Raw genomic sequence first — 72089 nt, 5'->3', positions numbered from 1 at the left:
GTGAAATAATTTCAAAACAATTAGTGCCGCTATGCACAGAAATTCGCCCCTCGGGCACAAATACCACAGTTAAACAAGTAAAAGACAAGTAAGTATGCAAAATAAACACATAAACCTCGCCCTTCGGGCAATCATATAGAATAGTTCCAGCCCCTCGGGCACAAATTAGTTCCTGGTCAGCCATTGTTACCTGACCGCACGGTGTTATTCCTGGTCAGTCATTGTTACCTGACCAAATTGCATCATACAGTGTCATTGTTACCACTGTAACCTCACAATCACTCATATTAGCCCCTCGGGCATAGTATCAATCACTCAGCATAATGGTCAGCCATTGTTACCTGACCAAATTGCATCATACAGTGTCATTGTTACCACTGTTTCAAATCACATGGGTACCCGCGCTCACTGTGGGTGTGCAGACTCCGGAGGGGCCCCTTACGGCCCAAGCGCTATATCAAGCCACCTCGTGGCATCATCACTCAACATATCCTCACATCACTAAAGCCACCGCGTGGCATATAAAGTATCTCAGACCCTCGGTCTCATATCACTCAACATATCCTCACATATGGCCCTCGGCCTCACTCAGTCTGAAACTCATCACAAGCCCCTCGGGCATTAGTAAAACAGTAGTTCTTAACCAAAACATCATTTAGAAATATCATTTAAGTTTCAAATCTGAGTAAAAGTGGTTGAGTTTGTAAAACAGTAGATATAAACAGGACTGAGTTCAAGTAATAAGTCAAAATAGTGAGGAAACAATGATAAAAATCCCCGAAGGGTTCAATTAGTCGGCACGAAGCCCAAATATGACAATCAGCCCAAATCATGATGATAACAAATAAATTTCAATCAAATATTCGGTAAAATCATCAATCGGGATGGATCAAGTCACAATCCCCAGTAGTAAAAGACCCCACGCTCGTCATCCAGCGCGTATCTTGCCTCAATATAGCACTACAATGTGCAATCCGGGGTTTCAAACCCTCAGGACATCATTTACAATCATTACTCACCTCGAACCGGTGAAATCTCTAGCTCGCGACGCCTTTGCCCCTCCAATCGGCCTCCACGCGCGTCGAATCTAACCAGAATCAGAGCGAATACATCATAATATGCTAACGGGACAATACCCAATCGAAAACAATCGAAAAATATCAAGAATTTCGAAATTAGCAAAACCAGAGCCCCGGGTCCACGTCTCGAAATCGGGTAAAATTTACATTTTCAGAATCCTCATGCCCTCACGAGTCTAACCATACCAAAATTATCCAATTCCGATACCATTTGGTCTTTCAAATCATCATTTTACATTTTTGAAAGGTTCCACAATTTTCTTTCCAAATTCCATCTCAAGTCACGAATTAAATGATGAATTCAGTGATAGATTCATGTACTCTAACCAAATCTGAGTTAGAATCACTTACCCCGACCAATTTCTTGAAAAACCTTCGAAAAATCGCCAAAATCCGAGCTCTCTAGGTCAAAATATCAAATAAAACCCAAAACCTCATATTTATAAAGTACCCCTCGGATTCCGACACCGCTGACCGCACAAAAATGACCGCGGTCTGCGCAAAACCAGCGGGGACCACGCAAAAACGACTGCGGTCGCGCAGGTCTTGCTCTGCAGGGACATGCTTTAGTATGTTGGCCATAACGTTTGCTACAGATGTCCAAATTGCGATATTTTTACCTTTCTGGAAACTAGACACGAAGTGCTACAACTTTAGTTTTTGAATCACCTTAAAATTCCTTGTAGATCAAAAGATATGAGCTTCCGAAGTTGGACCGATGGCCTGCACGTCTTCATTTCGCGCGAACCGCGCACTTGACCGCGCCCCCGCGCTAGGCCACCGCGCCCAGCGCAAAAAGGGCCGCGCCCCGCGCACCAATGACTGCCCCATCCATTTTCTAAGTTCCGGGATGTCCGTACTCACTCAAAACTCACCCGAGGCCCCCGGGACCTCAACCAAAGCACCAACGCATCCTAAAACATTTTTTCAACCTCGTTCCAATCATCAAAACACTTCAACAACACCAAAAACTATCAAATTACCTCAAGTTCGAGCCTAAGTTCTTCTAAAACTTCCAAAACACACATTCGATCAAAAACCCAACCAAATCACGCCCGAATGACCTGAAATTTTGCACACATATCCCAAATCACTTAACGGAGCTACAGCAACTCTCGGAATTCCATTCCGACCCTCGGATCAAAATCTCACCTATCAACCGGATGTCGCCAAAATACTAACTTCGCCAATTCAAGCCTAATTCTACACCGGACCTCCAAAATTACTTCCGGTCACACTCCTAAGTCACAAATCATCCCCCGAAGCTAACCGAATCACCGGAAATCACATCTGAGCCCTCTAACTCAATAGTCAACATCCGGTTGACTTTTCCAAAATAAGTCTTCCTTAAAGAGACTAAGTGTCTCATTTCCTATCAAAACCAATCCGATTTAACTCTAACACACCGAATACCGATAACGAAACATGAATAAGCATAAAATGGGAAAAACGAAGCGGTTCTCATGAGACGACGAGTTGGGTCGTCACAATAATATGAGAAATTAGAAAATAAAGTCCACTCAAATTCATTTACTTCTCTACTGTTATATCTTAATTACAATTTTGCTTAACAATTTTTTGTACTAATTGTAATTAAAGAATATTAATTGTTTGGGCTTCTTGTTTTTTTCTTACTTTGGTAAAAGTAAATATAGTTAGAAAAGATTATTTGAAAGCTGAATATTTTTATACCAAAAATAGAACATAAAAAATAAAATTTCTCATTGCCAACGAAGCAATCTACTACCAATTCTAAGCCTTAAGTTTGCTTATTCTCAAAAAAGGAAATATTTTGTTTAGTTTTTCATGCTTATTGCATACGTTAGGCCTCATCAGAGTCCAGAGAAGTTCATACAAGGAATATTTATTATGCAAAATTTTAGTTGATTTGGAACTCCTAAATATTAGGAAAATAAAATGCACAAAATTTAGTTGATTTTGAACTCCTAAACATTAGGAAAATAATTAAATGACTATTTTGTCTAATGTGAATTTATTTTTAAAGGATAAAAAAAGCGAACGACATTTCACTAACGGCTTTCGTACTTTTAATATAGTATAAATTATTTAAATAGTCTTAACTTACACGTGTTGCATGTGTAGCTTCCTTCGATGAATAATTTATTTTAATAATATAAATATTATATTATAAATTATGTTTAAATTATAAAATAAAAATTTAAATAACTGAAATTGATGAATAAAATAGTTGAGTATAATAAAAAATTTAATCAGGATAATTTGTTCGTATCAATAACTTTGATAATAATAACAAAACCTCGAAAAAATTATTTATACAATTGAGAATGAAAGAGAATAAAAACTTGTAAAGGATTTATTCCATGCATACAATAAAAAAAATTATTTTTAATATATTTTATATATGCTTGAAAACTTTATTTAATTACTTTCTTTCAACATTATATATGCATGAAAACTATTTTTTCCTTTTTTCCTTTATAAAATAAAATTATTTATTCTATAGATAAGTTTATGATGTAGAGTAGAAAGAGTAAAAAATATAATATTAAAGATAAAGGTTAACAATTTAGAGGTAAATAGGTATTCGGCCCCGAAAATTTGAGAAATCTAGTTGAGTGACTTTTTGAGTGCTGTAAAAATAGTTAATGACCTTTCTGTTATAAACAAAAGAAACATAAAGGTAATTCATATAGTTAAATGATCATTTGAGTAATGAGCTTGGAGTTGTCTTTTCGGAAATGTTTAATTGTCAATGAAGTGTTTGCGAAGTTATACATCAAATAAGGAAATCTTTGCCCACAAAGTGCTAAAAATAGCTTGAATACATTTACATATACTTCAAATAAATTTAATGATCAACTGCAACTCTTTAACAACATCACTGATACCCATTCTTTCTTTTGGTGATTCCATGGTGCAGGCAATCCCAATTTTACACATAGAAATTAAGCACTCTCTAATGTAATCTTTGGTTTTCCTTTCAGCAATAGTACTGTTGGTTGTCTCCTTTTCTTGACAAAGCATTGGATCAACTATTTCCATAACTCTACCAGCAGAGAAAGCCATTTTAACATAGCTGTGAAGGTTCAATCCATTTGAAAATGCGTCGTCTGTCGGCTTTTTCCCTGTAATAATCTCCAGTATGATAATGCCATAGCTGTATATGTCACCTAAAGTTGACACTTCACTTCCCATTCCATATTCTGAAAATATTTCAGTAATGTCATATCAAAATACAGACTCTTTGTAATTATTGTCCAAGTGTGTCCAAGAAAATTAAAGGGAAAACTACAGCGTTAAGTAGCTCCCAAAAATAATAGCCAGCAAAATGTATATTTTTGTATATTATACATGTTTTTTTTTTACATAATTAGTGTATATTTTTTTGTATAATTTGGCTAGGGGTGTGCAAAATTTACAATAAGAATGATTAAAATGGTTACCTGGAGCTGCATAGCCAATCGATCCTTTAATACCAATAGTGCTTGAAGTTTGCTGAGCTGTTTCTTGGAGGAACCTTGACAAACCAAAATCGCCAACACGGGCAGTCATGTCCTTGTCTAGTAAGACATTGCTCGGCTTCAAATCACAATGAACAACTGGTATTTGGCTTCCATGATGAAGATACTCTAGCGCGAAGGCAATATCCATTGCAATGTTTACTCTTTGATAAAGATCTAGATGTCGTACGTGCAGACTTCCATCATTGAAAAACGAATGCAGCCGATCGTCTAGGCTACCATTAACCATGAACTCATAAATCAAGGCCTTAAAATCATTGCCCTGAAAATTAGTACCTGAACATGCAGTTACTAACTTGACAAGATTTCTATGCCTGAGGTTCTTTAGGACTTCACATTCTGCAATAAAGCTCTTTAAAGCTCCTCTATGCTGCAAATCAAGTACTTTGATCGCAACATTTTTCTCATCTGAACCAAGAATTCCTTTGTATACAGAACCAAAACCACCCTTACCAATGAAATTTTCTGAAGAGAATCCATTGGTCACTTTTAGCAGTTCACCATAGGAGATTTTCAAAAATGAATCATCTGGTAAATAGGGCGAAGCGCTATGTTTCTTCCTCCTTAAAATACAGAAAATTACGACTACCAAAACCAGCGTTACTCCAAATAAACTACAAGCGACAGAAATAATTATCTTTAGAGTTGGTGATAATCTTTCCTTCTTCGGCGTTGGATCTTTACATAGTGGTGGTAACCTTAGCACTTGAGAGCCTCCACAAAGATTTCTGTTTCCACTTATTATTGCTCCACTTGCATTACTGAAAACTCCTCCTTGAGGTACTTCACCCTCAAAATTATTAAACGACATGTTTAAGCTTTTCAATGATGTGAAAGTTTCAAAGTACTTAGGAATAACACCAGAGAAATTATTACGCGAAAAGTCCAAGTATACCAGCCCTTTCAAGGAGCTTAAAGACGGTGGGATCACACCTTCAAACATGTTACCTTGAACATAAAGATTTTCCAACCTGATGCAACTGCCTAAAGCGCTAGGAAGATTTCCATATAACTTGTTATCGGAGATATCAAGATACCCGAGATTGACTAAACTTCCTATTTCAAGGGGAAGAATGCCACTTAATTGGTTTCCAGAAAGGTCTAGTTGGATTGACAAGGCTGAGATACTAAGAACCTCTTTTGGTACTGTGCCACTGAGTCTGTTTCGAGAAAGATACAACATTTGCAACAACTTGCAATTTCCTAGTACTGAAGGAATACTCCCTTCTAAATTGTTCTGAGATAGATTAAGTCCATACAAAGATGTTAAGTTTCCAATGGAAGAAGGGATTTTCCCAGAAAGTTTATTTCCATTAACATAGAAATACTTGAGCTTCTGAAGTTTACCAAGATTAACTGGAAATTCACCAGTCAATTGGTTATACTCCAAACTTACTATTTCCATGTTGTTGAGATCTACAAATCCATCAGGTATTCGTCCGAATAGTTTGTTCCTAGCAAAACCAATAGATCTAAAATTTGTTGAGAAGTTGCCAATATTCTTAGGCAACTGGCCTCCTATATTATTCACACTCAAACTCAGTTCTCGAAAACTGGTAATATTAACCAAGGAAGAAAAGAAATCCATGTCATCTTCTCTCCCGGTTCCAAGATTATTGAAATGCATTCCTAGTCCCCGGAGATTATGAAGATTTTCCAGAGAAGGGATTTTTCCGGTCAACTGGTTTCTTGATAATGAGATAATTTCAAGTCTCGTTAAGTTAGAAATGGAACTTGGAACCACTCCACTCAATAAGTTAGAGTGCAAATAAAGTAGGCGAAGACTTGGAAGAGTCGATCCAATATCTATGGGAAGACTTCCTTTAAGTTGGTTAACTGGAGCAGCAAAATGATAAAGAGATGATAAGTTAAAGAGTGAAATGGGAATATCACCAGAAATCATATTAACACCAAGAGAAATATAGCTCAAGTTAGTCAATTGACCTAGCGAATACGGTATACTTCCTTCTAATCTATTCTCTGGTGCTGCTAAGGCAATTAGAGATGAAAGATTACCTGAAGAATATGGCAACTCTCCTGTTAAGTTATTTGATCTAAGAAAAAGTACCTCAAGATTTCTCAAAGACAAACCAAGCTCCACGGGGATTTTCCCGGTCAGTCTGTTACCATCCAAATCAAGATAAATGAGCCTAGAGCAATTTGATAGTTCCACAGGAATTTCACCAGTAAATGAGTTGTTCGCGAGCTCTAAGTTTTGTAACCTGAATAATCTTCCGATTTCCTGTGGTATCTCACCGTTGAAGGTGTTATTTTGAAGGGTTAGTTTTCTAAGAAAACTCAAATTTCCTATCTGAGGAACTAATGTTCCTACAAGCTCTTTGGAGCTTAAATCCAGCAAGGTCACCCTTTGATGTCGCGCACTACATGTAACGCCTTTCCAGCTGCAGTAATGGAACGAATCGTTCCACGAATACATAATACCAAAAGGATCATAAGTTATTTGTCCTTTGATGCTGAGAAGGGCTAATCTATCGGTTTCATTTCCAGCAAGTTTGGAAGATGCAATTGCAGAAACAACACATAATAAGCAAGAAAGCATAAGACAAAGGAAAGCATTAAAAGACTTCATGCCTGCAGCATTGGTGAGTAGGAAAATTTCAGGAGCAGTTCAAGTTATAACATACGCAAAATACGTAAGTTACCCCCTGAACTTTGGACCAAATCCATGTTACATACTTTCTGACCATGAAAATCATCTTACACACTCAACCTTTCCAGAGTGTGTCTAATACACACCTCTTTGCCTACGTGGCTAGCGCGTGTTTTACAAACAAAATGAGGCATCTGAACATTAAAATATTATATGTCTGATATTTTATTTAAACGGTTCAGATTTAGTGAAATTTATCCAACGATTACAATAAAATTTCTTTCTTTCTTTCCTTTTTTTTAGTTTCTTTCTTTTTTATTTTTCTAAACTAATCCACCACCTGCCCGTCGAGAGCCCATCCAGACCTCTCCATCGTCCACCATTGATGCTCCACAACTTCTCCACCATCCTAAAATCAATCAACACTCACCTGTCGAAAAATCACCATACCTTCACCATTGAAGCACCTTTTTCTCTTCTCTTCCTTTTTCCCCTTACACCTGTTGGGGGCAACCATGAAGGAACCCACTTACCATTATATACCATTGGAGAGGGTTGTAGGTTTGCTTAAGAAGAACCAATATTCTAGTACAACTAATTGTTTTTGGCGTTTGGATCAAATCTTAATAAGTTTTTTGCAAAAGATTCCAATATTTGGTACTCGAATTTTGTATCTCGAAAATATTTAGAAATTAGAAGCTAGGAGCATTTGATTGGGGCTTCTAGTTTTTGTTTGAATTAGATGGCAGAGGTTTGGTTGTTGTCGCCGGCGAAGAGAAAGAGATGCAAGGGGGAAGATGGTAAAGGGTATAATTGTAATTTTAGATATTTTAATTTTTAAAAGAATAATAACACGTGTCACAATCTTATTAGTGCGTGACTTTACACATATTTTGAAAAATTGGTCAAGAAAAAAAAGATGTGTAAGATGATTTTCGTGGTCAGAAAGTGTGTAACATGGATTTGGTCCATAGTTTAGGGGGTAACTTATGTATTTTGCCTATAACATATAACAACGCAAGAATAGACAACGGTCGGCCTGCATTTGGGAATGCATTTTGAAGTTTTGACTTTGAAAATCATAGTTGGCTAATAAAAGAGGGCAATGTCATCCGGTGCACTAAGCTACCGCTATGTGCGGGATTCAGAAAAGAACCGGACCATAAATGGTATGTACGTAGCCTACCACTGCATTTCTGCAAGAATATGTTTTTACGGCTCGAACACGTGACATCCTGGGCAACAACTTGACTGATAAAGAGGGTAATAGTTAAATGAAAGCTGTTTAAGCTGGTAAAAACAACTTTTTTAACTATTTTCATTACAACTACAACGCGTGAAGAAATGTAAACAATTAGTAGGTTACCATAATCTAAGAGCCCGTTTGGACATAAAAAAATTCCTTTTTTTCGAGTTTATTTTATTTTTTTTCGAAATCCGCGTTTGTTCATAAAATTTTCAATTTTCACTTGAAGATGCATTTTGGAATTTTTCGAAAATTTGAAAAACTCCAAAAGGCTGTTTTTCAAAATTTTCACTCAGATCACTCACAAAACTTCAAAAACAACACAAAATTATATTCATGTCCAAACCCAACTCTAATTTTCAAATATCATTTTCACTTGAATTTTTTTTTCACTTTTTTTTGGAAATTTATAATTCTTATGTCCAAACGCCCACTAATAAGCTTTGATTTGGTCAGCTTTGAAAGTAAAACATATCTTTTCAATTTTGATGGTTACATGGACTAATAACCTGATGGGTGGAGCAACTGCAACATGGGTCAAAGTCAAGGAATTATGAAAATGACTATAAATCTTAGTACATTCATCTCACTGTTTTTTCCTCAGAAGATGATGAGAGGAAGAAACAAGCATTACAAACCGAACTAAGTCAAAAGCTGTTGCTCAAAGTCTTCTTAGGAATGATAGTCTGTCTTATTAACAAACCTTGAGTCTCACTAGTGAGAAGTCTGTCTTATTCTCTGTTGTATCTGATGCTTGATGCTGATAGCAGGGCCGTATACCTACCATTCAGCAGGCACGCCTCGCCTACATATATATTTAACCAAAAAGTAGTTTTTGTGATCAAAGCAAATAAAAGAATAATTCGGATTTCTAATAATCAATTTTACTTCACTTTTTTTAATTTAAATGAATATCAAATAATGGAAATAATATATTGAGGGAATAAGAAAAAGGAAATCTTATCGATAATCGCAGCTTCATTCCAAAATAAGAGAATAAGATCTTCAAGTAGCAGAATATAAAATTATAAGCAAATGATAGTATAGTTTCATGAATTATGTGATGATCGTACAAAATATGGTAAGGGGGTTTATATAAGGGTACAATGTGTACCTGTCTTGTCCTACTTAATTCCTGCCCGATACTAATACTTATTATATTGATTACTCGTTACATGAGTGATATGTAACGATTAAGGTAATAATAGCCAATCATGCATGATCAGGGATTATGTCGATTTCTTTCAATATTCGCGGCTATTAATGAACCTTCCTTCTTCGTAGTCTTTAATTGTACATACCGCACATATCTCTTCTTTTTCAATTGTCAGGTATGATATCTTTGTAGACGATCCCGTGAATGATTTGCCTATGACTTCTCTAACCTTTTCTCTTCTTTATCGTTTTGACTCTCGTGTCACCTGTCAGCATATTATTAGTCGACGTGACATGTCTATTTTTCCATCAATACAACACCTCCACACAATCCGCTTCGAAGTAACTCAAGAACAACAATTACAAATCCATGTTCGTCAACACACATTTTCCAACCCTATCATCTACCCTTTGTCATAGACATTCTTATATAAAGGTTCTCCCAACTTCAGAAGGGGATTTTAACGAATAAATACTCCATTAATCTTACTGAGCTTCAATTTTTACTGTCAGTTTCATTTAGAGTTTAGCTCTTGCTACTATATTAATCTCTTCTAGTAATACAACTCTGTGGCTCAGTACATCTGTAAATTAAACTCATTACAATCATAAGTAAAATCTTTACAGCTTTCTTACTATTTTTGTATCATTATTTACGCTCCTGGTGCCCATTCTTTGTAATTGTCGGATTTTTGGCATTCACATTGGAGAAGGCAAGAGGCAAGGGCGCGGTCCTAGTCTGCCAACGTATAATTTGTATTTTGTTAAGATTAAATTGATGGGTGCAAATATTAGTGAAAGGTAAGTGCTCGCCGTCGCAGTACGTTGACAACTACAATATATTATTTGAAAAATAAATCATACTCAACCCTTTTAATCTGTGCGAAATGAACGAGACAAAAAATCTCTCTTGGTCTCAAAGAAAATGGTCAAATGAAATAGAGATTGTTAAAACTTCCTAAATATCAAAAATGATCATCAATTATAATAGATAGTAGCATACTTTATTTTTTCAAAAAAGAAAAAAAAATCCAATAGTATTGTATTTTAATGATTAAAACTTTAACCTCTTGAAATTATGATAGAATATCGCTTTCGCTTTTTGAACGAAATAGAGCATCAAATATCTAAACGTTTAATACAATAATAAATTTTTAATATCTACTGTTGTCAAATTTATTTTTAAAATAATAATTGATTATATATATAAATTTTTGATAAATTAATTAGTAGAATGACATGAATTAAAAAAAATCCTTAATGAAAACATCATTGACTAATAAAATGATTTTTTTATAATTGTAGTTATCAGTAACGTATAATCAACATTTGAGAACTAGGGGAAAAACCCATCAAGCAAGACGAGTTTTCCAAATTTTAGGTAATACTTTTGAGTAAATCTTTTTTATTATTGAAAAAACGTACTATTATACTAATTCATAAATTGCAGGTCATTTTCAATCCTTTTGAGAACCTTGACAATGAGTTTTTATTTTTATTTTTTATTTTTACTTTTAACTCAACGAGGGTTCACTTTTTAATTTAAAAGGTGAGAGATTATCGCTTTGAAAAAAAAATGGCGGAAAAGGGCCAAATATGTCCATCTACTATCAGAAAAGGTTAAAATGTACCCTTTGTTATACTTTGAGTCCAAATATATCCTTGTTGTTATACTATTGGCTCAAATATATCCCTTATCCGTTAAGTTTGTCCAAGGTGAACATTTAATCTTACGTGGCACTAACATTTAATGAGGTGGATGTCACATTGCTTGCCACCTCAGCGCCCCTAAACCATTTTATCCCTCCCTTCTATTTTTTCTACCACTAAACTTTCCTTCACCTCCACCACTATTGCCACCATTATCGCTACCATGAAAAATATTGTATTTCAAATTTTAGTCTTGTATATATGGATTAGGGGCGCTGAGGTGGCATCTCATCAAGTACTAGTGCCACGTAGGATTGAATGTGTGTATTGGACAAACTTAACGAGAAATGGGTATATTTGAACCAATAGTACAACGACAATGATATATTTGGACTCAAAGTATAACGAATGATACACTTAAACTTTTTGTGATAGTATATGGATACATTTGGCTATTTGCCGAAAAATTAACTGTTGAAGTTAAATTTACTCTTCTTATGGATACTTTAGTTAACTTGAAAATGAAAAGTTAAGTGATTGAATTGGATACTTTAGTTAGTAAGTTGAAAATGAAGATTAAGTGATTGATTGGTTGATTGATAACTTTAACCTAGTTAACTCCGAGAATATGGCATGAGTTGTCTTATTAATAAAACACACTCAGACTCAGGCCTAAAATTAACCGTTGGAGTTAAATTTACTCTTCTTATGAATACTTTAGTTAACTTGAAAATGAAAAGTTTAAGTGATTGAATTGGATACTTTAGTTAGTAAGTTGAAAATGAAGATTAAATGATTGATGGTTGATTGATAACTTTAACCTAATTAACCCTGAGAATATGACATGAGTTGTCCTATTAACAAAACACACTCAGGACTCATTTTTTTTTAAGATTAAAACGTCTGAATCTGAATACACATCTGAATATCAAAATGTGTATTAAGATTAAGACATCTGAATTTGAATACACATCTGAATATATTAAGATGTATATTAAGATCTGAATACTAAATAATTAAGACTGTTTGATTTTTGACATCTCAATATCTTTATTTGAAAATTAATAAACATAAAATTCAAATAAAATACTAACTAATCTAATATTTTATCAATAAAATATATAATTTTTTAAAATATGATAGTTGTTAGTGGTGATGGCTAACGGGTGAATGCCGACTAGAGGCGGTAGTTGGTGGTAGTTTTGGTTGATGGTGGTGGTTCATGCTAGTAGCTAGTAGTGATTGGTAGTGGTGGCGATTATGATTGAGAATGGTGGTGGTGGATGGTGATAGTTAATAATGACATGTGGTGGTAGTAGTTGTGACTGAGGAAGGTGGTGGGTGGATGGTGGTAGGTTATAATGATGGGCAGTGCCGGCTGTGGTTGTTGATGGTGATAGGGTGGCCAACTCTATCCTCAAAAATAGTGTTTCCCCTAAAATTTGCCTCCACGCGGCTCAAACCTAAGCAAAAATGACTTAATATCATCAATGACGGCTATGATTGAGGATGGTGGTGGTGGAGGTGGAGGTGGTGGTCGCATGGTGGTAGTTGATAATGGTAGGCGGTGGTGGCAGTTAATAATAATATGTGATAGCATCTTAATAAAATTAAGTCTTTGTTATAGATCTTAATCATACAAACCTATTCAGACCTATTAAGTGGTTGTGAAGTAAAAAAAACAAACACACTTAATGAATAAGATCTGAATAATTAAGATTCATACTTTTAAAATAAATATACTTGGCCTCATTTGTTTTTTTTAAGATAAAGACGTATGAATCTAAATACACACCTAAATATCAAGATGTGTATTAAGATTAAGACATATGAATCTGAATACACATATGAATAAATTAAGACGTGTATTAAGATCTGAATAAAAATAATTAAGACTGTTTGATTTTTAACATCTGAATGTATAAAATTTATCTTTATTTAAAAATTAATAAACATAAAATTCAAATGAAATACTAACTAATCTAATATTCTATCAATAAAATATATATTTTTTAAAATATGATAGTTGTTAGTGGTGATGGCTAATGGGTGAATGCCGACTAGAAGCAGTGGTTGGTGGTAGTTCTGGTTGAAGATGGTAGTTCATGCTAGTAGCTAGTAGTGATTGCTAGTGGTGGCGATAATGATTGAGGATAGTGGTGGTGGGTGGTGATAGTTAATACTGGCGGGTGATGGTAGTAGTTATGATTGAGGAAAGTGATGGGTGGGTGATGGTAGGTTATAATGATGGGCAGTGCCAGTTGTGGTTGTTGATGGTGATGGGGTGGTCAGTTGTGGTAGTTGAGGTGGATGAGTGTTGATTGTGGGTGAGAATGATATATGGTGGTCGGAGTGGTGGGGATAGTGGGTGGTGATGGTCGATAATGGTGGCGTGGTGGAGGTGGAGGTGGAGGTGGTGGTTGAGTGAGGTGGTGGTGGTTGATAATAGGCTAGATTCATGTAATTTGACGACTGTTTATGCCCCAGCTTGACTATGTTTCACTGTTCTAGGATAGTTAAATGACGATAAATTGGCTCTAATTGTGAATTTCATGTGTTGCAGGAGCGAGTTGTGCTTATGAGGACTTAGGATTGTGTTTGGAGCTAAATTGAAGCAATGGAAGCCCCTCAGAGCTGAGTAAATTGAAAGAAGAGAGAAAAGAAGAGCTGAAATGATGATCCAGTTTAGCGCGCCCACTAGCGCGACCGCTCTAGCCCAGGAATTCGAGGCAGAATACTATGCCATATGCGCAGTCATTAGCGCGCCCACTAGCACGACCGCGCTAGTCCAGTTCAGAAAATATAATTCAGGGGTAAACTTAGGAGTTCGGGGGGTAATTCCACTTAACCTATAAGAGGTTCAGCTCGCCCAAAGGGACATTATTATGGTTTTTACAGCTTAGTTGAAGGCAACGAGAGGCAAGAGGCAAGGAGGATAATTCAACATCGAGTTCTTCATTTCTTCTTTTTGTATTTTACCATTTATGATGAATTTTGTTATTGTTATGATGAACACGATTATGAGTAGCTAAATATTTAGTCTAGAGTTTTGATATAACCTATTGAAGGATGAACTTCGTGTTATGTTAATATAGTTTGCCCGATTTAATCTCTATTTGTTCAACTACGTTCTTGTTGTAGTTAATAGATAAGATTCTCAATTAATTGTGCCTATTTAGTATATATTACTCGGGAGAGAGTGCATATTTAGGTAATTATTGAACACCACCACTCCCAAAGCATATGAGGGATCAATAACCGAGGGTTTAAAGGTGGGATTAGGGATAACAAAGTCGTGGGTGCGATCTAAAGTGAGCTGTAGTAAAAGCCAGCTAGCGTAACTCGGGAGAGTGCGTCTAGTAAATTATCGTGATTACTCGGGAGAGATTTACGGTAATAAGAGTGCTCATGATTGTAGAGACGATTAGGCAAATCTATGCAAAACATGACAGGAAGGGATTCCATCAATAGGGAAAATCATAACCTTAGATCCTTCTCTTACTTGCATACAACCCAGTCTTAGTTAGCTTTTAGTTACTTGCTTTTATTCAGTTATAGTTAGTAAAAACATCTCAAATTATTATTCAAAATATTTGGAAAGTTGATTACGCATAATTTAGTGAGTCTAACAAAAGTAATTGGTAGGTTAATTCCCCGTGGATTCGACTCTGGGCTAAATACTCGGATTATATTTGCAGCGACCGCTTTGTCCTTTTTATAAGGCATAGTTGGGCGTGATCAAATTTTGGCGTCGTTGCCGGAGAATTAACAGTGTTATCAATTATAGTTGAAAGGAATACAAAAATTCTTAGTGTAGTCAATTTTCAATCTATACATTGAAATTTTAACGTTTGTTGACTTGTTTGTACAGGTGCATGCCTAGAAACTCATCGAGAACTGATGAAGTATTTGAAGTATTATCAGATCCCGAGAAAGTTTTCAAGGCCTTGAATTGGGCCAGACGAAAAAACAAACAACAACAATCAACTGAACAACTCGAACCAGACATGGGGGATAATGTGTTAAACCCAACTGCGCCATTGGCGCCAATGGCACCTCTTGTGCCAGAGGCTGCTCTATATGACTGGGCACAACCCACAACAGAGAACTTGGCTACATCGATATTAGTCCCGCAGATACAGGCTGAGTCATTCCAAATCATGAATAACATGTTACACTTGTTGCAAAATAAGGGACTGTTTTCGGGGTCATACATTGAAGATCCTCAGTAGCACTTGAAGAATTTTCTGTCAATCAGCAAAACTCAAAGGCAATCCAACGTAACTCAGGAAGCAATAAAGTTGTTGTTGTTTCCATTCTCAGTGACGGGAGCTGCCCAGACCTGGCTAAACTCACTCCCCATTAATTCCATAACAACTTGGGAGGAGTTAGTCACGCAATTTATGAATAAGTTTCATCCACCCAACAAGACTGCTCAGCAAATTGATGAAATTTTGAGCTTCAAACAAAAATCAATGGAGACACTGTAAGAAACATGGGAACGATTCAAAGGGATGTTGGTTATATGCCCGCACCACGGTATTCCAGATCAGATGTTGGGGCAACGATTTTACATGGGTTCGACTAATATCGTGAAGGCTAATGTTGATGCTTTAGCTGGTGGAGCATTCTTGAGCAAAACATAGAGATAAAGCCAGAGCCTGCTTGACAAGATGGCACAGAATTCAGGCTGGACAATAAGGAATGCACCTATCACTCCAGTAGTTCACTCAGTGCCCTTATATCCATCCAACACTCTTCCTGAAAATATGGCCACATTAATGACACTGATGAGTATACTCACCAAAAAGGTGGAAGAGTCAGGGCAGAAGCAGTAGGTACACATTGTTAATACTACCAATGGGGGCTTATGCACATCTTGCATTAGTCAGCCAATTGGTAACCAGTGGAATGCAGAAAGTGAGCATCATCATTACCCCGAGAACATGAATTATGTGTCTAATTATGGAGGCCAGAGACAGGGTGGTCAGAATTAGGGCCAACAAAATCAGCCATACAGGTCAGGCCAGCCACAACTCAACAATGGAAATATGGAAGGTATGCGACCTCGCAATAATATGGCGCCTTACCAAAGGCCACATAGATATAACAATCAAAATCAACAACAGGTTATCATCCTCATCAACAACAACATGGTGGAAGACAGAAAGATGGGTTTGCTAGATTTGAGGCAATGGTGCAGCAGGTTATTGGGTCAAATAAAAAAAATGAGTGGAAGGGTGGATGCACATGAGTCAGCTATAAAGAATATTGAAGTACAAATGAGCCAGATTTCGACGTCTTTGAATTGTCCTCATGGGACATTGTGTGCAGACACCCAAATAAATCCAAAAGATCAAGGCCCGAAATAGCTGATGGCAGTTAGTCTACATAATGACAGAGACTTAGACTTGGAGCAAGACAGGGCTCGAGAAAGCAGACAAGTTAAGACACTTGTACCAGTGCCCATTGAGCTAGATGATGCAACGAAACTGACAGTACAGACTGCCCAGGAAGAAACCACACTACTACAAAAAAAGACCTTTAGCGACAATTATTAATTGACAATAAGGAAATTGTTGCTAATAAATTCTTTAAGCTGAAAAATTAGCGGCACATGACCATTAGCCAGTAAAAAATATCTTTTTACCGGCAATAAAAACTAAATTGCCACTAAAAATTACTAATTGAATTAATTTTTTATTGCTTTAATAACTATTCCCTCAGCACAAAAAGAAAATATAACTCCCTCCAAAAATTTTGGACGAGAATCATCATTCCCTCCAAATTTAGGAAAGTTCAGGAAAACATATTTCCCTACATCGAAAGGATACCGTCGAATTTCTACCATAGAAAAGCCCTAAACGCTGCTGAGAAAGAAGCTGAGGCAGCCCAGGAACCGGTAGTTGAGGTGGTGCCTGACAAAGAAAATACCCAAATCATTGGGAAGAAGAGACCTTCAGCACCATTCTCACGGAGGCTGGCCAAGTACCAGAAAGAGGAACAATACAAGAAATTCTTTGAGATGCTAAAACAAATCCAGGTAAATATTCCATTGATGCCTTGAAAGAGATGCTTGGTTATGCAAAAATGATGAAGGGCTTGATGTCCCAAAAATTCGATTTCCAAGATTTGGCCATAGTGACTCTTACTCAGACCTGCAGTGCTGTGGTGACTAGACCAGTTGCTGAGAAGCTGTCTGACCGAGGGAGTTTCACAATTCCCTGCACCATTGGTAACTTTGCTTTTGCCAAGGCACTTTGTGATTTGGGGGCTAGCATAAATCTTATGCCCCTGACGATCTATAAGATGTTGGGGATTGGAAAAGCTAGACCCACTTCTATGTTATTGCAGTTGGCTAACAGAACCTCGAAAAGACCCTCTGGTATCTTGGATGATGTGTTGATTCAGGTAGGAAAATTTGTGTTCCCTGCAGATTTTGTGATTCTAGATTGCAAGGTGGATGAAGAAAATCCCATAATTTTGGGAAGACCATTCTTGGCTACAAGGAGAGCTCTCATTGATTGTGAAACTAGGGAGCTCAAGATGAGGTTGAACGATGAGGAGATAACATTCAATATGCAGAAATCTATGAGGTGACCAAGTGAATTTGCCAATTGCTCTCTTATTGATGCCGTGGATGTAATCGTAGAAGCAGATGATGAGACGTTGACTATTGAGGACCCTCTTGCTGCATGTTTGGTGAATTTAGATGAGGTGAATGGGGAAGAATTTACAGAATGGGTGCTGGCTTTAGAGGGCAGAGGGTTTTGGGATAGAACACTTGAATTCGATATCCTGCACTTAGAAAACAGAGAAACTCCTCCAACCAAACCATCCATAGAAGAACTACCAAAGCTAGAGTTGAAGCCACTGCCCGCCCATCTCAGGTATGAATTCCTAGGACCTAACTCCACATTACCTGTTATTATCTCATCTAGTTTGTTAGATGTGCAGGCACAACAACTTTTGCAGGTACTTAAGGAGTGCAAGACTGCCATTGAGTGGACCATGACAGATATTAAGGGGATAAGTCCGGCATATTGTATGCATAAAATTCTGCTGGAAGAGGGGCACAAACCTTCTAGGGAGCACCAAAGAAGGCTGAACCCCAACATGAAGGAAATGGTGAAGAAAGAGGTGATTAAGTAGTTGGACGCGGGAATCATTTTCCCCATCTCTGACAGCAACTGGGTTAGCCTGGTGCAATGTGTTCCTAAGAAGAGTGGTATGACGGTGGTCAAAAATGATAACAATGAGCTGATTTCTACAAGAATCGTCACAAGTTGGAGAATTTGCATGGACTACAGGAAGTTGAATCTGGCCACCCCGAAAGACCACTTCCCACTTTCCTTCATTGATCAGATACTTGACAGACTGGCAGAGAGGTCCCACTTCTGTTTTCTGGATGGGTACTTAGGGTACAATCAAATCTCCATTGCATCGGAGGACAGAGAGAAGACCTCCTTCACATGCCCATATGTCATTTATGCTTTTCGGAGGATGTCCTTTGGCCTATGCAATGCACCCGCCACATTTCAAAGGTGCATGATGGCCATGTTCACTGACATGATCGAAGACATAATGGAGGCGTTCATGGATGATTCCTCAGTGGTGGGAAACTCATTCGACGAGTGCCTTATAAATCTGACCCGAGTGTTGAAAAGATGTATTGAGACTAACCTAGTACTTAATTGGGAGAAGTGCCATTTCATGGTACAAGAAGGTATAGTTGGGCGTGATTAGTGGTTGAGTATGGTGGTGGTAGTTGATAATGGTAGGTGGTGGCAACAGTTAATAATGAATATGTGATAGCATCTTAATGAAATTGAGTCTCTGTTATAGATCTTAATCATACATACCTATTCGGACCCATTAAGTGGTTGTGAAGTAAAAAAAAACAAACACGCTTAATGATTAAGATCTGAATAATTAAGATTCAGACTTTAAAAACAGACGCACTTAATGTATGGGATTTGAATGATTAAGATTCAGACCTCCATTAAGTGCAAACAAATGAGGCCTAATATGAGATCTTCATTGATGGTAAAAATTGTGTGGGGTAGCCACTTTTTGGTATTTACTTTTTATCCAGCATTTTCAATGCTTAGCAATAGTAGCCACTAGTCTATTAAAATTAATATGAAAAGACTGTGTTACCCCTTCTTCTATCTCTTTCATGTTAGGGAGAAGAACTGGGAGCCGCCGTCTGTGAGACAAAAGATATTTGGTTTTATCTCTTGTCAAAAGATATTTAGAGATGACACTAACTTATTGCAAGTAACATGACGTTTATTGTTAATATAACCAATAAATAGTAAGACGGTTATAGATCCATAAGTGGCAATATGTTTTTGTCAGTATATTCCAATTCTCTGCGTCATGACCATTATCAAAATTTCTACCTGTAATGGAGTGGAATCGATTAAAAGATGGAGGAAAATAAATCTGAGAATGACAAACTTGCCAATATTTTTGTCCACACCACAACTTAAGAGGAAAATAATTAAAATGGGGAAAATAATGAAATATACATGAAACGAGATAGAAAGAGAGGAAACCATGGAATAATCTCCTAATCTAGTAGAGAACAGAACCTTTAGTACCGTGTTACCACTGATTTTCTGCTACGTTATGGATCTTGAACTTACAGTTACAAGTTCAAAAGTTAAGGACACTTGGTCCTGAACTTCGAGTTCCAAGTTCAAAAGTTAAGGACACTTGGTCCTGAACTTAGAATTACAAATTCAAAAGTTAAGGATACTTGGTCCTGAACTTAGACTAATAAGCTCAAAAGTTAAGAACAATAGGTCCTGAAGTCCTGAACTTAGACTAACAAGCTCAAAGTTAAGGACAATAGGTCATTAACTTAGACTTACAAGTTCAAAAGTTAAGGACAACTAGTCCTTAACTTAAAGTTACAAGCACAAAACTTAATGACAGGTGGTCCTGAACTTCGAGTTCCAAGTCCAAAAGTTAAGGACATGTAGTCCTGAACTTATAGCCTGTTTGGCCAAGCTTCTCAAGACAAAAAAAATGTTTTTTTCCCAAAAGTACTTTTTTTCCTAATTTGAGGTGTTTGACCAAGCTTATTTGGGGAAAAAAGTGCTTTTGGGAAGAAGCAGAAGCAGTTTCAGAGAAGCAGAAAAAAATAGTTTCTTTCCAAAAGCAGAAGCAGAAGCAGTTTTGGCTTTTCTTTTTACCTAAAATACCCTTAACAAAATATAGTATATACCAAAATAACCCTTAAACCTAATACTTAGGATATTAATTTATTAATATTTCTTCTTATTTTTAGGAAACTTTCTAATATATAGTGGCTTTAGGGGTGAATGCTTTTATATTTGTTGAAGGAATTTTAATATATTTAACTTATATTAAAAGAATTAAGTACTTTTTAATTTTATTTTCATATTTTACTTAAATAAAATGATTTTTTTTAATTATTGCATGTAATAACAAAATTTTGATATTATTTATTTACTTATAATATTAATTATTAAGTAAATCTATTCATGTCCTTATTCGTAATTTGACACTTAAAAGCACTTTCTAAAAAGCTTGGCCAAACACAAATTATTTCTCAAAAGTGCTTTTCAGACTGATTAGCCAAACACAAACTGATTCTCTCCAAAAGTACTTTTTTCAAAAGCACTTCTCAAAATAAACTGATTTCTCCAGCTTGGCCAAACAGGCTATTAGAGTTGTAAGTTCAAAAGTTAAGGATACTTGGTCCTGAACTATTATGAACAGAAGGGTGTTTTCGTCCGAGCAGGTAAAGTTTATTAAAGCAATGGCTAAAAACTAAAGACATTTTAAATAGTGGCTTAAAAGTAAATATATATGTTATTAGTGGCTAACCGTGCACTTCCCCTCATTAAGTGCAAACAAATGAGGCCTCAAGTACTCTAATAGCCTGTTTGGCCAAGCTTCTCAATTGGCCAAGCTTCTCAAGACAAAAAAAGTGCTTTTTTTCCCAAAGGCACTTTTTTTTTTTCCTAATTTGAGGTGTTTGGCCAAGCTTATTTGGGGAAAAAAAGTGCTTTTGGGAAGAAGCAGAAGCAGTTTCAGAGAAGCAGAAAAAAGTAGCTTCTTTCCAAAAGCAGAAGCAGAAGCAGTTTTGGCTTTTCTTCTTACCTAAAATACCCTTAACAAAATATAGTATATACCAAAATAACCCTTAAACCTAATACTTAGGATATTAATTTATAAATATTTCTTCTTATTTTTAGGAAAACTTTTTAATATATAGTAACTTTAGGGATGAATGCTTTTATATTTGTTGAAGGAATTTTAATATATTTAACTTATATTAAAAGAATTAAGTACTTTTTAATTTTATTTTCATATTTTACTTGAATAAAATGAATTTTTTATTAATTATTGCATGTAATAACAAAATTTTGAGATTATTTATTTACTTATAATATTAATTATTAAGTAAATCTATTCATGTCCTTATTCGTAATTTGACACTTAAAAGCACTTTCTAAAAAGCTTGGCCGAACACAAATTATTTCTCAAAAGTACTTTTCAGACTGATTAGCCAAACACAAACTGCTTCTCTACAAAAATACTTTTTTCAAAAGCACTTTTGAATAAAACACTTCTCAAAATAAGCTGATTTTTCCAGCTTGGCCAAACAGGCTATAACATTGATTTGGGATTTTTTTTTTTTTTAACTTTGACAACAATTATTCCCTTAAAATAGAACAAATTCCAACCACACTCAAAGCGAAAAAGAGAATAAACTTGAAAAACACAATGTTCTTTATTGTTATTGATTTGTTCTTAAAATACTATATCAAATACAACAAAGTACGCTTATATTTGAATAGTCTTAACTTTCAAATAAAATTAGTACTTGTTTTTATTACAATTGCATGTTTTGTATTCTTAAATCAAATACTAACGTCTTATATAATTGAAATGCTACAAAACAAAATAATGTATTTCTATTTTTAAAATTTACACGTTAAATTTTTTTAACCCAATGTAATAAGCCTAATTTGAAAATATTGGAGGTAAAGCAAATGACCAACTACAATAAGATAGAACACAGTAAATATTGTGTTCTATCAAAAAAGAAAAAGGTAAAATACACTAACAAAATACCGATTAAATTACCAAATTACACTTGGCAATTATAAATCTTGTTTTTAAAATTTAATTTCACTACTAATTTCTCTTCTTCGTCGCCTAGCCCAAGGACTCGAACTCAAGAAAGTCCTTGGATCGATTCGATCGCTTCTACACATTGCTTTCTTCTTATTCATCGCCGAATCGCCGATTTTCCGGTCACAGTTCTCCGGCAATGACTCTCATGACTCCTCCTCCAGTAGACGTACGTAATCTTTCTCTTGTCTCGCGCACCTTCTTACAGCGGAAATTCACTTCCAAGTGATTTTTTGTTAAACTGTGAAAAGGAGCTTCTTTTCAGTAGAGTTTCGTAGAGTTTGATAGTTATTGGATTGAATATGTGGCGAATTTTCTATTAGCTGCGATGGCGGAGTGAAATTTTATGTCAAAACGTCTTGATTCAAATGCGGCAATGGTGAAATTATAGGGATTTAGGTTAAATCGAAAGTGCGAAGTATTGATAGATCGAATATTAAACTTTAGTTGTTTTTTTTTTGGCAGCCAGAAGAGGACGAGATGCTCGTTCCTAATTCAGATTTTCCTGTTGAAGGTCCTCAGCCAATGGAAGGTTTTTTTTTTAACTTTTCCTACACTGATATAGGATTTAAGCTTATGCACTGTAAAGATTGTTTTAGACTATCAGTGAATATAAACTTGTGATAGCAGGTTCTTTAATGTTTGTAAAGAGATTTACCTGTAATTATCTAATGAGTTTAACTTATATCTACCGACGGTGTACATTTTTGTGGCGCTATTAGATCATATTGTAGCAGGTAGCATGCCTTATTTTCATATTGTGAATCCCACCTTTTATGGAGGTTACCTATAGCCGTTTTTGGGTGACCTGATAGTGTAAATATTTTTACGCACTGGGGGTTGATATTAGTTAAAATCCTATGTATTAGATAATCCCACCCTTTGTGATATTATTTTTACCTGACAAGTGAGACTTGCTCAGTTGGTAAAAGCAACTCCACCAACAACCGTTAGGTCCTGTGTTCGAGTCACGCTGGAGAGAAAGTGTGGAAACACTATAGATTCTCCTAACTTGGGAGTTTTTTTTTTAAAAAGCAACCTGGTTGTGTTAATATTTTTTAAACTATCAATACATAGAACTTGCCTCTCTGCTCCTTCAGAGATAGGGGTGCGTACATCTTAACCTCCCCAAACCCCACTTGTGGGAAACTACTGGGTTTGTTGTTGTTTTTGTTGTCAATACATAGAACTTAAACTCATGTATATATTGCAGTAGTTTTGGTGGGTTGTAGTTATCTGAATCCACTTTTCTTTTGTTTTTATCTGCTACTAGCATGTTTCTGGATGATTATTGTGGACTTTGTGGATTTTGAGATTTTCTTTTGAACTTGCACTTTTTATTGTTGGTAGTTGCGACTGCGGATACAGCTAGTACGGTGGATGGACCGCCAGTGGATGATCCGCCATCTGCTCGGTTCACATGGACAATAGAAAACTTTTCAAGGTTGAATACAAAGAAGCTATACTCGGATGTTTTCCATGTGGGAGGATATAAATGGTAATCTTTTAAGTATCTAATTTTTTTTTTGATGGATTGCTTTATTATTTGAATACATAGGTGATTCAATGTCCTTAATGGTACATTATGTGTGGCAGGAGGATATTGATATTTCCTAAAGGGAACAATGTGGACCATTTGTCAATGTATTTAGATGTTGCGGATTCACTGGCATTGCCTTACGGGTGGAGTAGACATGCTCAGTTTAGCTTAGCTGTTCTCAACCGAGTCCATAACAAGTTTACAGTGAGGAAAGGTCAGAAATCTTGCTTATTGAACTAGAGATATGAATTTGTGAAAACTTTGACCAAGTCAAGCATGAGAAAATATTAACTGTTGGTTTAAGAAGTGATATATGTTTGGTCGCTTTTTACTTGGAGAGAAGTTGTGAAATAATAGATTCTCCTGGTTTACTTATTTCAGGCGGTATCATGTGCTTAACTGTTAGCTTTTTGATGATAAAGAACTGAGCGATTAATGTATGTCCACCCCACTTGAATTAGGACTTTTATTTTTAACTAATTGTGAAATGTGCCAGATGCTGGCGCAGAAAAGGATTGAGCAAATAACAGAAAAGAATTTGGAACACTGTACACCTGCATTTAGTGGACATTACCGAAAGAGAGAATCAAGATATATTTTGAAGGAAAACCCGGGTTTATTTCAAGCTTAAATTTACACTGTTCTCTAGTTTTGATGTAGAATGGAATATGTAAATGAGGCAAATTCTTTAACAGATTTCATTAGGTCCATATTGGAATAATGAAATTCCTCTTTCGATTTTGATGTACGTATTTCATCACTTACCTAGTGCTCCCATTCTGAATGGAATTTTCTGTACTGATTAAAAAAACCGAAATATGCTTCCAACTATAATAAGTGAGGGGAAACTTGAGATTGCATGAGCTGTCTTGTTGGTATAGGCATGTGTAAATGCAAATTGTAAGATGTGCTTCATTTTATTGGAGGAAAACTTAGTAGCAGGTTCACCTTTAGCATCATTCTGTGCACTTCTGGTACTTCTTAGAAAGGCCTATGTTATATTGGACCATTGGACTTCGTGGGGATGATGTTGATGAAAGGAGATTCATTAGTTCTTACAATATCTGATCATTAAGCCGCCCCTTATTAGTCATTTTAGGATGTTGACTAAGGCTTCATTAATCAATCATCTGGTAGAGTTTCCAGATTTAATTATTGTGTCCATAGAAGAGATTATTCATTGTGAAGAATTTATGCCGTCTTTCTTATTAAATTTTTTTCTACTTGGCGTTCATTCTCCAATATCCTATTGGATGCTCTGAAAAATTCTGTATTAGCTCAAAGAATCAGTGTTTCTTGGTATAGGTTTACAGTTAGCAAGCATTGTGCATGTAGCACTTTTTTTTATAACCGTTGCGTCTGTGCTAGCTTGCTCGCACCTCGACTAATTTCACGAGGTACCTGCTATCTCCTACCATCACAGGGACCGGGTAACTCAACCAACTTTGTTGACCACTAGGCCATACCCTTGGATGCATGCACGCAACAACTTCTTGGTGCAATTACTGAAACCCATCTTACTTGGCCTAAAAATAAATATAAAAGGAGTGGACAAATAAAAAAGGGATAATGCATAAATACCCCCTCAACCTATGACCGAAGTTTCAACTACACACCTTTTCTTTACGGAAATCCTATTACCCCCCAAAACTATTCTAAAACGGAATAAATATCTCCTAGAAATGTCATAATCAGATGTTTCTTGGGAGGTGAAACACACTCGCTTGCCAATGTATATTTTGTCACTCTTTTATTTTCTCTCTCATTATGTTCCTTATTTTGATCTATTATTCTATTCTTTCATGACTAGTAGCAACATGACAACAATGAAGTCAAAAATTTTAATTCTCCGATATCGATTTCGGTCAAAAAATAATATTCATGTAATGATAATTTCTTTGGCCATCGTTGCTGCTGAATTTTTAAGAAAAGAATTGTATATTTTCGAAAAGAAAAGGAAAAAATATTTTTTAAGTTATTGTCATAATTAATTAAGTGTAATATCCAATAAAAAGATGACACGTGTACATATAATCAAATTTAAATTATTTTCTTGCTAATGAAAAGATAAGAATGAACCCATAAAAATTTGAGGAAAAATACTAATCTAAAATTAAAAAATAAATTTTCAAAGGAATGGTGTTGTAAATGGAGCTAAATGCCTTTTAATGGTGGTTGCCATCTCGTGAAGAAGAAAAAAGTGTATAAGACAAAAGATTAAGAAAAAGAAAAGAAAAAGAAAAAGACCAGCAAGTAAATTTTTGGGCTTCTCACTCTCTTTGAGAGAGTGAAATACACACTTTGCCACGTCAGCATTTAGGGTGGCAACAATTTCACTTTATAATAATTCAGGAGGGTAATAGGATCCTCGAAAAGGAAAGGGGTGTAGTTGAAACTTCGATCATAGGTTGAGGGGGTACTTATGCATTTTCCCAATAAAAAAGAAACAAGGATTTGAGTTGCATTAGTACAAGAAATTCTGGTTCTGGTTCTTTCTTCAATGATTTACATTGGAAGTGAAGGGAAATTTAATTTGACTATTTTTTTGATAAGATAAATAGTTATAGTCTATAATCAACTGTTTTTCTGTTTTCTTCCAATTTGCTGCTTGATGTGCTTGCACAGACAAATTTAGTTGATTATCTGAGTTCTCATTCGTTTTCGGATGGCAGATTAAATATCCCCTTATTCTTTCTTTTGATCAGTAAATATCTTGTTGTGATGTGGATGACTGCAGGAAGGATGTGGATGGTCTATGTTCCTTTGGAAATGATCTGACTGGAATATTGTTGGCAATATTTTTAATCTATGATGTTCTCTGAAGTCGAATGTGAAAATGCTATAAATGTTATCGAGCTAAAGCTTTAAAGCTCTAATGATAAAGGATTTTGGAACAGCTTATTAGAGAAAATTAGACGATGCCAAGATTTACAAACCTTTGCACGGAAAGATAGAATGAAATCATAATTGGAAAATAAATTGGAAGGATAATATTAATTCTATAGGCATCTTCTCTTGAGAGTATCCTTGATATCCTCCTTTTCATTTTACAATAAGCTTGTGCGACTCCGTGCAATCTCTAATTTATACCTCTTCAGCTTTTTATTCCTTATAGATGCTATTTTCGGTGTTCTTTCCTTTTTGAGGGGTCTAGTTATGTCAAATAAATATCTTGATTTGGTAAGTAGACTGCTGGTTTTTTGTTAATGTATGATTCTTGTGGCTGATATTTCTGTATATATTGGCACCTTCTTGGTGCAATCTCGGAAACTTATTTCCAAAAGATGATTATTTTGGCAGATACTCAACACCAGTTTAATGCAAGAGAGAGTGACTGGGGTTTCACGTCCTTCATGCCTCTTAGTGAATTATATGATCCTATCAGAGGTTATCTTGTGGATGATACAGTAATAGTTGAAGCTGATGTTGCTGTGCGTAGGGTCATTGATTACTGGTCTCATGACTCGAAGAAGGAAACTGGTTGTGTTGGCCTTAAGAATCAGGGAGCTACTTGTTATATGAACTCTCTCCTCCAAACATTGTACCATATTCCTTACTTTAGAAAGGTTAGCCTTGAAAGGCATGACAATTTTCGTTGATAATTAATTTTCCTGAGATGACTAATTTATACATGTTTCAGGCTGTGTATCATATGCCAACAACTGAGAATGACAATCCATCCGGGAGCATCCCTTTGGCTCTACAGAGTTTGTTTTATAAGCTACAATACAGTGACACTAGTGTAGCAACAAAAGAGTTGACAAAGTCCTTTGGATGGGATACATATGATTCTTTCATGCAGCATGATGTACAAGAACTCAACAGGGTTCTTTGTGAAAAACTTGAAGATAAGATGAAGGTAATTTGTAATGGTTACACACATGAACCCTAAGAACAAATGCATCTTGGATGGTACGGTTATTTAGAAGTGAGCTGATTATTTACAGATTATTTTGGTTTCTTTGGCTCAGGGAACCGTTGTAGAGGGCACAATACAACAATTATTCGAGGGGCATCATATGAATTATATTGAATGTATCAATGTGGACTATAAATCAACAAGAAAAGAATCTTTTTATGGTATCTATGGAACCAGTATTTAATTTCTCATGGGGTTCTTTTTTTTTTCTTTGTAAAATACGAGATGCCTCACTATCAATTTAGCTTGCAATCATGTCTCTTTTGACAGATTTGCAGCTTGATGTCAAAGGGTGTCGTGATGTCTATGCTTCTTTTGACAAGTATGTTGAAGTAGAACGCCTTGAGGGTGATAATAAGTACCATGCAGAAAAATATGGTTTACAGGTCAAATCCCATCCCTGAATTTGTTTATGGTTTGCAGGCTTTTTAGATGTAAAATTTGTGACATTACTGTGAATCACCGAAGGGAAGCTTATAACTGGAACTTGAAATTAAGCGAATGGAGGGGACAAAAAGATACTAATGGGTTACTCACCAGAGAACAAAAATCAAAGAGGGAAAATTTGGCAAACTCACCTTATAGGTGTTTGGTGTTTCTTACTTTGGTTTTGCCTCCTATCAAATAAATGAGGCTTGTTGTACATGTGAGGGACCACCTTAACCTCACTTGCTCTAAGCCACCTTTTGAAAAGTCTTGCTGCCAACGCGGGTTCAAATCCCACAAGCAGCAGTTCTTTACCTTCCCTTGTATTCATCCAAAAAAGGAAAAAGAAAGAAAATGAGGTCGTAATTGGTTGGGTATTAGTGTAGTGGTATCTGTTATCTTTATTGCTATTTACCAGAATTTCCATTTTTCAGGATGCTCGAAAAGGTGTACTTTTCATTGATTTCCCTCCTGTTCTTCAGCTTCAATTAAAACGATTTGAATATGATTTTGTGCGGGATACTATGGTCAAGGTATTTATTCTATTCCTTCATATGATAAAGTATAAAATTGACTCGGCACGTGATTGTATAGGCCTAACCAAGAAGGGTAAATGCTTTATTTTGTTCAGTTGAATGTTGCTGTTTTCTAAACCACATATGCAAGCTTGTTTATGATAGAAAACATAGGTTTTTTTTTTTGTGATGACTGTGGTTTTCAGGCTAATGAGTGTGCATTTTAACTAACTCACCTGGTAGGTACTACTTCTACCCGTACAAATACCAGGTAACTCTGTGAAACAAGACTTGGACTAGTGAGAATAAATTATTGATTCTGTCACGACTCAAACTCCCACCAAAGGTTGCCTAACCCGCTCGCTAGGCAAGCCAATACACAACAACAATAATAGAATCCAATTATTAAGCCTTATAACCGTTTCATGATATAAGTAACAATGCGCAATAAATCTCAATTCAAAGTCATAAATACATAATCAATGACAAGGTCTAAACACGACCACAACACCCAAAACACGGTGTCACTACATCACGAGCATATAATAAAAGCAACTAGAATCAATTGAACCAAATACATTTGTCCGGAAAATAAACACATGGACAAAAACAAATACATAGGAAAAGGGACCTCCATGTGTTGTGGATCTGATCAAGTCAAGTAGCTCACTACGAAGTCTCCAATAATACTTCTACTCAGCTTAAAGGGGTATCGCAAATACCAGTATAAGAACCAGCACAAAAATGTGGAGAAGTGTAGTATGAGTACAAAACCATGATACTCAGTAAGTATCAAGTCTAGCCTCGAAGAAGTCGGACAAGAGGCCGACTCCTACACCTACTAACAACTCAATAAGCATATAAGGCATAAATAGAGCTTGAAATAAAACGTGATATCATCAATCGGGTATGTCAATCATCTCAGTTCTTTCCATAATCATGATACGAGTTCACACATATATAAGAGTCGCTGCATGAGTCTAAGCTACCAATGCATGCTCACAATCACAGGGATAGAACAATATCAGCTATCTCAATCTTTCATAATCACAATATGAGTCAGTCCACAGTCATATAAATATATATAACAACAATTGCATGAGTCGAGGCTGCCAGTGCATGATCACAATCCAATACCAAATCTCACAACACCAATCTCAATGCCTGTGCTAACAAGGCCCAAGGTAACATGGGTTATCACATGACTCTGGAGGGACGGTACCAATCCAAACACCGTTGCGGCGTGCAACTCGATCCACAAATATTGCTGTGGCGGCGTGCCACCCGCTCCATAATGTGCCCGTGGCGGCGTGCCACCTGATCCATACATATACTCATGGCATGCCGCCACCTGATGCACACATATACCCTTGGCGGCGTGCCACCCGATCCACACATAATACTGTTGCAGCGTGCAACTCGATCCACACATCATTAATAACCAATATCTGCTCATAATATCCGCAATGCCAAAATTCTCATTTTTTCACAATATTCAACTCTCAAACTTATAGATGTATGGATGAGGCAGCCATAATCAAAATACCGAATCATAATAATAGAAGGTTGGATAAAAGCACAAATGGCTAAACGATGGCTATGGCAATCATGTAATTCAACTCATCTCAACAATATCTAATAAGCAATTTCATCGTTCAAGAGTTTTATCATAATATTTGACATGAATAAAATAAGCCATTTAACCATCAAAGCATAAAGCGACAAGACAAGTATGTGACTACGGCTCGACAAGAAAGCTCAAATGGCAAGCAATCATTTATTGCCAATTTAGAACAAGTCATAACTCTACACATGCTTTTAACTCACAAATACGAGCCATCATGTAGTCATGGAATCATGAATAATAAGCTCACATAGTCCAAACAAGGCATAAACATAAGCCAAACATTTATCGGATATAGCAATAATCTAGCTACACATATACACTCGTCACTTCGGATATATGTGGCTCCTAAACTGAGCAACAAATAGCAAATAGGTTACCTATTGGGAGAGTTCCCTCTTACCAGGATAGACAAGAGACTTACCTCTACCCGACAAGCTTTAATCAACAACAACAACGTTTTCCTTTCAAACCCGACATCAAACGACTCGAATCTAGTCAAATACAACTCAATAACGTCAAACAAAGCTATGGAAATCAATTCCAAACAACAAAGCTTCAAAGTTTAATCAAAAGTCAACAAAAGTCAACCTGGGCCCACATGGTCAAAACCCAAGTCAAGGACTCAAAATATGGGCAAAATCACTGCTGGCAAAATACCTTTGCGATCGCGGCCTAGCCCATGCGATCGCGATGCACAAATAAGCTCTGCTCCTGCCCTTCTAAGCGAATGTGGCGCACACCATGTGAACGTGAAAGCCAACTGGCTTCTCCACACGTCGAACGAGAGAGTCCAAACGCGAACGCAGAAGACTGCCACCCGTCCTCTTGCAACACTTCGCGAACGCAAGGTCATGTATGCGAACACGAAGCACCAAGCCCCCAGTTCCCAAATACACTACACGAACGTGACTCCATTCTCGCCGACAGCCTGCCAAATCCTTCTCCGCGATCGTGAAGCACTGTGTCACACTAGCAACATAACAGCTCCAAACTCAACCAAAATGGTTCGAAACCAGTCTGAATCACACTCGAGCCCCTCAGGACCCCGTTCGATCATACCAACAAGTCCGAATACATCATCCAAACTTATCCAAAGGTTCGAAACACCACAAATAACATCAAAACTAAGAATCGAAGATCAATTCATTCTCTTAAATTTCAAACATTCAAACTTCGCCGAACGCGTTCGAACTTCACTTAGACATTCCGGATCACAACCAAACTTTGCACATAAGTTCCAGTCAACCAATTGAACCTATCCAAGGTCTAAAATGTACAATAGGAGTTTGATAGCACCAAAGTCAACTCCTGGTCAAACCTATGAACTCTCCAATTCTTCCAATTGCCAACTTTTGACAAATAGAGCCAAAACCTTCCAGGAACATCCAAATTGAAACTCGAACATGCTCCCAAGTCCAAAATCACCATGCGAACCTAATCAAATCTCGATTCCGAGGTCATTCGCCAAAAGTCAAACTTTGGTCAACTCTTCCAATTTAAAGCTTCGAATTTGAGAATCACTTTATCAAATAAATCCCGAACCTCGCGAACGTCAAAACTAACCATACACGCAAGTCATAGTGCATCATATGAAGCTACTCAACATCTGAAACCGGCGAACGGAAATGCTAAAGCTCAAAACGACCGATCTAGTCATTACATATTCTTTTTCTTCCTCTACTGAGATTTGAACTTATATCCCTCCCAAGTTTCATTGACCTTTAGAAAACGTCTGAAATATGCCATGATGTCAGTAATTCTATGTTATGTGGTTCTTCCCATTTCATTGCTACCTTAATCATTAGCAACCTAGAATTATCAGTCAACGACTTAAGAAGGTAAATATATGTGACTAAATTTATTAACTCTTAATGCCAATATCTCCAAATAGGCTTAAAACAAAAAGAGATGGAAATGAATGTGAGAGTCTCCTTGTCAGTGCGAAGCTAAGTCTTATTCCTAACTTTTCAGCTTATTCTGTTAGGAAAGAAACTAAAGAAAGAAACGGATTGACAATACTGGAACTTATAAAATGCCCTAATTGTAAAGAAAGAATGAATAATTACTGTGGGAGCTGAAAGTAGGGGTAGGACAATATTAGAAGTCTTGTTTTTGCTAGGTCGACACTTCTTTTTACGATCTACCTGACATCTGGTCTTTACTTTTATCTCTTTTTGATATTGAGGTTAAGGAATTAACTCATCCCTGGATCACTGTTTTAGTAGCTTTAAACTGATCTGACCTTTATCTTCCTCCTGCTTGCTAATTAATGCAGTATGCTTTCCTTGTGTTAATCATTGCTAAATCTCTTTCCTATAAAAAAAGAATAATTACTGAATCTATTTTGAATTGATTAAATAGATAAACGACAGATATGAGTTTCCTTTAGAACTCGATCTTGATAGAGAGAATGGCAAATACTTATCTCCTGATGCAGATCGAAGTGTTCGCAATCTCTATACGCTTCACAGGTATCAACTTTTTTTTTTCTAGGATGAAGCATAGATGTTTTTTTTATTTTCTTAATGCTCTTTTTCTTGCCATTTGGGATGTGATTTCATCATGGCATGTAGTTGTATTGAGAGAATTTCTTGGTCATGTCACATTTGCCAACAACAAAAACAACAAACCCAGCTTAATTTCTTTTTTGGTATATTTCCTTACTTTATGCTTGTGATTAGTTGAGCGGTTCAGATCTACCTGTTTTTGCAGACAAATTTGAATCATCTATTCATAAGAGCCTCAATATCCGTATCAATTTCATCGCTCTGTTTACTTCTTCCTTTTCTACCTACGGTTATGCATAATTCTGTGCTGTTCACCTTAGCCAGTAAACTTTTACTTGACAATGAGGCTTATTTAGGCTAGATGTTCTGGAGGTTTTTGAGTTTCTGAGACATAATAAGAATGCTTCTAACAACATGATTTCCCACTCGCTTGGTTGTGCAAAATCAGCCATCTGTCGAGAAATATAATCTTTTTTGTAACTCCCTTTATCAAATTGGGCTTATATTCTTTCATCTTCTGCGAACTTTCCAATTTGAAACTCTAACAACACTGCAGTGGTATCAATAGGTAAGACTCTTACTTTCGCATTCCATCACTTTGAGTTCCACTTGAAACATTTTACAGCAGAATGCTGGTAAACATGTAAAGTGGGAAATAGAGGTCCTTATCATGAACCGAGGTTTTTTTTTGTCCCAAGCAAGTTTCATGTGTTGGTTCATGAGGTGTGACCCCTACCTATTGTGCATCTTCTTTTTCCAAGTTAATTTACTTTGATTGTGTAAATTAGTTTTCTTTTCAATGCTGACTTCTGTTGTCCGCTATAGCATCGTAGTGTCAGAAATCATGCATCAGTCATGATGCTAGGGGTATGCTAATATGGACATGACTTGCTTTTGCCCGAAGGATAGCAGGATTTAGAAACTTGGTGTTGGACTTATGTTGTATGCTCTACCTCAAATTTTAACCTTATTTTAATGCCTGCAAACTTTATCATAGAACTTCGAAGTCACTTCTTCCTTATGGCTTGATACATGTTTATTTGATTAAAGTGTTTCTGCACTTCCAAGTACTCCTTTCAAATTTTTAGCAGTGGTTAATCTTGAATGTCATCTTGTTACTATATTGTGCTACACACTTGAAAGTTTAGTAGCATGATTGCTCGTAGGTGAGTCAACTCCCTCCTAATAGGAGTTTACACAGCTGGAGTTCTTAGTCTCCTATCCATGTACGGAGGACTCTAATTTTAAAATGTTCTTTACCTTTTTCGCTTAATCAGGTACCTATATAATTGGATGATGCTGTCCAAATGGAAACTTAGTTCCTCCTTTTTTTCTCTCTCTCCCTTTCCCCCGCCCTCTACTAGCTGCATTTGCGATTGGGAATGTTCTTTTCATCTATCCCTCCTCCATTATGTGTTCTAGTTTGATAAATTCTTCTTGCGTTGTGAAAAGAATGATATACGGGTTTACTTTTGCAGTCTAGACCATAATATCTTTGGATTCTTAATCTTTGTATACTTGACATAGATTTCTGAATGACATGATGACTAGGTGATGATCTTTTGTTCTTTTTTGTTTTGTTTTCAGTGTTCTGGTTCACAGTGGTGGGGTCCATGGGGGACACTATTATGCTTATATCAGGCCAACACTCTCTGATCAATGGTATGTAGAGTATGCTGCAGTCAGTAGACTTGTTTCATTGTCCTTTAATTCTTTGATTTTTCTGTGCCATGTATTTTTTTTTACATTCTCTCAGTTACTCTGATACTCTGGGTTGCAGAAAGAAAATTCAATCATCTTTAAGGCAACATAAGTTATCCTCCTGTTCTTTTTTCTTTTCGAAATAGAAAGATGCATGATTGATTTTGGGAAGCAGTGGCTCTTTGAGTATTGTTTATAGCTATTTCACTTCCTTGGCATAATCTTTCTAGTTTCTACTGCTCATCTTGATTAAGATTCACAACTTGCTTATTACTTTTAGGTTTAAATTTGATGATGAGCGTGTGACAAAAGAAGATTCGAAGAGGGCTTTGGAAGAACAATATGGTGGTGAGGAAGAGGTATTTGTCCAATTTTGTTGTCCTTTAAGTTATATGCATGTCCATTATTTTTCGTGTATTGTAGTTGATGTTCATTCTCCGCTTCTTGCAACAGTTACCTCATGCAAACCCTGGGTTCAACAATTCACCATTCAAATTTACAAAATATTCAAATGCATATATGCTTGTTTATATACGTGAAAGTGACAAAGAAAAGATTATCTGCAATGTGGACGAAAAGGACATAGCGGAGCATCTCAGGGTGGGTGTACGATAGACCTCTGTCCATTTAATTTTTGATATTATGGTTGAGTTGTGTCATCTTCTATTAACATTTTGCAGGTAAGGCTGAAGAAAGAGCAAGATGAAAAGGAGCAAAAGAGAAAGGAAAAAGCAGAGGCTCACCTTTATACAATAATCAAGGTTTCCTTCAAAACCTAGTTCCTACCCCTTTACTGCTTGCATCTTTGTAATTTGGAAATCTTACTGAAAACGCTCGTGTTATATACTTAGGTTGCTCGTGATGAAGACCTTGGCGAACAAATTGGAAAAGAGATTTATTTTGATCTTGTGGATCATGACAAAGTCCGTAGTTTCCGTATCCAGAAACAGATGGCATTTACACAATTCAAGGTATTTTTTGTCATTGTTTTGCATTTTGTAGTTGTACAGACTTGCTAAATATTAATTTTTGTACAGATTTTGAAAATTTACATCGTCATTGCTGATTTGGTTGCTCTTATGAAGCACAATATGTACATACTGCATAAAATTTGCTTCAGAACTACAAACACAAGAGAAATGTCTCCTCTTAAACAACTTCGTTTTTTAGATTGGGTAGTTACATAATTCAATATGGTATTGTAGCAGACACAAGTTCTGATTTCAAGTTGCACAGATACCCTTGAACAAAATATCTCCATGTGCTTCGCTCAAGAAAAAATTTGGGTCCTCTTCATCAAAAAGAAAAAAATTGGGTCCTATAAAAAAATTAGGTCCTCATGTGAGGGGGCATGTTGCAGCCATAAAACAATAGATAAAAGTGTCCCATCTCAAACAATATAAGCTTTTAGATGATTTGGTAACATAATTTAAAAGACCTTATAGATTCTTGGAGTCCAAGTCCCAATAGTGGAGAGTCATGTGCAACTTTTATGACTTCTCAAATATGGTGTAATGGGATGTAGATTTTGATATTCAGATTTTAATGTCTAACCTTGAGTGATAAGACAATTCTGATTGCAAAATTAGGTGAATGATTCTCAGAAAATGGAATCTCATGGCTGGGATATGATGGTTCAGCTTTTTGTATGCTAAGTCAAGCAGTTAGATAGCCTATTTTTGTCTATTTGGTCAATCCTTGTATCTCTTATATTTGTTGTTATCTAATGTAAGTCTTTTTTCAGGAGGAAGTTGCTAAGGAATTGGGTATACCGGTGCAATTTCAGCGTTATTGGCTATGGGCAAAACGACAAAACCACACTTATCGGCCTAATCGGCCATTGACACCTCAAGAGGAAGCTCAATCAGTGAGTTGTCTGACTGTTTAGCTTTCTGTTGTGTTCTGTGGAGCTGAATTGGGAGTACACTGCGGTTGTATCCAGGTTCTAGAAAGTGTCCTCCTTTTCTAAGTAGTGAGCAACTGCCAAATATAAACCACAAGTGTTCCAATCACCTCTACTATTCTGCTTGCACCGTCATACTGATCCAAAGATTCCAGGACAAGTTTCATATTTACTATATGTCAGTACAATTTGATCGACATTTAGTAAAAATAAAACTTTGGTCAAAAAAGATTTTTGTAGTTAAAAACAGACTAAGAGAGAAAATAATGAATCAATACTTTCACATACATCTGCAGATCATTCAAGGGAATGTCCAGTATTAGACAAGCAAAGAATGTCATGCTAAGATCAAGCATGAAGTATTTGATTTGTTAGTGCAGTGATTTTTTATCTGTTGCTGTTGCATTATAGTAGGTGTAAATGGAACGTCTAGGAAAGCAACAATTAGGGATAACTGTTTGAGGGGCATGCACCTTGTCTTTTATAACCATCTATACCGAATAATGCAAGTCATTTTTTTTTTTGCTTCTTTTGTTTCTCTGTGAAATGCATCTTTCGTTATGTGGGAGACCTTTTTATCTTCCTTTTGCAAATTGATGAGTTTAGTATCTTCATATTTTTGTATTCGTATCTTGTACTGCCTTAATTTGTAACAAAAAAGGTAATATGCTTCCTCGAGTCCGTCAGTAACAGATGTATTTTCGTGGCAGATCTTAAATCTGTATCCTCAAATTGATTATGATCTCACCCACAGACCTTCTCTTGCTCTGCAAAATAGAGTGTCTAAACAGAGTTTATTGCTGAGTAACTGGATACACTTTGCTGTTTATTTTTGTTCACAGCTGATTTTTTCCCTCTTCCCCAGCCCTCCCCTTCTCAAGAAAAAGGGAAGAAAAACATGCTTTCCGGATATTTAGCGTTTGGAACTTCTTACATTAGTGCTTCCCTTTTAGAGTATGTTTGATTTGCGTGATGATGGGATAGGATGAGAGGAGACATCAGGATGAGTCATATCTCATCCTGTCTTTGGATGTGAGATGGGAAGCAACAAAATGAGTCATCCTCTTCTTTTTTTTTTTTTGGTAAATAAGATGACCCGTCCTATTTGGATGTGGAAAGATTCCCATGGTTTGTGGTAGTGTATCCCACATCAGTTGATGGTATGGGTTGTCTTCTATATGATCTTGGGCCATCCTTACTTTATGAGCTAGCTTTTGTAGTTGAGTTAGATCTCATTTTCTTTACATGGTATCAGACCCATTGGTTTATCCAATATTGGGTTCCATTTTATGTTGTCCGCGCTCTAAATATCCAACCTTGGGTGTGCAGAGCACGGGGTTGTCAGAGTGCCTACGTTGGTTGAGGATATGGACTGTTGTCTTCTTATACAGTCTTGGACAATTTCGTCTTATGAGCTAACATTTGTTGTTAAGTTAGGCTCAAGGTCTATTTCTTTGCGTGATGACCGGGGATGAGGAGGCATCAAGATGAGTCATCATCTCATCCCGTCTTTGGATGTGGGATGGGGACATTGGGGAGGCATTAAGATGATTGATCCTCTTTTTTGTTAATAAATGAGGTGACTAATCCTCTCGGGATGTGGAAAATTCCCAGGATTAGCATCCTAAGACTCCTTTTTAACACAATATAAGAGATTTAATCTTGGGGAGAGGAGGAATTAGTCAACCCAGAATGATATGTTCATTCGTGCATGACTCATCCCACCTTATCCAGTCCACAAATCACATATGCACTGATTGTCTAACAACTGCTCCAAATATGTTAGTCACTTATGTTCAGCATTGTATTACTAGATTTTTGCTCGATTAACTAGGTGCTAATGGTCTTTCTTAATATGTTTCAGGTTGGACAACTGAGGGAGGTCTCTAATAAAGCAAATAACGCTGAGCTAAAACTGTTTTTGGAAGTTGAATTTGGCCTGGTAATGGATTATTGCCTACTCATCTTCCTGTTTCGCGTTCGGAAATTTTGTTGGGGCAGGTGCTATACTTTTGTGTATGTCAAGTTTTATCTTTTGCATTTTTTGGTTTGTGCATTCTGCAGGATTTGCGACCTTGTCCTCCACCTGAGAAAACCAAAGAAGATATTCTTCTATTTTTCAAACTGTATGACCCTCTGAAAGAGGAGATGAGGTATTTCTTCCTGTCTCTCTATAGTTTGAAATCCTTGTCTTAAAAGAGCAGTTATTTCCATGTTTGTCTAATTTGTGATCTCTAAATATCATTTCTAAATGGAAAGTGCATCATCTTCTTCTCACTCTTAGAGCCTGCAGACATGGTAGAGATGTGAAGTGTGACAATTTAGGTAACATGAGGTTACTGTGGGAAAAGATTACTTCAGTTTCAACACAGTCTATGTAGTTTCTTGTACTTGATGTAGACATTAAACAAAGTTTGTTAGAGGTCTTATAGTCTTGAGAAATATTAGTTAATTTTTGAACCTCAATCTGTTAATTCAATGTCGTAGGGAACATTAAACTACAGGGTTAATTCTAACTTTTAATGTATTTGAGATCTCGAAACTTGTCTTGTCGGTGTCCACATATTTTGGTGTCTGTGTATAAGTGGCCATGCAATGGAGGGGGATTTGTTAATTCTTTACTTGGTTTTCCTTCTTGTTGTCAGGTATGTTGGGCGGCTCTTTGTAAAAGGTAGTGGCAAGCCATTGGAGATATTGCCCAAGCTAAATGAGCTGGCTGGCTTTTCGCCTGACGAAGAGATTGAACTCTTTGAGGTAATTTTTTTTCTTATATTGCTCCGAGTTTGTTAACTCTCAATAGTAATATAGGTGACTTTTCAGGTTATGCTTAATATCATGTTTTATTGGCAGGAAATAAAATTTGATCCCAACGTGATGTGTGAACCCATTGATTGGAAGCTAACATTTCGTGGCAGTCAGGTATGTGCTATCACTTGCCATAGGTATATTGTTATGCCTTCACTGGCATGGCCAATTGCTTTCAATTATTCTGGTTATCGTTTCTTCTACTGGATTGGTTATATGATGCTCCTCTGCTTTTGCAGCTTGAAGATGGGGACATTATCTGTTTTCAGAAACCCCTTCGAAGTCAAACTAGTGAACAATATCGATTTCCTGACGTTCCTTCATTTTTAGAGTACGTGCACAATCGCCAGGTATGTGTTGCACCATGATATGTCATATTGCCTCTTGGAGCTACATCGGTAGTTACCTCTCTGAAATAAAAAATGTCTCTTTGATAAAGGCAGTCCCTTTGGTAGTACTCCTGCCTTTACTCCATTGTACTCACTTTAATTCAATTTTAAGTGACACTGTTTCTTTGGTGTTAAGTTTCAAAAGAACTCTGAATATTTTTCGTGGCTTGATAGCTAGGATAATAGTTTTCCTTGATTGTCTTGTAATCTCAAAATGTTGATCTTTATCGTGGTTATGTGTTTTCCATGTGATGTCTCCAGGTTGTTCGCTTCCGCTCATTGGAAAAACCCAAGGAGGATGATTTCAGTCTTGAGTTGTATGTATCTGTTTCAGTAAGTTCGGTGAGAAGCTTTTTCCTGTATTGTTTGACTCATTGATGATAATCAAACTCCAGGTCGAAGCGGAACAACTATGATGAAGTAGTTGAAAGATTGGCTCGCCATCTTGGCTTGGATGATCCATCAAAAATAAGGCTTACATCACATAACTGCTACTCACAGCAACCAAAACCTCAGCCAATAAAGTATCAAGGAGTGGACCGTCTTACAGAAATGCTTGTTCATTATAATCAGGTAGTTGCACGAACAGTGTCTACTCTGGTTAGGGCTACTTGGCACTTTTCTGTGTAATTAAAATTTTATGTGTCTTAGTTATTTACAGCTGACTACATTTTCTTACCATCCCTCCTCTTTGGATAGACTTCAGACATTTTGTATTATGAAGTCCTCGATATTCCGTTACCAGAGCTGCAGTGCTTAAAAACTCTCAAAGTCGCCTTCTATAATTCTGCAAAAGATGAAGTAATTGTAACACGCACTTTATACTTTTTATACAAAGTCTCTTTTGATAAGGTTTATACAGTCTCCTATGCTCTAATATATAATCTTGGGCTTTTCATTTCAGGTGACAATCCATACTATTAGATTGCCGAAACAAAGTACTGTAGATGATGTCCTTAATCATCTCAAGACAAAGGTACTTTTGAATTAAATTTTTATAAAATGTGATGCCTTGATAAAAAAATGTGATGCCATCTTTAAATAGTTTTTACCACAACTTTTAAACCTGAAAGTAGAAACTCGGAAGAAATGTAGGAAAAACCTTTTGTGTCTTGCCCCAGGCATACAATGCCAGTGTTCAATTAGAGAGGACTACCTCATGTGCATACTGAATGTAATGTCATGTAATTAGCTTATTTTATTGGATGGTTCTCTGATTAGTACACTTCTATAAATTCGTTTCTTTAAGATCTATTTCTGTAAGGTCAAATTTGCTGATCTTGTCTCATGTTATGGATTAGGTTGAGTTGTCACATCCAGATGCTGAACTAAGATTGCTGGAAGTTTTCTACCACAAAATATATAAGGTACCATTTATGTTGCATAACTTCTGCTGTAGTTTTGTATCTTCTGAAAGTGCTTCAATGCTCAGATAAAGCTGCTGTTGGAGTATTATACATAACCCTTTCTTTGTTTTCTAAATGATCTTCCAATCTTATAAGGTTCTGTGCATGTGTACGTGCCTATACATACAGACATATATTACAGTTCAATACACATAAATACACATAAAAAGACAGACAACAAACACAAACGGTTCAATGCATTTTGAAGTAGATAAAAATTCATGAAAGGACATGCAGTATCGTGCTTCTCAGTTTTGCTTCTTGGTAGCATTTCCAACATATCCTCCATATTTATTTTACAGATTTTTCCACCTACTGAAAGGATTGAGAACATAAATGATCAATACTGGACCTTGCGTGCAGAGGAGGTACGCCGACTATTCTGTTGTTGGTTTCCTTTATTTTATGCAGAAGAGCAGTTCTGATTTTGCTGGGATATGCAAGTTAGGGGTGACTCTGCATCAAAAGCTGGCAAGCATGAGATACACATTTTCATTTTTTTTTGATAACCGTGGTGTCCGGGCCACACATTTTCATTCTGATAATCGGAAGCTTATGTTTTTCTATTTTGGGTAGGGAAGAGTTTATCTAATTTTGGTTTGGGAATTTAATTATAAGGTTTTATTATTCCGTAAACCCAATCTAGATATCAAATTCAAAGTCATGGGGTGGAAATTTGCAGTTCAGTTGCCTAAAAAAATTGCACAAAAAATGGTTTTTGCTGTCAAAGATATCTGCTGAATCATGTGCCAGTTGATATTTTTATGTGTCGTTACCAGAAACATATGTGAACATCATGAAGAAAAAATTGCAATTAAGTGTGACAATGTGCTAATGAAGTAGCTTCTATTCAACTGCACAAATGTCTTTCTGGAGAGCTAGTCCCTTGTTAATCATTAATGGGCAGCTGTACTCTGGGGAGATTAATGTGTTGATTAAGGGAAGCAGGGGTGATTAGGGGGTTGTAGTCAGAACTTTTTGTGGCTGGAGAAGTTAAGGGTCCTGCAGATGGACTTAACTTTGAATTTTACTGCTACGAATGATGAGGTTTTTGTTGTTAGTTGTTGCTGTCATATTTTGCGAATAAAGTGTGTACTGGTGGATGACTGCACTTCTTTCCCTTAATGTTGTGGTGCTGCTGTGCGGGCAGGGTTGAGTATCTGTGGTCCAGCTGGTCCAATAGGCTTTGATTAGGTCACTGGTGTTGTCCTGTTTATTTAAGTTTATAGCCTTCAGTTAGAGTTCTTGTAATAGTTGAAGGACATGTCTTAGATGGTTATCTAATTGATGACAAGCTTTTCTTATTACAGATCCCCGAAGAGGAGAAAAACCTGGGTCCTCATGATCGCTTGATTCATGTTTACCATTTTATGAAGGACACGACTCAAAATCAAGCAGTAAGTACATGCGTAGAAATTGAAAAGTGCTTATGTAGCTATAGTTACAATCAGTGTATATGGGTGGAAGTTCTTTTCTCAATTAACTATTTCTAATTCCAATCCCTTTGCAGCACGTACAAAACTTTGGGGAGCCCTTTTTCCTGGTTATTCATGAGGGTGAGACACTGACTGAAGTTAAAGCCCGCATTCAGAAAAAATTGCAGGTTCCAGATGAGGAGTTTTCTAAGGTACTCAATCTTTCTTGCTTTGCATTCTTGTTTCTATAGTGAGTAATCTTGGAGAATTTCTCTATTCACTTTTAGTAAAGAAGATACATGTATTTTATTTATTTTACTTATTTTACTTATTTACATGTTCTATTTTTACTATGCAGTGGAAGTTTGCGTTTTTGTCCATGGGCCGTCCTGACTATCTCCAGGATTCAGATGTTGTGTCCAATCGCTTTCAGGTATTTGCCCTTTTTCTTTCTATATCTCTCTCCCTCCCTACCCCCTCCTCCTTTCTCTCTCTATCTCTATCTCTATCATCCATGTGTATAATGTTCGGCTATTTTGTTCTCCTAACTGGTTTCCAGAGGAGAGATGTTTATGGTGCTTGGGAGCAGTATCTTGGATTAGAGCATGCTGACAATGCTCCTAAAAGGTCATATGCTAGCAACCAGGTATGCTAACAGCTAAAAATTTTTGAGGTCTTTTCTTGGTGAGATGTCTTTTAACACTGGTTGAGCAACAATTACCCCATCCGTCAACTTAAGGAAACACTTGCTCTAGATTTCAACATGCCATTGGACAAGAGAATACTTTTGTATACATGAATATATGCTAACCAGCTAAGATTATAAAAGTACTTCATGATTCTTGGTTGTTTGAAATTGGTTTCTCTTAATCTTTTACCTGTGGGCTCAATGGTATTCTTGTATTGAAAATATCACGTAAGATTAACCCTTCAAAGATCATTAACATATTGTTTGACTTACCTTTTACAAAGAGAAATAAGTCTGAACGTGTCATTATTTAGTAAGCCAACAGAAAGCTAATTTGATCATGTTTACTACTAATTCATGAGTGATATTACCAGCTTTTAATTGTTGGTGTATAACTGGCTCATATTGGTACTGCAGAACCGACATACTTTTGAGAAGCCTGTTCGGATCTACAACTAATCTTCTAAATGGCTGACCAATATCTTCGATGGGGCATGTAAAATCTCGCAAAGAAGCAGCACTAGCTTCAGCAGAAGATATCAGTGTGGCAGTTGATGCAGGGATGTCTTCGTGGTGGTAATATAACTTTTGCCCTCCGAACGTGGTTAAGCATATGAGCTTACAATCTATTTCGGCAAGCAACACAATATTCGATTCAAGTAGGTTTAGGTGGCAGAAACCGTTGATTCAACTGTAATTTTAGGCGATGCACATGATTTTTGGGTGGGCCCATGTATAGAGGGTATAGATCTTCGTTTTGACATTGTCCTGTTTTGTCGTTCCTATTCCTCCCTATTGCCTTTTTCAGTTCTCTCATAACTAGATTTCGATGGAAAAATAACAATCTAGAGGAACACAATGCTGGGATATTCTATAGCGACATTGTTGTAGAGCAATTGAAAGGGATGAATCACAATTCGATAGTGTCTTTATTTGCAAAATGTCTAACTTATAGCTAGTTAGATACTCCTATTAGATTTGTATGATCAATTTGGGTTAATACAAGTCTATTGTGGTTGTCATTTATCAGAACAATTGTACATCTACTTTTTCTGTTTAATTTTGGATGAAATAGAAGTAGCAGAATGCTTATATTCTCTCCCCCGTATTCATTTTGCTTCATCTGTATTTACATCTGCTATAATACGATCAACCCCTTATAAATGTTCGAAAATGTACTCTTAGTTGAATTCTTCAATTCCTCTCAGTCAATCGTTATATTAAGATACTATATCACTTATTTTGACATAATGTGCAAAATTCAAACGGTAGTATTACATGTCTGTACTAATTATAATCGTAATAGCGCCCAAATATTCTCACTTTTTCTGATTTTAGTTAAAAATTTAAGTTTATGCCCTTGTGACAATGTGCTTCGAGGATTTTGACTTGTTTTTATTTATTTTTAATCTTTGCCACTGGACATTACCCAGCAATCTCAATCGTCATATGCAAAATTAAAAAGAAAAAGAAAAAAAAAAGACGGAAAGAAAAACCACTGAATAATGTATGTACAATTTGTGTATCTTACAAAGAAAGGAAAAAAAGGGAAACTACCAGCTATGTCCATTTATAAGTAGCTCATTATCAAAATTGGTCAATTGATAAAATATTACTAATATTAGTCAATTAGCTATTTGTAGCAAAAAAAATTAATTTTTTGCTTTGTTTTGAGTGGGTGTTATTAGAATAGGTTGGGCACAACTTAAGGAGTTTGAATCTCAGTTTTGGGATGATTTGGTGAAGTTTTGAGATGGTTTGAATTAAAAATTCGAAGTAAAAGCTGAACATGAAAAAAAAATGATGTGTATCACACCGTGTATCATTTGTGTATCACATATGTATCATATTTGTATCTATTGTGTATCACATGTATATGCATGTATACCTGTGTGTGAGATACATGCGTGATACATGTTTGATACATGTGTCGCAAAAGACTTTTTTGAACTCGATTTAATTACGAATTTTGATACAAAACTAGTCCAAATCACCTCTAATCTTCCTCAAATTTTGTATATTGACTTATCTATATATTTTCAATGAATTTCAACTATACCCATTGAAAAAGTTCCTTTTTTGTTTAGATTTTTGGAATATTGTATAGATTTTTGTATTTCATCACATTATTTACTACTCCGTCCATGAAATTTCCTTTCCGTCTTGTATCTAATGTTGCTAATCACGCTTAAAAATATAGAAGGTGATTTTTGCATGTGATTCTTTGATAGAAGAACCCTATTATTTGATTTTTCAATTTTTGTTGGGTAGTTTTGGTAAGTCTATGACTAATGGCTAGAAGTTGGTAAGTTGAGATTTATTTGGGACATTTGTGTAAGTTTCCCAAAAAAAAAAAAACAGGAAAATAGAGAAACGGACACCACCGATACTGAAAGGGCGCGAAACTCAGACACCTATTATTAGATTCATTGTCTGAGGGATTAATTCAGGTACACATTGTCTTCCCATTTCTGTTTTTTTGCTCTATAATAAGTAATGTTTAATATTTATTTCAATACCAAGTCTGACACTTAATATATTTATGCTTTGCTATTTGTTTTAATTGAAAATAATTCAATGAATTTCTTTTTCTTCAATCTTTTTATCCCTTTATGATAGCAAAGTTTTGTTTCCTTTTTCTTAATCTTACTAACTAGGCAATTGTTCACTTGGAAATGCATTAATTAAATGCTGATGCTTGGTTATTAATTAGTTTTACCACATCAAATAAGGCGCATCAAGTGTAAATGTAAAATAATCTAAACAGAAGTTTCTTGCGTTTACGGTTTGTTATCTGATATCGCATATTTAATTCTTTCTGTCCCTTTCTTTTCACTGTAAAACATCATGCATGTATAATATTTTATTCTTTAATAATTCTCTTTTTCTATGCCGTAACCGCTGTTTTATTGGACTCTTCGGCAGCCATAATTTGCACAAAGAGTTCCTACTAAATGTTAATTCCGACCCAAGTTAAGTATATAATATTATCCTTTTAAGCAAATTAAATACTTTTTTTTAAAAAAAAAATCCACGATACTTTCTCCCCAAGTAGTTGCCGCCATTTTCCCAACCATTTATATACTTATCAAATTCACGTTACTTCTGCAATTGTAGTTTTGTGGAGTTTCAAACTATCTATAATAATAAGGTTTTATTAACAGAAAAAGAAAGTCACAACCTTTTTTCTTTTGGTTGCAGAGTTGTTGTGCAGATTGAGAACAAAAATGGGTCTAATTCATATGCGAAAATGGTTGCTTGTGTTGTTAGTTTTGGTGTCACAAAGTTCATCATCACAGGGTTGGTTCTTTTCATCTACAACTAATAGCAAGAATGATAATAAACAAGAAAACAGTAATTCAGGCAAATACTCTTGGAAAAGTCGAACGGTTAAGTTGGTGTCTGAATTCTCAATGGAAGTTTATAAAAATGAAAAGGGACTTAAACTCATCGAAAACGCTAAACAAAAGATGTTAGTCCCTGATTCTTGTTGGCAGAGAGCTTATCAGAGTGTATTTGCTGTGTGTTCAAAAGCTCTTCCCGATGAAGAATTAAGGTCTAGACTTTCTTGGAATTTATGTGATTGTTTTCAGCAACATACTGGGAGATCTCCTTTGCCTTATTGTGATGCAAAATCACCAATGACAAATTGTCTCAAGAAAATAGATACTGATGTTCTCAAAATTTATTTGGAGTTCCTTCTTGAAATTGGTGCAATTTGCCATCAATTGCAGTAAGTTTTTACTATTTTCCCACTTTGAATATAAAGGGCATCCCGGGGACCGGTGAAGTGTCTGCATTTCTGCAAGAGGCTGTTTTCACGGCTCGAACCCGTGACCTTCTGGTCACATGGCAGCAACTTTACCAGTTACGCCGAGGCTCCCCTTCTTTTTTCCACCTTGAATATCTTCTCCGTTTTTGCTTAGTGAAAGTTAGTATTGAGGTCTTATGCTTTTTCAATAATTGCAGGATAGATGCATGGAAGTTTTCAATAGAGAGTTTGGTGAACAATTTGCAAATTTCTGCTGAATTTGCTGAGGAAAAACTAGAGAACATGTTACAAGTAGGGGAATTGCTATTACAAAACTCGAAAAATGTACAAGAATCTTTAGCCTCGATTGATGTTCAAACTCAACGAGTAGTAGAGACTTCCAAGAATATTGAGGATAGTGTAAACTCTGTGTCGAGGCAGTCAGAAGCAATTTTGGAGCAATCGAAAGGAATAGCAGCTTCACAGTTAGAGTTGAGCGAAGGGCAGGCGATAATGAAGGAGACTTTGCAGGAAAACATGGCAATGGTTCATGAATCTTATACTAGTTTAGACCATGGGATGAATAGATTAGTAAATGGAACTGAGGAAATTGAGAATAAGATTGTGAAAGTTGGGGATGAAATGACTTCTAGGATGGACAAATTACAGACTAAAGCTGATGATATTGGGAATATTGCTGGCCAAGCTTTGGATAAACAGAAACAACTTTTGGATGGACAATCTGAAGCTATTAATGGCCTTGAACTCCTCACTAAAACTCAGTCTCAAGCAATGGAAGAGAGCAGGTAAAACCATCAACAATAACTTGTGCGATTCTTATATATACACTACTTACGTTGTCAGTGTAATTTAACTGGTTATAGCAAGTTATTACTCCATATTTTTTAGGTACTATAACACGGTTGAGAAGGGGAACCTTGGAGCAACGATAAAGTTGTCTCCACGTGACCTATAGATCACGCGTTCGAGCCGTGGATCAGCCACTGATGCTTGCATCAGGGTAGGCTGCCTACATAACATCCCTTGGGGTGCGACCCTTCCCTGGATCCTACGTGAACGCCGGATGCTTTGTATTCCGGGCTGCCCTTTTATATCACGGTTGATATGTAGGTTACTTCTTGTTGGCCAAATTTGTAGGCTGATGTATTTATCTTAATACTTTTGCAGGGTAACTCTGCAACAGTTGGCTCAATTCGGGCACGAGCAACAAGAGGAGCTTCTTAGACGGCAAAAACAACTCCAGCAAACACATGATCATCTTGTTGAGAAATCAAAAACTATATTAGCTGCTCAGGTTTGTTAATTCATATTAAGGAAAGCAACTTTAAGTTAGTATAATATCATCATTGTCTTAGATTTCTAGTACTAGTTCATGAATTTCTTTAATTGTGTCAACAGGAAAGCTTTGAGTCTAAACAAGCAAGCATGTTCCTTGCCATAGACAAGTTGTTCGCATTGCACAACGCCATGCTTCTTGAATCAAGATTGATCAAAGCGTTCTTGCTCTATTCGTTGTCAATCTTTCTTCTCTACATGTTCACTAGCACGAAGCAGACTTATAATGTGAGACCTAGACTTTACATAGGTAAGTATCACTTCTTTTCTTTTTTCCAAACTATATTCTTTTCTTCTAAATCCTCTTGTGCTCATTGCTGCTTCATCATTTCTGGTTTTTTTATAGGGTTATGCCTCACATTCTTGATTGAAGTAGCCATACTTCGATATGGAACAAGTGAAATTGATGATCAAGCATGGACTGTGAGCATAGTTAGGTCTCTATTTGTGTTACTCGCGTCGTGCCAACTTCTATATTCCATTTGGACATACAGGTACAAACAATAGAAAAAAACTAAATCTTCTCTTTTTAGCATACCAAATTTTCATAAAAATTATACATATCTTCTTATTATGCAATTACCTGTGTTTCTAGAGTCGAGGGTCTATCGAAAATAGCCTCTCTACTTTCACAAGGTAGAGGTAAGGTCTGCATACACACTATCCTTCCCGGACCCCGCTTATGGGATTGCACTGGGTATATTGTTGTTGTTGAAACACCTTCTTATTGTGCAAACATGTTGCAGAGATTATGAAGTGTTGAATCATCAAATGTTACTGACACTAGTGGAGAAGGTTAATGGAATTCAGAAACAAAAGAAGTACTTATCATATGAAATGGGGAATGAGGATTCAGATAGTGATGTGGATTGGTCGTCTTGGATTGAAGCTGAATTACCAGAAGATGTTGACAAATTGAAGGATCCTGACTTTGCATATCCTGAAGAAGTTGCTGAGAATTCAGTTGGAAGCATGTCAATTACAAGAAGATAATCACCACCTTTTGACAAATTGAAGATATTAACAATTTATTTTCAACCATCTTATATGTTTATAGTAATAGGAAAACCATACAAACTGTTGGTGTTTTCTTTTATAGTAGTTACTAGTTACTTTAGCCGTGCTGTGCCCGGGCCCAATTCTAAAAGTTAAAACTTGAAATCACAAGAAATAATTATTTTCTTACTTTGGACTTCTATTGTATTTTAAAAATATATATTCCTATAAGTTCTTGAAGTCCAATTGAGCCTTAGCATGTTAATCTTGTTTGACTTTTTTTTGTTTTATAAATTTTATTTGAGAGAATTTAGTAAGTGAACCGTTAGATGTTCATCTTTTAATTTGGTAATTGATTCTACTAATGGAAATTTTTTTGTGATATTTATAGTTTGTTGTCGTAAAGATAAGTTAGATTACATAATTTGATATAAAAAAGGATGGGCCCGATAGGCCAATATAGTGCATGTAAGTTTTTCTAATGGTACTTAAAAGTTTTTATAATTTCCTATTTGAAATTAACTTTAAATCATTTCGATTTAACTTTTCACTCTAGCTTGATTTCTAAAATTGTCTTGAAATAACCTCTACCCCACAAAAATAGAGATAGGGTCTACATACATCATACTTTTTTCAGACTTCACTTTGTGAGATTACATTGTTATGTCGTTGATGTTGTACTCCTAATTGTACACTCCTTCTCAACTTCCCTCCGAAAGAAATATATTTCGGTTCAGGAAAGCTTAAGTTTTTTCTTATTTTCACTAAGTGATCATTTTGATTTATCTATATATAACTCTAGATAAATGAAAGCTTGCACAAAAATAATCTAACATAATATTTATAATAGGCTGGTAACAACAACAACAACAACCCAGTATAATCCCATAAGTGGGGTCTGGGGAGGGTATTATGTACACAGACCTTACCCCTACCGCGAGGGGCAGAGAGGTTGTTTCCAGGAGACCCTCGCTCAAGACAACAACAAGAGACGATACGTTAGTACTATCAATAAACTCATACTAAAATAACATAAAATACATAACATAACATAAAATAACAACAATATTAGAAATATAGGAATAATAGGCTGGTAAGTGTATCTAATATTCTAATTTCTTTTCTTAAATTTTATTTACCAAGCATTTGCTACTATCACCATATAAATTGCAGATTATTTAATTTTTGTAAAAATCTTAGTAGCTTTAGTTTTCTCACCATTTTTATTTGATATTTTATTTTTTATATTTTGAACTATTTTATAATATATCCTGTGATGTAATTAAATACAAAGCTCCTCTCATCGCCAAATAAAATTTGATTGATAAAAAATATATAGTAACAACAAAATGATATTATCAAAGTACATAAATATTTAAAAGTTACATAAAATAAAACTTGTAAGAGCTGAAAAATAGAGTATTGTACCAAGTACATACAATGATATCAGTGAGAATTTAGTAGGCCTACAATAATCAATGTAGAAGTTTAAAACAAAGAAGCAAAAGCTGTTCCACGTGGCAACCTGCATTTTGGGCCTTGAAAATGCCTCAAAATTTCGCTTATTTACATCAATATGTGATGGCAATTGATGTAATAATGTACAAAACAGGGGCAAATAGATGTTCCATTAAAGCAGTTTGGCTTGGCAATTTGGGCCTCGAGAATGCCTCAAAAGTGTCCTTTATTTACCAAATTGTGTGATGGCAATTGACGTAATAAGATGAAAAAACAAGGGTAAATATATTGTTGGTGAAGTTGGCATTCCAGCCAAGTAGAAACTCAAAGGGTATTGTTGTCAATTCACTGGATGACCCTAAGCTCCTCTCTTAGGCTCTTCTATAATAGTAGTAATATGTATTACTAGTAATTCTGGGACTTGATTATTTGTTTGGAACTTATTCAGTTGCTTTTGTTTATGGATTATTCTTGTATTAGACAAACTAATGAAGTTATTCTCATAGTGGAAATGTGGTAATTACTTGTATAATGTGAATCCTCCAACCAGTGATAGTTTTTGTGTTGTGGCCTAAAATCTATGGGAAAATGACACTATATAGCCGCTTTCAAAATAGTAGCTGTATGTATTTTTTGTACATATATATATATATATATATATTACCATATGTTATATACAAAAAATAGACAAATTTTATACGCTTTTGCGGCTACCGGATATAAATAGTTTCGGCCGTAGACTAAAAGTGATCTTTGCCCAATCTAATTTAACCCCCCTCCTCCTTTTTCCCTTACCGGTGATTTAGTGGGCGTCTGGACATAAGAATTGTAAAATTCCGGATTTTTTTTAAAGTGAAAATGGTATTTGAAAATTAGAGTTGTATTTGGACATGAATACAATTTGGAGCTATTTTTGAATTTTTGTGAGTGATTTGAAGTAAATTTTTTGAAAATCAGCCTTTTGGATTGTTTTAGATTTTCGAAAAATTTCGAAATTTAACTTAAAGTGAAATTTTTTCAGGGACAAACACTAATTCGAAAAAAGTGAAACGATTCTTATGGCCAAACAGGCCCTTAAAGTGAAACTTAGACCAAACATTTTACGCCAGGACGGGAGTTACATGGTCCAAAGGATTGAATCCGTTTCGTCGCAATATTATAATCATGGTAAAATCACTTTTTGTGTATATATATATAAATTGTTGAATCTCCTACTTCTAGTGTTATGACAAAGATAACTGCAAAATTATTTTAGGTTGCAGGTTTGAATACTACATTTGATAATCTTGATTTTTTTAATTGAATTTTCTTGCTAGGGTAGTAAAGACAGACATGCCTAAGGGTTTACCCCATTTTTGGTCCTCATATGGGGATTTCCCCATTTTGAGAACAACTTACTCCAACCATTCCCCCATTTTTTCCCCAAAAAGAGAATATTCTTTTTTTATATTCTTCTCTCTCTTCTATATTATATTATTATCTTTCATTTCAATTTTATTTTTTAATTTCCATTAAACAAATTCCATCTTTTATTTTCATTAATTTGTAATTTCCATTAAAACAATTCCATAAAATTTTAAATAATATAATCTGTAAGCAATTATTATAGTGTCACGACCCAAGTTCGCCCTCCGTGAATTGTCATGATGACACCTAGTCTCTACGACTAGGTAAGCCTAACAATTGCAGAAAAAGAAAAAGAACCAAAATGCGGAAAACTAATAAAACTGAAGATAAACAATATAAAAGTGTTTGAGATGCCACTCGGCATATACCAATACAAGATCTCAGAAACTAAACAATTCCCAAAACCCGGAATCTCATGAAATCACAAGCTATGAATACTACATTGTGCTCTAACTCCAGAATGTCTAAATCAAGATAAATACAGAAAGGCTAAACTATTAGAGAGAATGGAAAGGGACTCCTCGGTCTGTGGACGCGGCAAATATACCTTGAAATCTCTAGAGAATCACCTCGCCTCAAGGGTGGTAGGACTGAGTCGAAGTACCTGGATCTGCACATGAAAAACATGCGCAGAAAGGGCATGAGTACACCGCAACGGTACTCAGTAAGTGCCAAGCCTAACCTCGGTCGAGTAGTGACGAGGAAGGTCAGGGCCCTACTGATTATAGCTAAAAAATGAGGTAAAACAGTATAGAATACGACAATATAATTAAATGCCAACAATAAGAAGTAACACAGGATAATAAGAATAACAATAACTATAATAGAAACAAAATAATCACAAAAGAAATACCGCCCAACACAAAGATAACAACCGGAGATCTCTCAGTATCCCGAGGATCTCTTAGTATCCTCAATATGTATGTTGGGGATCTCTCAGTATCCTGAGGATCTCTTAGTATCCTCAATATATATGCTGGGGATCTCTCGATATTCCAAGGATCTCTTAGTATCCTCAATATACGTGCTGGGGATCTCTCGATATCCCCGCACTACAATCCAAATCAATATATGTGCTGGGGATCTCTCGGTATCCCGTACTACAATCCAAATTAATATATGTGCAGGGGATCTCCCAGGATACCATCCCGTAGTCCCAAATAAACACAGTAGCAACACGAAGAATACTCAATTAAACTCAATTTCATACCAAGGTAAAACATGTATTCCTAACCTAGCATGCTACACATAATCCAAATAAGACAGTTTGAACAAGTAAAACAAATAAGTCAATTAGACATGCTTTCTTAAGCTAACAACAGGCTTAAATTGCAAGTAGTATAACCAAGAAAGGAAACACAATTAAAGTTACTTAATGAAAACAAGATTTTCAATAATTAGCACGAGTACGCACTCGTCACCTCACGTACAAGGCATTTCACATATGAACAATACCAAATCCTAAAGGGAGTTCCCCCACACAAGGTTAGACAAGCCACTTATCTCGAACCGGCTCAAAATCAACCCGAAACCACGTTCTTGCCACGAGTCCTCGACTCCAAATGGCTCAAATCCGCAAACTCCCTCCGAAAATCTTTTCAAACTTCGTCTCCGACCGAGCTCCTAATTCAATTTTGTAATATGAACTCAAAACCCTCGATTTTGAAATTTATGTTCTGCCCAGACGCGTTCTTCTTCGCGAACGCGATGTACAAAAATCTACTGGCCAGTCTTCCTCTTTCACGAATGCGAGGGTCCACTCGCGAATGCGTAGCTTACACTAGCGGACCCTACGCGAATGCGAGGACCATGTCGCGAACGAGAAGCCTAAAGGGTCCATACCTTCGCGAACATGGGACATCATCACAAACGCGAAACACGATTCAGCTGCTTCACCTAGATGCTCTATGCGAACGCGATGAAGGTTTTCTCTGCAGCACAACAACAAAAAATCTGCAATCTTTCTAAGTCCAAAATTGACCCGTTAAGCATCCGAAACACATCCGAGGCCCCCAGGACCTCAACCAAACATGCCAACCAATCCTAAAACATCATTCAAACTTGTTCCAACCTTCGGAATGCTCAAAACAACATCAAAACACTAATTTAACATCGGATTCAAGCCTAAGAACTCCAAAAACTCTCAAATCATGCTTTCGATCAAAACGTCTATCAAACCTCTTCCGAATGACCTGAAATTTTGTAAGCACGTCACATTCAATACTGCGGAGCTACTCCAACTTCCAAAATCCCATTTCGACCCCAATATCAAAATTCCACTATCGAACCGGAAACTTCAAAAATTTAACTTTCAGCATTTCAAGCCTAAATAAGTTACGGACCTCCAAAACATAATCCGAACATGCCCCTAAGCCCGAAATCACCCAACGGAGCTAATAAAACTGACAGAATTCCATTCTGAGGCCGTCTTCATACAACTCTGACTACGATCCAAATTCTAAAGATTAAGCTCTCTTTTACGGACTAAGTGTACCAAAACACTCCGAAACTCAAAACTAAACATCCCAGCAAATCAAAATAGCAGAAACAAATACGGGGAAAGCAATTAATATGGGATCAGGGTGTAAATTCTTAAAATGACCGGCCAGGTCGTTACATCCTCCTACACTTAAACATTCGTTCGTCCTTGAAAGAGCATAGAGACATACCTGAAGTAGTGAAAAGATGAGGGTAACGACTGCGCATATACTGATCGGTCTCCCAGGTCGCCTCCTCGACCGGCTAGCCCCGCCACTAAACCTTTACTGATGCAATGTTCTTTGACCTCAGCTTTCGAACCTGCCTGTCCAATATCGCCACTGGCTCCTCAACATAAGATAGATCCTTGTCCAATTGGACTGAACTGAAATCCAACACGTGCAACGGACCACCGTGATACCTCCGGAGCATCGAAACATGAAATACCGGATGAACTCCTGCCAAGATGGGAGGTAAGACAAGCTCATAAGTAACCTCCCCAACACGCCACAATATCTCAAAGGGACCAATAAACCTCGTACTCAACTTCCCTTTCTTCCCAAATCTCATAACGTCCTTCATAGGTGAAACCCGAAGCAGAACCCGCTCTCCAACCATATAGGAAACATCACCAACCTTCCGGTCCGCGTAGCTCTTTTGTCTGGACTGGGTTGTGCAGAGTCTATCCTGAATCACCTTGACCTTCTCCAAATTATCCTGAACAAAGTCTGTGCCTAATAATCTAGCCTCACCCGGCTCAAACCAACCCACCCGGGATCTACACCGCCTCCCATATAAAGCCTCATACGGTGCCATCTGAATACTAGACTGATAGCTGTTGTTATAGGCGAACTCTCAATGGAAAGAACAGATCCCAAGACCCTCCAAACTCAATCACACAAGCACGAAACATATCCTCAAGAATTTGAATAGTACGCTTGAATTGTCCGTCTGTCTGAGGGTGAAATGCTGTACTCAACTCCACCCGAGTACCCAACTCATGCTATACGACCCTCCAAAACCGTGATGTGAATTGAGCACCTCTATCTGAAATGATGGAAACTGGAATACCATGCAGACGAACAATCTCCCGAATATAAATCTCCGCCAAACGCTCCGAAGAATAAGTAGTACACATAGGAATGAAGTGCATGGACTTGGTCAGCCGATCCACAATCACCCAAATGGCATCGAAGTTTCTCAAAGTCCGTGGGAGCCCAACTACGAAGTCCATGGTGATCCGCTCCCATTTTCACTCTGGAATCTCTATCTACTGAAGCAACCCACCAGGTTTTTGGTGCTCATACTTCACCTGCTGACAATTGAGGCACCAAGATACAAACCAAACTATATCTTTCTTCATCCTCCTCCATAAATAGTGCTATCTCAAATCCTGGTACATCTTCGCGGCACCCGGATGAATGGAATACAACGAACTATGAGCCTCCTCTAAAATCAACTCCGAAGCCCATCAACATTGGATACACAAATACGACCCTGCATCCTCAATAACCCATCATCACCAATAGTCACATCTCTAGCATCACCGTGCAGAACCTTGTCCTTGAGGACACGCAAATAAGGGTCATCAAACTGACGCTCCCGGATATGATCAAACAAGGAAGACCGAGAAACCATGCAAGCTAGAACCGACTGGGCTCCGAAAGATCTAATCTCACAAACTGGCTGGCTAAGGCCTGAACATCCATCGCCATGGGCCTCTCCGCTACTGGTAAATAAGCCAAACTCCCTAAGCTCTCTGCCTGGCGGCTCAAAGCATGAGCCACTACATTGGCCTTTCCCGGGTGATACAAGATAGTGATATCATAGTCCTTCAGTAGATCTAACCATCTCCTTTGGCGTAAATTAAGATCCTTCTGGTTGAACATATGCTGCAAACTCCGGTGATCAGTATAAATCTCATAAGGCATACCATACAAATAATGACACCAAATCTTCAAGGCGTGAACAATAGCAACTAACTCGAGGTCATGGACAGGATAATTCTTCTCATGTACCTTCAACTGTCTGGACGCGTAGGCAATCACCCTACCATCCTGCATCAATACCGCTCCAAGGACAATCCTAGAGGCATCACAATAGACAGTATAACACCCCGAACCTGTAGGCAATATCAAAACTAGGGCTGTAGTCAAAGCTGTCTTGAGCTTCTAAAAGCTCGCCTCACACTCTTCCGTCCACTGGAACGGAGCACCCTTCTAAGTCAGCCTGGTCATAGGGGCTGCAATAGATGAAAACCCCTCAACAAATCAACGGTAATAACCTGCCAAGCCAAGAAAACTGCGGATCTCTGTAGCTGAGGACGACCTAGGCCAACTTTGCACTACCTCCACTTTCTTCGGATCCACCTGAATACCTTCACTCGATACCATGTGGCCTAAGAATGCCACAGAATCCAACCAAAACTCACATTTCGAGAAATTTACATATAAGTTCTATTCCCTCAAAGTCTGAAGCACTGTCCTCAGGTGCTTCTCATGATCTTCCCAACTCCGGGAATACACCGGAATATCATCAATAAAGACAATGGCGAACGAGTCAAGATATGACCAGAACACACTGTACATCAAATGCATAAAGGCTGTTGGGGCATTGGTTAGTGACATAACAAGGAACTCGTAATGACCATATCGAGTCCTGAAAGCAGTCTTCGGGATATCTGGCTCCCGAATCTTCAACTGATGGTAACCTGAACGCAAGTGAATCTTAGAAAACACTCATACACCCTGTAGCTGGTCAAACAAATCATTAATACGAGGCAAAAGATAATGGTTCTTCACTGTAACTTTGTTCAACTGCGATAATCAATGCACATAAGTATAGAACCATTTTTTTTCTTCACAAATAAGACAGGAGCACCCCAATGTGATACACCCTTATCAAGCAATTCCTGTAACCAATCCTTCAACTCCTTCAACTCAGAAGGGGCCATACGATATGGAGGAATAGAAATGGGTTGAGTGCCCGGCAACAAATTAATGCCAAAATCAATATCTCTATCGGGCGACATGCCCGAAAGATTAGCTGGAAACACATCAGAAAAATCCCGTACTACTGGGACTGAATCAACTGTAGGGGTATCAATACTGACATCTCTCACATAAGCTAGATATGCGTCACACCCCTTCTCAACCATACGCTGAGCCTTAAGGAATGAAATAACTCTACTGGGAGTATGATCTAAGGTATCCCAACACTCTACTCGTGGTACACTTGGAATAGCCAACATCACAGTTTTGGCGTGACAATCAAGAATAGCATAATGGGGCGAAAACCAGTCCATGCCCAAGATAACATCAAAATCTACCATGCTGAGCAATAATAAATCGACTCTAGTCTCAAAACCACTAAGAGAAACCACACACGACTGATAAACGCGGTCCACAACAAGAGAATCTCCCACAGGAGTAGAAACATAAACAAGGGAACTCAAAGAATCCCGAGGTACACCAAAATACGGGGCAAAATAAGAAGACACATAAGAATAGGTGGAGCTTGGATTGAATAAAATCGATGCATCCCTATGACAAACAAAGACAATACCTGTGATGATAGAATCGGAGATGACAACCTCGATACGGGCAGGAAGGGCATAATATCTGGCCTGGCCTCCCCCTCTAGGGCAACCTCTACCTCCACCTCTAGCTGGATGAGTAGGTGGGGTAGCAACTGGAACTATAACCATAGCTTGAGAACTCTGCGAGACACGCTGTGGCTGAGAAGTCTGTGGAGGTGCACTCCTCCCAAGTCTAAGGCAATCCCTCACCACATGGCGTGTGTCACCACACTCAAAACAAGCTCTGTAAGGACATGTCGGATGTGACTGGCTCGGGACAAGTCTGCTGGACTGACCTTTGAAAGCACCTCGCGCAGGAGGCACACTAGATACTAGAGGTGCATAATAAGGCTCCTGAGGCCTAGGAGGAGCTAGAATACCACTGGCTGCTGGAAGAACTGAATGAACGGGGCGACTCATATAACCCCTACCATGACGAACTGCAGCTGGAGCACGAGCACCAAAATAATGGCCCAACTCTCGAGACCTCTTGGCCTCCCTCTCCTCTATGTCCCTAGCATACATACCCTCTATCCTTCTAGCAATGCTCACCACCTGCTGATAAGAAATATCCATATCCAACTCATGAGCCATGCTAGACCTGATGCTGGGAATAAGCCCCTCAATAAACTGGCGAACCCTCTCGCGAACAGTAGAAATCAAGGCTGGGGCATGTCTAGCCAAACTAGTGTAACAGACAGCATACTCCGAGACAGTCATAGTACCCTAGCGTAAATGCTCAAACTCCGCGCGCCATGCGTCTCTGAGACTCTGAGGAACATACTCTCTCGGGAACATATCTGAAAATTGAGTCCAAGTCAGGGAAGCTACCTCACCGGACTGTCTAACTCATAGGTACGCCACCACTCATAGGCGGCTCCTTGAAGCTGGAAGGTAGTGAAGGAAACCCCGCTCGATCCGTATATACCCATGGTACGGAGGATACAATATCACTCATCTAGAAATCCTAGAGCATCATCCAATGCTAGACCACTGAATATATGAGGATTGTACTTCTTGAACCTCTCAAGCCTCATCTGCTCATCCTCGAAAGTTGCAGCCCTGTCCTCGGACTGATCTGGGGCTGTAGGTTATACAAGAATAATCTCTGGGACTTGATCAACATGCACTCGTTGCTCAGGAGTGAGGGCGGCGGGAGTCTGTGCTCCTCTCCCAGCATGAGATGTAGTTGCAGCAAGGGGAAACAAGCCTGCCTGAGCCAGAGTTATGTACATGCTCATGAACTACGCAAGAGTCTCCTAGAGAGCTGGAGTAGTAGTAGCAGTAGGCGTATCAGGTGCCTGGACTCCGACTGGAACTGCTGGTGGCACCTCAGTGGCAGCTCGCGCGGGAGCTCTGGCTACACCAAGTGAGCGTCCTCGGCCTCTACCCCAATCACGACCTTTGACGGCTCCAGTAGGGGGCACGAATGCCTTATCATCTCTAGTAGCACGTGTCCTCACATTCTGTGAGAGAATAGAAGACAAAATTTTAGAATTGTGATATCAAAAATCTCGCACGACAAGGAAATCAATGAAGTGGAATTTTCCTAACAGTTACATAACCTCTCATAGATAAGTACAGACGTCTCCGTACCTATCCACGAGACTCTAATAAACCGGCTTGTGATTCATGACTCCTATGAACCTAAAGCTCTAATACCAACTTGTCACGACCCAAGTTCGCCCTCCGTGAATTATCATGATGGCACTAGTCTCTATGACTAGGTAAGCCTAACAATTGCGGAAAAAGAACCAAAATGCGAAAAACTAATAAAACTAAAGATAAACAATATAAAACTGTTGGAGATGCCGCTCGACATATACAATACAAGATCTCAGAAACTAAACAATTCCCAAAATCCAGAATCTCATGAAATCACAAGCTATGAATACTGCATTGTGCTCTAACTCCAAAATGTCTAAATCAAGATAAATACAGAAGGGCTAAACTATTAGAGAGAATGGAAAGGGACTCCTCGGTCTGCGAACGCGACAGATATACCTTGAAGTCTCTGGAGAATCGCCTCGCTTCAAGGGTGGTAGGACTGAGTCGAAGTACCTGGATCTGCACATGAAAAACATGCACAGAAAGGGCATGAGTACACCACAGCGGTACTCAGTAAGTTCCAAGCCTAACCTCGGTCGGGTAGTGACGAAGAAGGTTAGGGCCCTACTGATTATAGCTGAAAAACGAGGTAAAATAGTATAGAATACGACAGTATAATTAAATGCTAACAATAAGAAGTAACACAGGATAATAAGAATTACAATAAATATAACAGAGACAAAATAATCACAAAAGGAATACCGCTCAACATAGAGATAACAACCGGGGATCTCTCAATATCCCGAGGATCTCTTAGTATCCTCAATATGTGTGCTGGGGATCTCTCAGTATCCTGAGGACCTCTTAGTATCCTCAATATATATGCTGGGGATCTCTCGGTATCCCAAGGATCTCTTAGTATCCTCAATATACATGCTGGGGATCTCTCGGTATCCCGCACTACAATCCAAATCAATATATGTGCTGGGGATCTCTCGGTATACTACACTACAGTCCAAATTAATATATGTGCATGGGATCTCCCAAGATACCCTCCCGTAGTCCCAAAGTAAACACACAGTAGCAACACGAAGAATATTCAATTAAATTCAATTTCATATTAAGGTAAAACAAGTATTCCTAACCTAGCATGCTACACATAATCCAAATAAGGCAGTTTGAACAAGTAAAGCAATTAAGTCAATTAGACATGCTTCCCTAAGCTAATAACAAGCTTAAATTGCAAGTAGTATAAACAGGAAAGGAAACATAATTAAAGTTACTTAATGAAAACAAAATTTTCAACAATTAGCACGAGTACTCACTCGTCACCTCACGTACAAGGCATTTCACATATCAACAATACCAAATCCTAAGGGGAGTTCCCCCACACAAGGTTAGACAAGCCACTTACCTCGAACCGGTTCAAAATCAACCCAAAATCACGTTCTTGCCACGAGTTCTCGACTCCAAATGGCTCAAATACGCAAACTCCTTCGGAAAATCTTTCCAAAATTCATCTCCTACCGAGCTCCCAATTCAATTTTGTGATATGAACTCAAAACCCTCGATTTTGAAATTTATATTGCCCAGACGCGTTCTTCTTCACGAACGCGATGCACAAAAATCCACTAGCCAGTTTTCCTCTTTCGCGAATGTGAGGGTCCACTCGCGAACACATAGCTTATACTGGCGGACCCTACGCGAACGCGAGGACCATGTCGCGAGCGTGAAGACCAACTAGTCCATACCTTCGCGAACGCGGGACATCATCGCGAACGCGAAGCACGATTCAGCTGCTTCACCCAGATGCTCTATGCGAACACGAGCCCCTCTTGGGAACGCGATGAAGGTTTTCTCTGCCACACAACAACAGAAAATCTACAATCTTTCTAAGTCCAAAAATGACCCGTTAAGCATCCGAAACACACCCGAGGCCTCTGGAACCTCAACCAAACATGCCAATCAATCCTAAAACATCATTCAAACTTGTTCCAACCTTCGGAACACTCAAACAACATCAAAACACCAATTTAACATCGGATTCAAGCCTAAGAACTCCCAAAACTCTCAAATCACGCTTTCGATCAAAAAGTCTATCAAACCTCGTCCGAATGACCTGAAATTTTGCAAGCACGTCTCATTCAATACTACGGAGCTACTCCAACTTTCGGAATCCCATTCCGACCCCGATATCAAAATCTCACCATTGTACCGAAAACTTCAAAAAATTAACTTTCGGCATTTCAAGCCTAAATAAGCTACAGACCTCCAAAACACAATCCGAACACGTTCCTAAGCCCGAAATCATCCAACGGAGCTAACGGAACTGACAGAATTCTATTCCGAGGCCGTCTTCAAACAACTCCAACTATGGTCCAAATTCTATAGCTTAAGCTCTCTTTTAGGGACTAAGTGTTCCAAAACACTTCGAAACTCAAAACCAAACATCCCGGCAAATCAAAATAGCAGAAACAAATACGGGGAAAGCAATTAATAGGGGATCAGGGCGTATATTCTTAAAGTGACCGGCCAAGTCATTAAATATAGATTAACTAATAATTCAAATAAAAGTGAAATCATTGCGGGACATCCGATATCTATGCTGAAACTGGCGATCACTAAAGCGGGGATTATCTGAAAAATAATCGAGAAATAAATTATTATCATCACCTTCACGATCTCGATTGATTACCAAATGACCTGGAACGAAGCCAACTCTGATAGGATCATTATTTCGATTTTCTTGCAAACATTGCAACACATAATTATTCATCTGAATTGCTTGCTTGAATATTTCACTCAATACTATAATAATTTTGGTATATCTGGAAATGACATATCTCCCAACTAAGTTATTATGCTATTTACCGTAGTTACAATTTTTATATATTTTAATTTAATGTATTTTTGATTTTTATGTATTTCCAATTTTAATGTATTTTTAATTTTCACTTTTCAATTTTAGCAACATCTAATATTTTATATTCGTACCTTTCAATTTTAGCAAAATCTAATATTTTATATTTGCACCATTCATTTTTTGATATGATTATATATTTTTTGTACAATTATAACTTATAATAAAATTAACTTACAGTTTTACATAAAAATAATAAATGCATGAAAATTAATTTATCATAATTATACGCCAAAGTTAAGATGTAAAATTAATATTATAAAGATATTACATAAACATAATTAAGTATATATAAAGAGATAAACTAAAAGAGTTAAATAATAAAATAATAATAAACAAAGCATGAATAGTAATGGAGGAGATGAATAGTGTACCCATATTTGAGGGAACACTATTCATTCCCCATTTTGGGAGAAAAAATGGGAGAAGGTCGGAGCTTCATTACCCTAAAAATTGCCCCCATCATAGAAAATGGAGTAAGGTTGGAAATGGCCAAGGCAGGAATAATACTAGTACCCACTTTGGACCCTTGTCATTGTCACTAACCAACCTACAATTTTTTACTGGCAAAATTTGTGACCACGTAGGTCTTTGGACCGTCCAAATTCTAGTCATAACTTTAAATTCTTAAAATTGGTTACTACCACGTAATTGTGGCTCTTAAAATTCTGCTATTCCAACTAGTGAAATACACCATATATTCTTGTCAAACACCTAAGAAGTACAAATAGCACAAAAACTAGGGAATTTGTTGCTTCTTTATATACACAGTATTTCCTTTAAAAACATAGTAAAATATTACAAAACAAGAAGTAGAAAAATGGTGATGTCTACATTGCTGAAATTTCTATATCCTCCACCACCATCTCTATTCATTACTACAATGTCTGTAATAAGTGTTGCTTCCTTAGCAAATGCTGGATTTTCTGAAATTAAAGGAAAACATATGCAGTATTCTAAGTTCTTTGTATCAAGTAAAAGTGAAAATGAGAAGAAGGCAAGAATTGAGAGTAAAAAAGGCATGCTTTTGTTGTATAGTCCTGCATTTCTTGCTGGTCTTGCTTCTTTTGCCATTTTCCCAAATGAGGATCTGAGATTTGCTTTGGTTTCTTCTGCTTTGACCATACATTTCTTCAAGAGAGTCTTAGAGGTATTGTTCAAAAAGTTTCTTTTAATATTATTTTTGATTTTTTTAATTTGCTCTCTTCATTTAGGTGTTTGAATGGATTTTGATATGAAAGTTCTTTATATTGTCACTACATAAAAGCCATTAAACTCTAATGGGTCATTTGGTAGGACGTATTAAGGAAAATAATATACTCTCCCGTTTCAATTTAAATGATATAGTTTGAGTTGATACATAGTTTAAGAAAAAAAAAAAAGGATTTTTGAAATATGTGGCCTTAAAAGTTTAAGGGGTAAAAGCTTTGAGAGGTCATGATATTTGTGTGGCCATAAAACTTCTCATTAAGGGTAAAGCGAGTAGAATTCAAAGTTTAAAGTAAATTGTTTCTAAATATAAAAATGTGACATTTTTTTGGAATAGACTAATAAGGAAGTTGTGTCATCTAAATTAAACAGAAGGAGTATATATTAGCTTTGATATTATTAATCCCTTGTATTGTAGTGTTTTTCAACTTATACATAACTAATACATGTATAGTTATACACCTTATTTGGTATTATTCTATGTAAAACTAATACATAGCAAACTTTGACACTAGTAATACCATAATTTTTAATACATGGATAAGTATGTATGCACCTCTATGCAATGCATGCATGTTATTTTTAATATACCAAATTATTAAACAGCGAATAAGAAATAATCGCAGCATTACTTATCCCAACGTTACTAATACACCCTACCAAATGACCCCTTACAATTTGGGAACAAACAAGGTCCACCATGTGGTTTGGTATTGTGAATGAATTTAGCCTTTTTAACTTTTGAAAAATTTAGACTAAGTTTAATTTTCACGTAGTCCGAGGTGAATTTATGATTTAGAGTAAGTGGATTAAGAATACGTGTAATCTTATTATATGTATATATACTTCGACCGAAAGGATGGTACAATTGATCAACAGAACCTGCTCTAAGTTTGCAACTGTGTGCAGTTGTTATAATAGCATTTTCAAGATTAAAGCTTTAAATTATCTTGAACAAATTCTAATATCTTTGGTTTGTTGATACTAGGTCCTATTTGTTCACAAATACAGTGGTTCAATGGATGTTGAGGCTACAACAGTAATATCATTTAGTTATTTCCTCTCAACTGTTACCATGATTTATGGTCAACACCTTAGTCAAGGTTTGCCAGAGCCATCCATTGATCTCAAATATGGTGGATTCATAATATTTTTGGTTGGTATAATAGGCAATTTTTGCCATCATTATTTGCTCTCAAATTTGAGAAACAAGGGTGAAAAAGAGTATAAAATTCCTCAGGGTGGCCTATTCAATTTTGTCATATGCCCACATTACCTCTTTGAGATTCTTGTTTTTGTTGGAGTTTCTTGCATTTCTCAAACATTATATTCAATTTCCTTCACTTTGGGCACAATGTTTTACTTGATGGGGAGGAGCATTGCTACAAGAAGATGGTACCAATCCAAGTTTGATGATTTTCCTAAGGATATCAAGGCACTCATTCCTTATATATTTTAGTCTACTTTATAGGGACCATTAATTTTTGTTAATGTACCTATGTCAAATAAGCATATGATTATTGTTTTTTTTGTGTGCAGATCCTTCAAAATGCATTGCATCTTAATATAAATTGAATGATTTTGTGACGGATACTTCATACTCATTATTCAATATATACTTGTACTGGATTTATGTTACTTAAATATTAGATGTTATAATAATTTATATGAGTTAGCATAAATAAAGAAACAAGAATTTATATATCCGATAACAATTTGTTTGCTTGTTTGAGAGTAAGGCATAATTGTTGTTGTAATGAATTATGAAAAGATTGACTTTGAACGAATGCGAGAATTATTTAGCCGTTATAACCACAATGAAAATACGAGCAGAATCGTTTCTTAAATCATCTTAATCAACTATTATATGTCAACTTATTTGATATTCTCTGACTCCCAAATTAACTATCTCAATCTTAATTTGGCTTCGGAAAAAAAAAAGAATCTAATTTTGGGTTATTGTCACAGATTTATGCGCACTTTTCTCAAACCAAAGATTAATCTTTATATCCTTAATAGTTGTCAATATTCTACTATCAAAATAGTATTTTGTATCACACCTTATTTTATTATTTTAAAGAATGTTCAGTTTTTACAAAAAACAAAAATAGCTTTATCTTGTTATAAATATATTATATTATGGATGCTTATTTGGTACTCCGTTGTAATATCCATATGGGATTCCGCCGTAAATATGTTTATCTATTTAGTACTCTATTTGAAATAAGCCTCCTAAAGAAACTTATCCTTTCGATACTCCGTTATGGATAAATATTATCCCCAGTGAAAGATTATCCATACCTAGTACAATAAGCTTATTCTTTCAGTACTCCGTTATGGATAAACATTACCCTCGGTAGAAAATTATTTATATCTGATACAACAACAACTTACACAGCAGCTTGCAGTAACAACTTACATAGCATCTTCATTTCTTCTATAAATAGAGGAGATTTCGGTTCATTATGTATATAAGTTTGAAGTCGAATAACATATCAGTTTCTCTCTATACTTATCTTTACTTTACAATCTTTATTTTATAACACGTTATCAGCACAAGACTCTGCCATCTCGAGCAAATACTTTGAAATTATCTGAGAATATGGATAATCCTCAAATTATATTTGGATCAAAGACAAATCATGAAAATATTTGTGTTATTGATAGTGGAACAACACATGCCATATTCAAGAATCAGGAATACTTTTCTTATTTACATAAGGAAAAAGCAAATGTTTCAACAATTTCTGGTAATATAAGTTTGATTGAAGGCTCCGGAAGAGCCATTATATTTCTGTCTAAGGGAACAAAACTTATTATAGACAATGTATTGTTCTCCTCCAAGCCTCGAAGAAACTTGTTGAGTTTTATAGATATCCGTCGAAATGGGTATCATGTTGAGACAATAGATGAAATGAACGTGGAATATCTTTGTATTACAAAGAATATTTCTGGCCAAAAATGCATTGTAGAAAAGTTACCAACTTTATCTTCTGGCTTATACTATTCAAAAATTAGTACAATTGAAGCACACTATATCGTAAATCAGAAGTTTACGGATTCAAATACTTTTGTGGTTTGGATGGCCGTTTGGGCCATCCTGGATCAATAATAATGAGACAAATTACTGAAAATTCGAGTGGGCATCCATTAAAGAATCTGAAGATTCTTACAAATGACGAATTTTCTTGTGATGCTTGTTAAGGCAAAATGATCACTAGACCATCGCCAATGAAGGTTGGCATTGAATCCCCTGCTTTTTTAGAGCGTATACATGAGGATATATGTGGACCTATTCACCCACCAAGTGGGTTGTTTAGATATTTTATGGTCCTAATAGATGCATCTTCAAGATGGTCTCATGTGTGCCTACTTTCATCTCGCAACCTGGCGTTTGAAAAGCTATTAGCCCAAATAGTTCGGTTAAGGGCACAATTCCCAAATTATCCTATAAAGGCTATTCGCCTTGATAATATAAGAGAATTCTCATCTCAAGCTTTTGATGATTATTGTCTATCAGTTGGGATAAAAGTTGAACATCCTGTAGCTTATGTTCATACTCAAAATGGTCTTGCAGAGTCATTTATTAAACGCTTGCAATTGATAGCAAGACCACTACTTATGAAAACAAAATTGCCTACTTCTGTTTGGGGCCATGCTATCTTGCATGCAATATCACTTATCCGTCTAAGACCGACACATTACAATAAATATTCTCCGTCATAATTAGTTTTTGGTCATGAACCAAATATTTCCCATCTACGAATTTTTGGATGTGTTGTATATGTGCTAGTAGCACCACTACAGCGTAGTAAGATGGGGTCACAGAGAAGGATAGGAATATATGTTGGGTTTGAACCACCCTCTATTATTCGCTAGCCTGAACTATTGACAGAAGATTTATTTACTGCTCGATTTGCAGATTCCGGTTTGATGAAAATTTTTTCCCACAATTAGGGGGAGAGAAAAAGGTAATAAAAACAGAAATTGTGTGAAAAGTTTCATCATTATCTCACTTTGATCCACGTACCCCTATATGTAATCAGGAGGTCTAGAAGATCATCCATTTGCAAAATAAAGCAAATCAAATGCCAGACATATTTACTGATTTGAAAAGGATAACTAAGTCACATATCCCTGCAGAGAATGTGCCTATCCGAATTGATGTCCTAGTAGGATCATCTACTAGCATGAGAGCTAGTAAACCTAAAGCACGCCTGAAGCGTGGTAGGCCTTTGGGTTCTAAGGATCGAAATCCTCGAAAAAGAAAATCATCAATTGATCAAAGCGATACTATGAAGGGATCTCCTGAAGAGACCCAAGATCTGATTAGTTCTGAGATTTCTGAAGAAATCAATAACCTGAAGCTCAAGTGAGTGAGGAACTTTTAATAAGTTCTACCGGTGATGGAATTAATTTAAATCGATTTGAAATAGTGATGAATAATATTTTTGCATATAATGTTGCACTTAATATTATGCAAGATAGTGAGGATCTTGAACCCCGATCTATCGAAGAATGTCGACAAAGATCTGATTTGCCAAAATGGCAAGAGGCAATTCAATTGGAATTGAAGTCACTTGCTAAAAAAAGGTCTTTGGACCAGTAGTCCACACACATGCTGGTATAAAGCTAGTTAGTCATAAATGGGTTTTTGTGCGAAAAAGGAATGATAAAAATGAAGTTGAAAGATACAAAGCTCGCCTTGTTGCACAAGGATTCTCACAACGACCTGGAGTCGATTTTGATGAAACATATTCACCTGTTATGGATGCCATAACATTTCGATATCTCATCAGTTTAGCACCACATGAAAAGCTTGAAATATATCTAATGGATGTAGTTACAACTTATCTGTACGGTGCACTTGATAATGAAATTTATATGAAAATCCCTAAAGGATTTAAAATGCCTGAAGCAAATTCAAAATCTGAGGAAATGTATTCAATCAGATTACAAAGATCTTTGTACGACTTAAAGCAATCTGGGTGCATGTGATATAATTGCCTTAGTGAATATTTGTTGAAAGAAGGTTACATAAATGATGTTATTTGTCCATGTATTTTTATAAAGAAAATGACATCAGAATTTGTTATAATTGCAGTTTATGTTGATGACATAAATCTTGTTGGAACTTCAGAAGAGATCCAAAAGGCAATTGAATATCTTAAGAAAGAATTTGAGATGAAAGATCTAGGAAAGACAAAAATTTGTCTTTGTCTGCAAATTGAATATTTAGAAGACGAGATCTTTATCCATCAATATGCCTATACAGAAAGGGTCTTAAAACGCTTTTACATGGACAAAGCGCACCCATTAAGTACACAAATGATTGTTCGATCACTTGAAGTGAATAAGGATTTGTTCCGACCTCAAGAAGAGGATGAAGAACTCCTTAGTCCCGAAGTACCCTATCTCAGTGCAATTGGTGCACTAATATATCTTGCTAATGCTACAAGGCCTGACATAGCATTTTCTGTTAATTTAATAGCAAGATATAGTTTTTCTCCTACACGGAGACATGGAAACGGGATTAAGCATATATTGCGATATTTAAAGGGAACTCTTGATATGGGTTTGTTTTATACTAATAAAGATAGTGCAGATCTTGTTGGTTATGCAGATGCAGGTTATTTATCTGATGCCCTTAAAGCTCGATCTCAAATCGGGTACGTGTTTACATATGGAGGTACTGTCATATCATGGCGCTCCATAAAGCAATCTATTGTTGCTACTTCTTCAAATCATGCCGAGATAATAGCTATTCATGAAGCAAGTAGGGAATGTGTATGGTTGAGATCAATAATTCATTTTATTCGAGAAAAATGTGATTTGGAATGTGAGAAAAGACCCACAATTTTATACGAAGACAATGCTGCATGCATAGCCCAATTGAAGGGAGGGTTTATAAAAGGAGATAGAACGAAGCACATTTCACCAAAATTATTCTACACACATGATCTTCAGAAAAATAGTGACATTGATGTGCAACAAATCCAATCAAGTGATGATCCATCTAATTTATTCACTAATTTTTACCAACTTCAACTTTTGAGAAGATGGTATACAAGATTGGAATGTAGAGACTCAAATATTTGACACAAGGTTTTCATCAGGGGGAGTAAAATAGTGATGCACTCTTTTTTCCTTACTAAGATTTTTTCCCACAGGATTTTCCTTATGAGGTTTTTAATGAGGTACCTAGCAATGCGTATTACTAAAAATGTGTACTCTTTTTCCTTCAATAGAATTTTTCCCATGGGGGTTTTCCTAGTAAGTTTTTAAAGAGGAAAATTATCTTTTAAACATCCAAGGGGGAGTGTTATAAATATATTATATTATGGATGTTTATTTGGTACTCCGTTGTAAATAAGCTTCCTGAAGAAGCTTATCCATATGAGACTCCTCCGTAAATATATTTATCTATTTAGTATTCTATTGGAAATAAGCCTCCTGTAGAAGCTTATCCTTTCGATACTCCGTTATGGATAAATATTACCCCTAGCGGAAGATTATCCATACCAAGTACAATAAACTTATTCTTTCTGTACTCCGTTGTGGATAAACATTACCCTCGATAGAAGATTATCCATACCTAGTATAATAAGCTTATTCTTTTGGTACTCCGTTATGGATAAACATTACCCTTGGTAGTTTATTGTCCATACCTGGTAGAATGAGCTTATCCTTTTGGTACTCCGTTATGTATAAACAGACTCCATTATGGATAAACATTACCCTCGGTAGAAGATTATCTATATCTGGTATAGTAGTAGCTTACACTGCAGCTTGCAGTAGCAACTTACATAAATCTTCCTTTCTTCTATAAATAGAGGAGATTTCAGTTCATTATGTATATAAGTTTGAAGTCGAATAACATATCAGTTTCTCTCTATACTTGTCTTTACTTTACAGTCTTTATTTTATAACAATCTTTACTTTTTGGACTAAATTTAATTTGAAATAAAAAAAGAAATTCTCAATCTTGCTGGCTTATTTTTAAATGGAACCCCTAAATTAATGTATCGGGAATAAGACGCCCATAACATATGAGGTTGGATTTAGTCCAGTATTTTGTGGTCCAGTTTTTCTCAGTAGACTTGTAGGATGTTGCCGCGTGTGTCTCAAATAATTAAAGACCGGCTTCCCCCCTGCATATTCCTCCATTGGCTCGTCGCTTAGGAGGAATAGCCAAAAGGCTTTTGCTTCAGCAGCAGCCCTACCAGTCATGCATATTTAATTTGAGGGAAGCATTTGAAGGGAACATTCTGAGACTCCTTCGCTACGAGCTTGAGAGTTCTCCTCCCTCTCAACCTATTGTAGTATTTATCATTGATGATAGCAAGAAATTTACAAGGTTCTACATGGTCGGGCTTTTCCATGGAGTCAATGCGTTTGGGTTATAAGTTTCTCCTCTTATTCGACCTCGCTGCCACACCACTTGTTATGTTTTAAGGCTGTTATATGTTGACCTTTTAGTCAAAAATATTGCTGATGCGCATAAAGTATCCAGTATGTCATAATTTTTAGTACTGGCAAAATGTAAGTGTGGCCTACTTCAGTAGCACTTTTGCCAATTCAATTTTGAGAAAGGTTTCTCTTTCGACTTTGGGAGTTTACATTGTAACCATATCCTCATATGACCATTGTTTCTTCTTGTTTTAGAATATTTAAAGACCAAGATCCTCTTGACATTTATAATCCATATTGTATTATTTTAAATCCAAACAGTAACTCTGTTTTTGGACCACTATGGTGAATTTTGAAATTGGTAAATACATGAACCTATAGTTCTAACTCCCATTCTTCTTTTCCATTTTCTTTCCTTCTTCAGTTCATATGCTTTTTCTTGTCCTCATCTTTGTGGTTTTCTATATGAGTTGAAAATTGATATTTTATACTTTAATGCCACACAAAAGGGGGGGGGGAGTGATTTGTCTTGTATTCAATTTTTGCGTGCACAGATTATAGAAGGACTTGGTTCTTCTATGTGTTCCTTATACTACTAATGCGGAAATAGTAAATGCGGAAAGTAAAGAATACAAGTATTTTTACCTGGAAAACACCCTGCTCAAAAGGTGAAAAAAATACGACCTACTACTTAGCAAGATTTTCCTCAACATTGCACT

General features: G+C 36.6%; 4 protein-coding genes and 1 non-coding gene across 5 annotated transcripts; 3 read left to right on the top strand and 2 right to left on the bottom strand.

Moving 5' to 3' along the window:
• Nucleotides 1-3825: 3825 nt before the first annotated feature.
• On the bottom strand, nt 3826-7981 carry LOC107812472 (uncharacterized). Its single transcript, XM_075225899.1, has 2 exons — nt 4505-7981; nt 3826-4264 (listed from the first exon to the last, which is right to left on the bottom strand). Exons 1-2 carry the CDS (start codon nt 7170-7172, stop codon nt 3900-3902), a joined length of 3033 nt encoding a protein of 1010 aa, XP_075082000.1. The 5' UTR covers nt 7173-7981; the 3' UTR covers nt 3826-3899.
• Nucleotides 7982-15681: 7700 nt separating this feature from the next.
• On the bottom strand, nt 15682-15787 carry LOC142166682 (small nucleolar RNA R71). Its single transcript, XR_012697085.1, has one exon. It is a non-coding gene; the product is annotated as a small nucleolar RNA R71 (small nucleolar RNA).
• Nucleotides 15788-22418: 6631 nt separating this feature from the next.
• Nucleotides 22419-44357, top strand: LOC107812575 (ubiquitin C-terminal hydrolase 12). Its single transcript, XM_016637720.2, has 32 exons — nt 22419-22588; nt 22885-22951; nt 23770-23917; nt 24016-24173; nt 27260-27525; nt 27600-27818; nt 27931-28039; nt 28149-28264; nt 28739-28837; nt 32808-32917; nt 34541-34615; nt 34935-35013; nt 35108-35254; nt 35335-35415; nt 35506-35625; nt 36399-36521; nt 38422-38499; nt 38622-38710; nt 39203-39311; nt 39408-39476; nt 39602-39712; nt 40013-40068; nt 40147-40324; nt 40451-40552; nt 40656-40727; nt 41053-41118; nt 41460-41525; nt 42468-42554; nt 42668-42784; nt 42931-43005; nt 43132-43218; nt 43678-44357. Exons 1-32 carry the CDS (start codon nt 22559-22561, stop codon nt 43717-43719), a joined length of 3351 nt encoding a protein of 1116 aa, XP_016493206.1. The 5' UTR covers nt 22419-22558; the 3' UTR covers nt 43720-44357.
• A 1577-nt stretch (nt 44358-45934) lies between these two features.
• Nucleotides 45935-49558, top strand: LOC107812574 (protein GAMETE EXPRESSED 1). The gene is made up of 6 exons (XM_016637719.2): nt 45935-46993; nt 47230-47817; nt 48200-48326; nt 48431-48617; nt 48714-48861; nt 49114-49558. Exons 1-6 carry the CDS (start codon nt 46488-46490, stop codon nt 49358-49360), a joined length of 1803 nt encoding a protein of 600 aa, XP_016493205.1. The 5' UTR covers nt 45935-46487; the 3' UTR covers nt 49361-49558.
• A 13866-nt stretch (nt 49559-63424) lies between these two features.
• Nucleotides 63425-65555, top strand: LOC107812573 (uncharacterized). The gene is made up of 2 exons (XM_016637718.2): nt 63425-63901; nt 64949-65555. Exons 1-2 carry the CDS (start codon nt 63572-63574, stop codon nt 65417-65419), a joined length of 801 nt encoding a protein of 266 aa, XP_016493204.1. The 5' UTR covers nt 63425-63571; the 3' UTR covers nt 65420-65555.
• The last annotated feature ends 6534 nt before the right edge of the window (nt 65556-72089 follow it).

This window comes from Nicotiana tabacum, chromosome 11, assembly GCF_000715075.1.
Source record: "Nicotiana tabacum cultivar K326 chromosome 11, ASM71507v2, whole genome shotgun sequence".
NCBI classification, from domain to species: domain Eukaryota; kingdom Viridiplantae; phylum Streptophyta; class Magnoliopsida; order Solanales; family Solanaceae; genus Nicotiana; species Nicotiana tabacum.
This window is presented reverse-complemented; position numbering and strand designations above follow the sequence as displayed.

What these genes read in the sequence shown, in the direction of transcription:
- LOC107812472 (XM_075225899.1), bottom strand. Translation starts at nt 7,172, where the DNA reads ATGAAGTCTTTTAATGCTTTCCTTTGTCTTATGCTTTCTTGCTTATTA. An exon ending in GATTGGCTATGCAGCTCCAG is followed by an intron (nt 4,265 to 4,504) that starts GTAACCATTTTA and finishes AAATATTTTCAG; the next exon opens with AATATGGAATGGGAAGTGAA.
- LOC107812575 (XM_016637720.2), top strand. Translation starts at nt 22,559, where the DNA reads ATGACTCTCATGACTCCTCCTCCAGTAGAC. An exon ending in TGCTTGTTCATTATAATCAG is followed by an intron (nt 40,325 to 40,450) that starts GTAGTTGCACGA and finishes CTCTTTGGATAG; the next exon opens with ACTTCAGACATTTTGTATTA. An exon ending in GGACCTTGCGTGCAGAGGAG is followed by an intron (nt 41,526 to 42,467) that starts GTACGCCGACTA and finishes TTCTTATTACAG; the next exon opens with ATCCCCGAAGAGGAGAAAAA.
- LOC107812573 (XM_016637718.2), top strand. Translation starts at nt 63,572, where the DNA reads ATGGTGATGTCTACATTGCTGAAATTTCTATATCCTCCACCACCATCT. An exon ending in TCTTCAAGAGAGTCTTAGAG is followed by an intron (nt 63,902 to 64,948) that starts GTATTGTTCAAA and finishes TGTTGATACTAG; the next exon opens with GTCCTATTTGTTCACAAATA.
- LOC107812574 (XM_016637719.2), top strand. Translation starts at nt 46,488, where the DNA reads ATGGGTCTAATTCATATGCGAAAATGGTTGCTTGTGTTGTTAGTTTTG. An exon ending in CAAGCAATGGAAGAGAGCAG is followed by an intron (nt 47,818 to 48,199) that starts GTAAAACCATCA and finishes ATACTTTTGCAG; the next exon opens with GGTAACTCTGCAACAGTTGG. An exon ending in AAACTATATTAGCTGCTCAG is followed by an intron (nt 48,327 to 48,430) that starts GTTTGTTAATTC and finishes TTGTGTCAACAG; the next exon opens with GAAAGCTTTGAGTCTAAACA.